The sequence below is a fragment of the Rhamphochromis sp. 'chilingali' genome (assembly GCF_963969265.1).
Source record: "Rhamphochromis sp. 'chilingali' genome assembly, chromosome: 2".
NCBI lineage: Eukaryota > Metazoa > Chordata > Actinopteri > Cichliformes > Cichlidae > Rhamphochromis > Rhamphochromis sp. 'chilingali'.
This window is the reverse complement of record NC_137930.1, coordinates 62,869,006-62,941,094: the sequence shown is the minus strand read 5'-3', so window position 1 is coordinate 62,941,094 and position 72,089 is coordinate 62,869,006. Positions and strand designations below refer to the sequence as shown.

General features: G+C 41.2%; 2 long non-coding RNA genes across 3 annotated transcripts; one reads left to right on the top strand and one right to left on the bottom strand.

Moving 5' to 3' along the window:
* Positions 1–41,190: 41,190 nt before the first annotated feature.
* Positions 41,191–57,170, bottom strand: LOC308392995. Of its 2 annotated transcripts, XR_013970893.1 has the most exons (5): positions 56,979–57,170; positions 56,809–56,849; positions 56,558–56,730; positions 51,117–51,163; positions 41,191–43,300 (listed from the first exon to the last, which is right to left on the bottom strand). It is a non-coding gene; the product is annotated as an uncharacterized lncRNA (long non-coding RNA). The 2 variants fall into 2 exon arrangements; XR_013970894.1 differs by having other exon boundaries at positions 56,809–57,165.
* A 12,256-nt stretch (positions 57,171–69,426) lies between these two features.
* LOC308392852 lies at positions 69,427–70,438 on the top strand. The gene is made up of 2 exons (XR_013970874.1): positions 69,427–69,847; positions 70,002–70,438. It is a non-coding gene; the product is annotated as an uncharacterized lncRNA (long non-coding RNA).
* Positions 70,439–72,089: the final 1,651 nt, after the last annotated feature.

Sequence of the window (72,089 nt, the reverse complement as noted above, 5' to 3'; positions counted from 1 at the left end):
AGAGAAGACTCCAAACCTCCCTCCACCCGCTCATTGTAGTGTTGATGCATGTGTGTTCTAAGGTGCAATTAAAACCCAGGAGGGCATGGAGCTACCTGCCAGAGAGCAGCAGGTAAGCGCACGGTCCCTCCTGCTAGCCCTCAATGTCTACGTGTATTTAAAATTGAGAGGTGGGCAACGACGCCAGGGGTGAGGTGTACACCCTGATGGTACCTTGGATTCCGTGTATCGTGCCCCCCCCCAAGATCCTATATGTATGTGTAATGAGAGTGTGAGTAATGTGAATGTCTAAGTTATGGGATAAAATTGGGGCAGAGGCAGCCAGAAGGGGACAGAGAGGGGGGGTAGCCTTCTATGCACCCTGGTGACATACCCCTACTCCAAGGCCCTGCGGGAAGAGGGAGGCAGCTGGAGATGGGGAGGGAAGGAAGGGAGGGGCAGGTGACCCCTCCCTGGGGCCAGCTCCCCCGCTGACCCCAGTAGGCACTCCCATACTCCGCGACCCGCCAGGGAAAGGGGGCCCAGGCCCATCCAGACCGGGGCCCAGTGCAGCAGCGCACCCTGGCCCCACAGAGCCCGGGACAGTCCACCCAACCCCACCACAGAGAAAACTGCACCCACCCCACCATCCACTCATCTTCCAGACTACATGAGACAATAGACGCCCAGGCTGAGATCTTCCTCCACCTCTCCTGTATCTCCCCCTCCTGCAGAGGGAGCTCCTGAGGAGAGGAAAGCTCCTGCAAGGCGTGACAATCTCCCCCACCAGTTGAAGAGCCCCCCAGGTGGCTCGACGCACCGGCGGCACCCTGCGCCAGGGATGGGCCCCCATGCACCCACCCGCCCACAACCCCGGCAACACACCAACCAGGACCCAAGGCCCCGAGGCCCGGCCAGGGCCCCAGCCCAGAGACGGAGCGCCCCCAGAACCTCACGCCCATCCCGGACCCACCCATTTTTTAAACCTAACGAAGTAGTTAAAGAAGTTTAAAATTGTCCCAGACAAACTTAAAACTCCTTTCTTTTAGTTCAATTGTGATATCGCTTCATATTGTTGCTGTATAGTTTTGTTGAGTATATCAATTAATCTAGAAATTTCATGTACGTTTATGCAAAATTTTATGACAGACATTACAATACTTTTAATCTGTCAAAAATAGAATCCTAGGATCGTTTTCCATTACCTTATGTCCAACTTCATAACAGCAAGAACAAAATAAAATTAAACTTTTTAATATTCTTTTCCAGGTGGCCAGAGTTGCCCTTTTTTCTTTCTTCTTTTTTTCTTTCTTCCATCTAATTAACAAATCAAGATGTGTTTGGAATATGTGTTTGGCAGTTAGCGAGCAGGAGGAAGCGACATAGACAGAGAGAATGAGAAAACCAAGCCAGACAGACAGAGAGATAACGATCCCAATTTCCCCAGTCGCCGACATCATAGGTAACACATTGTGTCTCCTTCACAGATCGGCACCTAGCACGCCTTGATGCTGTGGCTGCCACTGGTAAAATGTTACGAGCTAGCCTTTGGCAGCCCAAATGTGGGTGTGTTTTAGAAGCTAACACATTTCCCTCAGCTCTTTTAATTCTATTTTTCCAGGGACTTCATTTTCTATAAGCAATAGAGTTGCAGTAATGAATTCATGCAGAGTCCAAACTATGCCCCCCTTGTGACCTCCTGTCTGTAAATGAAATAGTCAGCAGAGCATCAGGCAGGAGGTCATTCTGGTATACACTGCTCTGGAGGGAGAAATCAGGGAGATTCTCCTCTCCATCATCACTAAATGGAACTCTGCAACCTTTGTTTTGTTTTTTTCTTTCCTCTAACAAGTTTTAGAATCCAGCTCAATTTGTTCTTATTTTTCTAGGCAATGTAATTGTGAAGCAATCCACCAAGGATGTCAATATCCATTATCTTTTGTCTTTTATGCTGTATGAGGAAACCAAAGAAAACAAAGCACAGTACCATTGAGTTCAGAGACTGACTGTTGTCTAGTGTCTCCGATGTGCTACTTGACCAATCAAGCTGTTAAGCCAGCTCTGTTCTCTCCAGTGGAATTGAAAGCTGTGAGAGTGGTTGTTTGACATCACCTTGTCAAAGCAATCAGCTTGGATTTGCTTAAGGGGAATTTAAAGGGTTGTTTATCCCCTAGTAGCACTGACTTTCATGTCTCCTATAGCCCTAATAGATACCTTTGAAAGAGACCATTAAAAAAGTCTCTGTTCTCAGCAAATGTCTTGTGTCCAGTTTTTAGCTCAGTTCTTAAAGTTCAGATGTGCTCCCTCATCCCATACAGAAGACTGTTTTAGGGAGATAATATTATTTGAAGATGATATGGCAAACTTATTTCAATTAAATTCCCAAAGCAAAATGCAAATCACAGTGTCCGACTGAACTTTACTGGTAAGTTATTTAATTTACTGTTCTTAGTTGAAGGACTAAAACACGGACTTGAAACACCAAAGGGTGACGTCAAACACAGCAACACTACAAATATATTTCCAGTTTTATAATTAAATTAGGAGCAGCACGGTGGTTAGCACTGTTGCCTCACAGCAAGAAGCTCCTGAGTTCAGCTGGGGTCTTTCTGTGTGGAGTTTGCATTTTTTCCCCGTGTTTGGGTAGGTTCTCTCTGGGAACTCCGGCTTCCTCCCACAGTCCAAAGACTGGGATAGGCTCCAGCCCCCTGACGACCCTGAAAAGGGATAAGCAGAAGTGGATGGATGAATGGATGGATGGATGGATGGATGGATGTATAATTAAATTAGAAAATAACTGTAACTGCATGAAAAATTGACAGAGACTCATCAGATGCTTGTGATCATTTGTAGTACATAGTAAAAAAATGCATGATATGTGTGACAGAATAAAGAAATATATGATAAAATGATAATCCAGTGCTAGTTCTCTGTTCCACTTAAAGGCAAAATTAATAATCACTCTTTTGTCTTAAGAGCTTTTATAATAAAAGTACATTGTCTAAATTCTGCTCGCAAATGACAGTCAGAAAACCAAAGGTGAATCTGAAGCCAACTTATTGCAGTGGCCTGGAGTGAACTCATATTTTAGAACTTCGATGAATCATTCAGAAACCATGGCTGAATACAAGTTAAATGTGGTCCCTTGGCAACAGTTAAGACACTAGGCAGTATTTTCAGTTTTGTACAAGAACAAAGTTCAGGATTTGTTTTGTAATATTTTTCACTCCCCTGCTCTGTGTATATGTATTCTACTTGAAACAGTTTTCATGTAACAAATAAAAAACACCTCTGCACTCTGCAATGCAGTGGCTGTTCACTGGTTAATGCATTCAGTGGTTTTATGCAACAGTTTAACTACAGTAACACAGTCCTAATGATGGTATATAAGATGAGCAACAGTGTGGGTTGATAGATAAGAGGTGGTATACCAGAAACTAGTTTAATCTCTTTTAGAAAGAAAATCATATAGTTAGTTAAATTGTGTATTTACAATACATGAAAACTAATCAAATATTGTTTTTTTTTAATTGCGTGCAGTGATAAGCATAGTGCATATTCAATCTTCAGTGACATTTTGTTACAAACCATGCATATCAAACTGCAGTTGTTATTCAGCACTACTTGTTTCGTGGAACAAATTAATGAGGAGGAAGTTAGAAATTGATTATTTTGTAAAGACATTTACCTGCAAATTTAAAGATTTTATGATGACATCCTATACTAATTATTTATTTATTTTACAGAAATGTTAGCTTGCAAATTGAGGTGGGATCCAGACCAATAAAATGATTCATAAGCAGACTGACACGTACAATTCAAAGTGAACTTTTCGGCAGTGACATTTACTGCTGTCTTTCCCATGTGGCTTGGAGAAAACAGGAATGATAAGGGCACTTTTAATTATTTCTGCTGCTGTTTTAGCCCCATCCAGTGCTCTTCTGGTTCTTCAAATAAAATGATAACAATTCCCCCAATGGCGAGCCTGTGTTTCTAGTGAGGGGGTGCGACAATGTAATGATAGATTTGTTTTATTGGTTTCTTCATGCTCTCCACCCTCCTTATTCTGTCATCTCAGTGTGCTTAAGTTTCTTTGTCTGCCCTTCACCTTGGCAGAAACATTGTCGTAAACCTGTTTCTTCAAAAAGTGTCTAGTAAAGTGCCTGCAGCTCACTTTGTTATTGGTGTTTTCTAAAGGAAATTTGGCAGTACCATTAATATTTTCTGCTTGAGCAATTGAAGACAGCCTAGAGCGATGAACATCACTCAGGGAATTGAAACCTGGTCATTCAGCAAGCAGGTTGGATATAGAATACACACAAAGTGAATGTCAAAGATTTTCATTCACATAGTTCCTGCTCAAACACGGTGGTGTTTTTAAGTAGCTTATCTGCTCAGCGATTTATTTAAAAAGTTTTACATATATTCTTTCTTCATAGCATAATCTTCACGTGCTTCATCCGAAGCACACTTTCTGTGTACTCACTACCTAATTTATAGCCAAAGTATTCACTCACTGTGTCTTTACTGTTTCGCTAGCTTAGCTTAGCTCGTAGCCGACTCGCTAGCAGCATGGCCTCTTCACCTGTCCCTCCTGCACTTTCCTGCTCATTGTGTCAGATGTTTAGTTACTCCTCGGCTGTCACGGACCCAGTTCCAGGGATTCGGGGTCCGTGAGCAGCCTGGACTACTATTGTAGTTATTATCATTATTATTGTGGTTATTGTTATTATGGGTGTCTGCTGTCCTGTTTTCCGTGTTGGTGTACTGTCAGGTGTTTATGGGTGTGTGCATGTGTGTGAGGGTGCGGTCGTGGCAGGCACTTCTAGGCCTGGTGGGTGTGGCCCTGCCAGCTGACCGGTCCCACCCAGGAATCCACACACACCTGGCGCCGATCAAGCCTCGTCAGAGGAGCTTCAAAACAGTGTGGCTGAGAGCTCCTCGACGCTGGATCGTTGAGTGACTTCCCGTCAGTCTTAGTTTATCGTGCAAGGTTAGTGCAAGTCTGCCGTTAGGTTTTGTACTCACGGCTGCCTTTTGTATGCGTGTTTCCTCAGGAGGAATTGTGGCGACCAGAAGGCAGCACACGGACAGTACACAGGGAACGGAGACAGAGCACGGAGCACGGGATAAAGGAGAAGACACGGAACGGGAGTTGGGATCGCACGGGGAATTTATTGTTGTTTGGGATTGTCACCACTGTAAATAAACGCACTGCCTTCAGCGCCAAGTCCTGCATTTCGGGTCCTCATTTCTCACATCCCCACGGTCTGCCAGCCAGACCGTGACAGAACGATCCAGCCACTATGGACCCAGCGGACTCACCGCGGAAGCGCAGCTCCCGTTTTGACAGGACCCGACTAGTGCTTGGAGGGCCTCCGTGCTGCCATTCCTCGCTGGCAGCCTACCCGTCGGCCCACTCGTCTGTTTCCTCCCCGCGGACGCCTCGGTCTCGCAGAAAACGCTCCGGCCGGTCCCGGGAGGATTACTACGAGCCTGCCAGCAATCTGCTTACACCTGCACAAGCTTTTTACAAAATGTTAGGAATTATCATCGTGCCACCTGACTCACCCAGCATTTCCACATCGCAGCAGGAGCAGCCACTTCAGAATCCGCCCTCGTCACATTCCGCCAGCGACGCTCCCTCTTCAACAGGGAGGCAGCGAACACGCAGCCAGCACTCACAGCTCCAGCAGGAGCCAGGGATTCGGCTCAAACAACCGCCTAGGGTGAGTGACAGAGTCTCCCTTCATTCACCTTTCGTGCCTAGGGATAAACAGACTGTTTCCCCCAAGGCTGTGAATGCCAGCTCCGTGAACCCTAGAGCTCGTGTTTCTCCTGTTTGGGAGGATGACAATGTTAGTTTTGAGAACGAGTTTTTTCCTCCTGGTTCAAGAGACTGTGCTCCTGATGTTCCTTCGGACCCAGGAGTTTGGACCGTTTCGTCTAGAACTGTTTATTCTGGGGCTATGTTTATACAGCCAGCTGCCCAGCCTGTAGCCGTACCACAACCTATCGCCCGGCTAGTAATTCAGCCGTCACCTGCTGAATCATTCCCCGTGAAGTCTACCTCACCGCCTGCCGTCTCATCCCGGTCACCATCCACATCACCCGCTCAACCATCTTCTTCACCTCCGGATCACCAACCGTCTTTAGCCGCTCCGCAGCCGGAGGAGCGGCTCGGAGCATCGCCAGCTGTGGAGCTCAGTGAGCCAGAGGAGCTCGGCGAGCTAATGCTGGAGGAGCTCGCTCTGCCCGAGCAGGAGCTCAGCGAGCGGGAGCCGGAGCTCAGCGAGCGGGAGCCGGAGCTCAGCGAGCGGGAGGAGCTCGCTCTGCCCGAGCAGGAGCTCAGCGAGCGGGAGCCGGAGCTCAGCAGGAAGGAGGTGACAGACGAAGTAAATCGCCTATGTGAACTGTGGCTGGAAGCGCACGCGGAGAGTTTACGTTGTGCTGTGGAGAAGCGGTTGCAGGAAACACTGACTTGTTTTCCCTGGGTGTTGGACAATCTTTTTCCGATTGTGGCGGATTTCCTGCTCAACACCCTTCACCTCCACTCTCCGATCCAGGCTGCCCCCTACTCGGCCAGCCTGAGGTTCTTCAGCCTGATACGCCGGCCCCGACGTCTACCCGGAAACGACGTTCGCGCCGCCGGCGTTCCTCACCGCAGCCGCCCTCCCGGACATCTCAAGAATCGGCTGTGGTGAGTAATACGGACACTTTTTCATTTCTCACCCCATCTGCTTTTTTGTTTTCAGTGGATGGTGACACCGCTGACGCTGCTGCAAGCCGGCCTACAGTACGACTAGCGTCGCCTCATTCAGCAGTCTCCACGCTGCTGGCGGCTTCACCATCTGCGGTTGTAGCGCCGTCATCATCTCATCCGCACGCAGTCGCCCCTCAGCCATCTTCGTCACCGGCTCTACCTTCACCTTCCCCGCCTGCGTGCGCCGCATCACCATCTTCGCCTCCGGATCATCCGTCTGTGGCTGAAGCGCAGCCGGAGGTGCCCGCACGGCCAGCTGTGGAGCCCTGCGAGCCGGAGCAGGAGCCCAGCGAGCGGGAGGGGCTCGCTCTGCCCGAGCCGGAGCTCAGCGGGCGGGAGGAGCTCGCTCTGCCCGAGCAGGAGCTCAGCGGGCGGGAGGAGCTCAGCGAGCCGGAGGAGCTCTCGCTACCAGCCGAGGAGGAGCTCAGCGAGCCGGAGGAGCTCTCGCCGCCAGCCAAGGAGGAGCTCAGCGAGCCGGAGGAGCTCTCGCTGCCAGCCGAGGAGGAGGAGCTCTCGCTGCCAGCCGAGGAGGAGGAGCTCTCGCTGCCAGCCGAGGAGGTCAGCAAACCTGAGGGACCTCCACGTCTACCGCGGCCTCCGCGCCATCCACGTCCAGTGCGTCCATGTCAGCGACCAGCGTGTCGTAGACCGTGTGCCACGCCTCGCTGCTGCTCACCGGAGCAGCGACGTTGCCATCGGACCCGTGGCAGGCCACCAGAACCATTCCGCCGCCACCGGACCCGTGGCAGGCCGCCGGTGGAGCAGCGCCGCCGCCACCGGACCCGTGGCAGGCCACCAGAACCGTTCCGCCGCCACCGGACCCGTGGCAGGCCGCCGGGGGAGCAGCGCCGCCGCCACCGGACCCGTGGCAGGCCACCAGAACCGTTCCGCCGCGGCTGCCGGACCCGTGGCCGCCCGCCGGAGCTGCTGCGTTTCCATCAAGGGGTTAGAGGTAGGCCACCTGAACTGTTTTGCCGCCACTGCCTAACCCGCAGCGGGTCCCGCTTGTTTTGCCGTCCTGCAGGTCGGCCGCCAGAACTGTGTTTGCTGCCACTGGACCGGGGGGATTGGACTGTTGAACTGTGTTTTTCTTTTGTTGCTTTGTGGTGGCTGTTTAGCGGAGTGGTTTTCATCCGAAGCACACTTTCTGTGTACTCACTACCTAATTTATAGCCAAAGTATTCACTCACTGTGTCTTTACTGTTTCGCTAGCTTAGCTTAGCTCGTAGCCGACTCGCTAGCAGCATGGCCTCTTCACCTGTCCCTCCTGCACTTTCCTGCTCATTGTGTCAGATGTTTAGTTACTCCTCGGCTGTCACGGACCCAGTTCCAGGGATTCGGGGTCCGTGAGCAGCCTGGACTACTATTGTAGTTATTATCATTATTATTGTGGTTATTGTTATTATGGGTGTCTGCTGTCCTGTTTTCCGTGTTGGTGTACTGTCAGGTGTTTATGGGTGTGTGCATGTGTGTGAGGGTGCGGTCGTGGCAGGCACTTCTAGGCCTGGTGGGTGTGGCCCTGCCAGCTGACCGGTCCCACCCAGGAATCCACACACACCTGGCGCCGATCAAGCCTCGTCAGAGGAGCTTCAAAACAGTGTGGCTGAGAGCTCCTCGACGCTGGATCGTTGAGTGACTTCCCGTCAGTCTTAGTTTATCGTGCAAGGTTAGTGCAAGTCTGCCGTTAGGTTTTGTACTCACGGCTGCCTTTTGTATGCGTGTTTCCTCAGGAGGACCAGGAGGCAGCACACGGACAGTACACAGGGAACGGAGACAGAGCACGGAACACGGGATAAAGGAGAAGACACGGAACGGGAGTTGGGATCGCACGGGGAATTTATTGTTGTTTGGGATTGTCACCACTGTAAATAAACGCACTGCCTTCAGCGCCAAGTCCTGCATTTCGGGTCCTCATTTCTCACATCCCCACGGTCTGCCAGCCAGACCGTGACATCGGCCTCTTTAGCAGTAGTAATACTTGTAACAAATGTAGCATATTTGCAGCTCTGGAGGCCAGGATTACTGAATTGGAGACTCGGCTTTGCACCCTTCATTCACCCGTAGCTAGCCAGGCCCCTGTAGCTGGTGCAGCCGAAGATAGCGTAGGCCCCACTAGCTGTCCCCTGGCAGACCCCAAGCAGCTGGGAAAAAGGGCGGCTGGGTGACGGTGAGGAGGAAGCATAGTCTTAAACAGAAGCCCCAGGTACACCACCAACCTGTTCATGTGTCTAACTATTTTTCCCCACTCGGTGACACACAAAGCATTATAAAAATAGCTTTGTCCCCATTGCTGTCACTGAATTAAATAAGAACTGTTTTTGATTCGAAATATTAAAATTACTATATATGTGCCACAGTGAGCTTTATATATTTACTAGGTATGTGTGTTTTTAAAGGGATGCCAAATGCTGTCATTTTTCTGTAAAGCAAATTTACCTTGCCTTTGGGTATAAATAAAGCTACCTTGACCTTGACCTTGACACCCGCCGGGGGTCAAACTCTGGTAATTGGTGATTCTGTTCTCAGACATGTGAAGCTAGAGACACTGGCAACCATAGTCAATTGTCTTCCAGGGGCCAGAGCAGGCAACACTGAGGGAAATTTAAAACTGCTGGCTAAGGATAAATGTAAATTCAGTAAAATCATAATTCACGTCGGCAGTAATGACACCCAGTTACGGCAATCGGAGGTCACTAAAGTCAATATTGAATGGGTGTGTAACTTTGCCAAAACAATGTCGGACTCTGTAGTTTTCTCTGGTCCCCTCCCCAATCAGACCAGGAGTGACATGTTTAGCCACATGTTCTCCTTACATTGCTGGCTGTCTGAGTGTTGTCCAAAAAACGATGTGGGCTTTATACATAATTGGCAAACCTTCTGGAAGAAACCTGGTCTTGTTAGGAGAGACGGCATCCATCCCACTTTGGATGGAGCAGCTCTCATTTCTAGAAATATGGAAAAATTTATTAAACCCCCCAAAATATGACTATCCAGAGTTGGGACCAGGAAGTTGCAGTCTTACACGCCTCTCTGCAGCTTCTCTCCTCCTGCTACCCCCCCAAAAACCCATCTCCATAGAGACTGTGTCAGCTTCCAAAAAGACAAAAAACAAACTAAAAACCAGCAACAAACAACTTAAACATAAAAAATCATAAAGAAAGAAGAATACAGTATCCACATCTGAACCAAAGAGTAAAACAGTGAAATGTGGATTATTAAATATTAGGTCTCTCTCCTCCAAGTCTCTGTTAGTACATGACTTAATAATTGATCAACAAATCGATTTACTTTGCCTTACAGAAACCTGGTTGCAGCAGGATGATTATGTTAGTTTAAATGAATCAACACCCCCGAGTCATTCTAACTACCAGAAATCTCGAAGCACAGGCAGAAGGGGCAGTGTGGCAGCAGTTTTTCACACCAGCCTATTAATCGACAAAAGACCCAGAAAGACTTTTAATTCACTTGAAAGCCTGATGCTTAGCCTTGTCCACCCCAGCTGTGAAACTCAGAAACCAGTCTTACTTGTTATCATCTATCGTCCACCTGGGCCTTACACAGAGTTTCTGTCTGATTTCTCAGACTTTTGATTTAGTGCTCAGTAGGGGTGGATTTTGATTATCGATTTATCAATTAAAATTTATTCTAGCTTGGATAACGGGATATTGATTCATTAAAATCTTGAATAGATTTTTTAATATAAATTTATTTTGCCCAAAATGCCAGAATCTCAGGTTAAACCTCACAAAATTTCAACAACCACCAAACAACTAAAACCTTAAATGTGAGCAGGTACACGGATTCTGCCCAAAGACGTAAACACAAAGCGTGGAACCATACCTGTTATTGATCTCTGTCTCTCTTCCACAGCATGTCTTTATCCTGTCTTCCTTCTCTCACCCCAACCGGTTTCAGCAGATGGTCCCGCCCCTCCCTGAGCCTGGTTCTGCCAGAGGTTTCTTCCTGTTAAAAGGGAGTTTTTTCTTCCCACTGTTGCCAAATGCTTGCTCATGGGGGGTCATATGATTGTTGGGTTTTTCTCTGTATCTATTATTGTACAATCTACTGTGCAATATGAAGCGCCTTGAGGCGACTGTTGTTGTGATTTGGCGCTATATAAATAAAATTGAATTGAATTGAATAGTCATTTGGGATGCTAGTGAGCACTGATCCCACAAGGATCCCTTAACTTTTCCCATTCTTACAGCTATACAGCAAGCACTTATGTTTGAAAAGCAGTCTTCTGAACTCCTTCAGTAATTATACACAGAGCACATGGTTCACTTATGACTCACTTTTATGTGTAGTGTCTATCCGATACAGTAAGTGATTAAAACAATATTTGGAAGGATTTGGGATTTTCTTTTCCTTTGTTTGTTTGTTTATTGACATTTTAAGTGTAATGGTGTACATCTTTCTTAAATAACATAAAGCTATAATAGATTTACTGTACTTGAATCTCACTTGTAACATCCCCAAGCATTACTGACTAGAATAGCTGAGATGCTGTAAAATACTGCTTAGCATGGCAAAAGCACCACTGAATTTCAGGGAATATGAAACAAGTATTTTTGTTTTTAGGTTAAGCTATGTGTATCCTGCAGCCCGCCTTTTGGCAGTAGGGTAGTAATCAAGTCTGTTAGACGGTGATTTGAGAATAGCTAAAAGGCATTGTTTTGTACAATGCTCAGAGACCGGAGAAAGTGCCTTTTACTCTGTACTGCCGGGAAGAAAACTACCTGATCTGAGCAATCTTTTAATGTCCAGTAAATATTTTTATTCCATATTTTTGTTATTACATCATACTCTGATGTATTCATTGTTTTTGTACAGCAACTAAATAATGTTATTAAAAGCACAACGGCATTGACAGTGGTATTTGGTAATCTGTTTCACACATCATAAAAGTAAATAATCTAATTGTAATACTACATAGATTTAATAAAGGCCAGACTCAGTTTGTAATATATTGCAGAGATCAAAATATCTCAGCAAAACAAATTAAAGGTCTGTTTACTAGGAAATAGAGAAAACAGTACTGAGGGATAACCCTTTCTCCCTCCCTCTGTTGCAGTTATTTGAGGGGGTTTCAAAATCACACAGGTCATTGTTTTTAGGTTAGCTTCAGTGAGGGACTGTCTCTGGGTGTGTGACCTGAACAGACTGTGCTCAGGGATGCAGGAAATGTTAGTCATGCTGGCAATCTGTATATAACCCCTGCAACCCTCCCCCGGTCATAGTAAGAAGTCACCTTTGCCTTCAGAGCCACATGGACCTGCAAACTGTTTATTCTCCATTTGCTTGGAAACAACAAAGAAATGAAAGATGGACTGAATTTATTTTGTTTTGGAGATATTGGAAAAATATTGAATCCACTTTAAAATGTAGCTGAAAATAAAAACTTTGTGAAAAGTATGATATAAATGTACATGTGTGAATTTCAAATATTTAGCAAACCACTGAATGTCTGTTTTCAGTAATCATTTTGTAGCATTTGTTATACATTGAAAAAGCAACATAAGCTTTGCTTGCAGGTCCTCAAACATCCCCATAACATTAAAATACTGCAAATTAATCCAAAATATCGACAACTATGGCAGTGTGGAGTTTTTTTTTATTGTTTTCACTTAACCAGAAAACATTTTTCCCCACAGCTGGTCTTCCAGGTAGCTCAGCCAGAAAAATATAAAATATATATAATCCACAAACATTGAAAATGACTCATCGTCTGCTCGGTCCACTTCTTAATCAACCTCAGCCCCAAGATCAATAGCTTGCGAAGGACAATCCAATCAACCACTCATAATAAAGGAGCAATTAAAACATAATCCATTTATCTATCACCTTTAATAAGCATATTTAATTTCCAATGTAATTCTGCAACATCCTGACTATCTATAATGAGAATGTCTCTTTCAAGGGCAGTGTGGCATAGGTGCTGAAAGCACAACCCAGAATACCCAAATAACAGATCCACCTTTCCTCCTCATTATGAACTCAGCAGCACAGTGCTGACCCGTGACAGAACTAACCTCATTGAGATGCTAAGCGTTCTCTCACCTTCTAGGGAGTGAGTCTGTCGACCACGTTAGGGCAATGAGGGAGTGCCCGTCAAACACTGCTATCTGAGCTTTGATGTACTACTAAGTGCGCACATCCTTAATGGCCCTTGGCTTTGGTGTGTTCAGAAAAAAATAAATCTTACTGCCGTCACTTGGCGAACTAGAAAAAGGCGTGATTTTCCAACCAATAGAATATGCCGAAAACATAACCCTTTACAAAGACTTTAAGTTTATTACACTTCGTGGCCATGCGCTTAGTTTTGCACACCTGTGGCAATAAGACTGCAAACATCTGGATTTAAAGATTAAGAAGAGTGGACCAACACTTTGTCTATATAATGTATTTCAGGGACTGCAACAATCTTGTAACACCAAACCGACTGCAAATTAGCTTCTTTTTAAAGATCTCAACAAACAGATGGTATATAACTGCAACTAATAAAAAGATGAGTAATGTGCTAATTGTTCTGGTTCTATGAAAGGTATTTTTGTGTATTATAGCACTGGTATATGAAGTTACATGGTGAGAGTTCTGACATTCATCAAACCTAAACGTGTTGACACAGGGAGAGAACAGGATGACTACAAAAATAGCAAAACGAATCAAACCCTAGGGGACTCGCTAATGGCAATAACACATCCGCTGCCTTTGAGGTGAGCCCTGAATCATCAAGGGAGCGAACCAAATGATGCATTTTACATTTTCCTGTGAGTAGAAAACCCTTTTTTTAGTGACAATATAAAAAGCATCATGAAATCGATATAGAGCCACTTATGGTGTAACTGAATCGGAGACAGTACCTCATTCTGACATAACAACATGAAAAACGAGTCAAACACAGATCGAGTCCTTGTTATTTGTATGTTATTAAGTCTTATTAAAGATTTTAGGCTGAACTATAGCAAGATGTTATTTCTAGTACAACATCTGAAACCAACCAATCAAATAACATGGATGCTGGGTGAATGAAGGGTGAGGCAGTCAGATCTTAAACGCTCCGGGGAGAATACAGGTGCTCCTAATCGCACCAGGAACCTGCAAGACAGTACAAAGGGATAAACAGGTCCTGGTCAAAGCCAATGTAGTAAATAGAGTGGGAGGATTGGGAGGAGGAGGGTTTAATTTAGACCTCCACACCTCTTGTTGGTGGCCTTAGAAACAGTTATTGTAGTTTCATATCAGAGGGTTAGATACTGACAACCGCACGCATTACAGAGGGAGTGTGGCAATCAGCAGCCATCTGCATGGACCACTTATCCAATTGCCTCACCATATACCCACTTTCCTAAGTTCTTACATAATTATTAGCATGACAAATAATAATAATGTTCAATAATGCGTTCCCCTGCTATTTAGTCATTAATGCATCAGTGACGGATATTAGAAGCTGTCTGGGGTGTGGGGCCTCCCTGCTGCTGCGGAGTCGGGGTGGTCTGCCTCTCCCCACCGCAGGGAAAAGGGTAACACCACCTGGGTCTGGGTGCAATTCCCCCCTCCAGGGGCAAGGGTACCTAGACCCGGTTTGTAGAGTACGCTTGGGGAGTGTGATTGTGTGTACAGCGTCTCTTTATGTCTGTCTCCACGTTGGTTGAGTGTGGAGTGAGTGCATATGAGAGCATGAGGGTGGGAATGGATGTTTGTGTCTGTGTGTGCCTGTATGTCTGTGTCTATATGTCAGGTTGGGTATCAGACGCCACCTCTCTGGGGACACCTCAGGCCCTCCAAGGTTTGGAGGCCTATCTCCACCCACCACCACTTCCCCTGCCGGTGGCGGACTCCCTCAGGTGTCGGTGTGTTGGTGGTTCTTTGTGTCTGGGGGTGGGCGTCCGGGTACACACCGGCTCACTCCTTGGCGGCCGCTTGTCGGGGCCTGGGGCCTGGGGCTCGCTCGGGCCCCCTTTGGAGGTGGGGTGCCCCCGGCCTCTCGGCCTGGGGCTCGGTCACTCAGGCGCAGCTGGGGGCCGGCGGAGCTCACGGGCGCGTCACTGCAACTCCCCCTGACTTCTGCTCCGCGGCTGCTGGGCGAGCCCTCATCTGGGACTCTCCTCAGCTCTTACTGGAATAGTGGCGCGGCTGCCCCTCTGTTGGTCTTCCATGGTCTCTTGTGTTCTGGGGGCCTCTGGATATCTGGAGTTTTGATCTCTTCCATACCCGCTTCACACCCTGGAGGACGGGGCTGTGGCTCCCCCACACTCCCTAGCAGATCATTACATGGAGAAACCTTTGGAATGCAAGCATGCTGATCCACACAGGTATGCACACATGGGTATTCACAGACGCGGACTAAAGCTTTCTTGGCTGCTACCTCAAAGCACACTGTGCGCTGTCTATCTTGCGTGCTGCACAATATCGTTTATTATTTAGTAAATATTGATATCTATGGCTAGCTAGTTTATTGTGATGGTGCTTTGTTTTCTCTATTATTATGTTGCTCTTTGTTGTTTGCTGTCTCCTCTGTTTGTTTGTTTTGTTTGTTTGTTTTTTTTTTTTTCTCCATACAGGTGACCCAGGAGTTCTTTTTTTTTTTCTCTCTCTCTTCCCCCCCCTTCTCACCGTCTCTTCTCCCCTTTGCTTTTCTTTCTTTCTCTCCCCCTCTTTCTCTCATTCATTCCCCCTGTCCTATTTATTAAAAAAAAAAAAAAAAAAAAAAAAAAAAAAAAATGACAAAGGATGAACTGAAGCTCTGCCATCACGTAATGTCGCATACTGCTGTTTCTGATGTCATTTAAAAAAAAAAAAAAAAAAAAAAAAGAAGCTGATTAATCACTGTCTGTGACCTGCTGTTCAAGCTCTGCAGGACATTAACAGTTCTTTGATGGTCTTCAGATTAAATATGAAAGCATAAGAAGCTTTGACTGAATCGTTTTTACCCGTCTCACTCATCAGAGACGTCACAGGTGTCGAGTCAAAGAAGAGAAAAAAGAAAAAAGAAAAGAAAGAGAAAAAAAAAAAAAAAAAAAAAAAAAAACAAAGACTTTAAGTTAACTGGAAAAGATCACCTTGAAGACATTCAAATGCAACGTGATGATTGATCGTTGAGCAAAATTGCCAGTAGCAGAGATAAATAACGTCTATAGCCTGCCAAGCGCTGTCATAATCACTTGGCTCTACAACTATCAGTTAACTATATGAATTTATACCTCTTAGATAAGCATTATAAAACAATTTCCATCCCATGAAATCAACAAATTTGGGAGGCACTTTATGACAATACAGCTATGTGAGTCACCTTGCACTCAAAGACTCAATTCAGAATATGTACAGAAAAGCCATAAAAATCAGAGCTGTGAAACAGCACAGTACAGTTAAATAAATTACATTCCTCAGTGTTCAGGTGTGTTGTAAAAGCACTGATTTCATTCTGTTTATTAACCTGTAAGTTTAAAAATGACGCAGTGTGGGATTGAATAATAAGTCATGTAAAATATTTAAGCTTGCATGCAGTTGGTATTTCAGTAGCTGATACTTTATTCTGTGGTGTATATAGAGTGAAATGCCTGTTTATTTAAGTGGTTTTCACAACATGATGTAATATCAGATAACACTCGTGTTTTAAGTGTTTTAGATAAACATCCTTAAGATAAGCTTGACAAGGTGTTGAGTACAACTTAAGGTGTTCATCCTAAGTTGTACTGAAACTGCAGACACTGCTTGAAGTGAACAGTCTCCGTCTCCAACCACTTTTCCTTCTCTCACACTCACAAATACATAAATACACACATACACACACACTGTTATGCAAAAGGGGTTTCCAAATCCGACATCTCACTGCACTCTGGCATCAAAGCCTTTGTACGAGAGCCGACACCTGGTCCCTCTCTCCTTGCCAAAGAGGCTAGCGAGTGGGCTCAGATGCCTGGAAGAGTTGGGAGAATTTATACCAACTGCATCCTGCACAACACACAATCATAGACAGGCTACTGGAAGTCCAGGATAGACAGCAGAGGATAGACTTTTCTGCCCTTAGTTGCCCCTACGAATTCTGCCCTATACCCCTACAGGCACAGACATGCACAAATGTAAAAGGCACAGACAGTACTCTGTTGATTGCAGTTGATTCATGCATGTTGAAATAAGTGCCAGACAGAACACACCACGCTGCTGTGATAGCATGGTGTATCTAATGGTGCTAAATGAACATTATAGAGGTCAAAGAGAGAGCATAATCAGTTTTGGATATGAGCTAGTTTTTTGCCACTTGAGGGGGTTTTGGCTGAAGACTTCAACCATTTTCTGCCTTGATGCACCAAGCAATACCCGACGCAAGTTTTAATACTGTCCTCAGGCTGTGCATTTAACTCAGCAAATGGTTCCTGTTGTACTCATTTTCTTGTTTCTATCCAGTAAAACTAAGCCATTTTCTAGCCACACTGTTTCTTAAGAAAAGAGGCAGTATAACATCTTGTAACATTAGGAAGCTTTTTGTACTTTCCATTCATCAAATATGTTGTTAGCCTGTCACAAAGCTTTCTTGCCTTCATTGATCAAAGGGATGCTAAACATTGCCCAAGATCTTCCAAGACTTCAGAGCTCCCACAGCCACTGGCACTGTAAGTTATATAAGCATTCCACTCCTGACACTAAGTAGTCTATAGCTCAGACTGTGATAATCTCAGCAGATCTAGATGTAAAATCGTAGATGCTGAATCAAATCATGCATCATCTGATCTGCATTCTCTATAGGATACTTTTTCAAGCTTTATTTTACCAACACTTCTATACAGTAGCCATACAGACCGCTGCCACTCAGCCCACTAGCTCTTTGTTCCACCGTGTAACACCTTATCACATAATATTAATATATAAGCCTTGAATTTCTCCATGGCCTCAAATGGCCAAGGTCCTCTTCTTGAACATTGTTATTGTAAAATCAAATGAACAACCAAAATCAGATATATAACAACTACAAAGGAGCATAAAATAACTCAACATGATTAAAAAGAGCCACAAAATGACTACAAAGAAACACAGACTGACAACAAAGAGAAGCAAATCACTACAAAGAGACTCAAAACAACTATAAGTGGATGGAAATGGATGAAAAATAATACAAAATGAACACAAATAGATCCCAAAACTACAGAAAACACAGACTTCAGTGAAAACAAACAAATAATAAAAGATGGAAAATGTCCATTAAAAGATAGGAACGATTAAAACGGAGGCTACAAAGAGACTGGAAATATCCACAGAAGCACACGATGACCAAAAACAAACACACTGTGACCGGAATCAAAAATATCCATGTTGTTGGCTGGCTTTTTTTGTCTTTCTCTCACTCAATTAACCCTTGCTTATTGCGACAACACTTTTCTTTACAATTTTCAAAATGGGCATGAAAAACAAGCACAAACACGGTGTGTAATTATATACTTCTATATTTATAGAAGTTCATCTCATATCTATAGCTTGCTGATGGGCAAGCTGCATGCCAAGATCAGCTCCCTCTGTAGCTGATGAATAGCTGTCCATCAGTCATCATCTGCCAACCTGCTCTCTCTTTACTGCAAATAACTCAGTATGCCATGTTTGAACTTTGAGGTGAAGATTACTGTGTCCAGCATGAGTCCATGCACTGTTTGTATTTTTCTTTTGTGTGTAGGTATATTAGATCAACACTAACCATGCTGTGAAATGTCGATCAAATGATATCAACACAATAATAGTTTTTGACATATTATAAACTCATGACAGGGAAACAATGCCTTTCTTGACAAAGGATGTTCTGAACCTGCTGTCTAATCTGGGCTCCACAGAACTTCAGGTGACATTTTCCCTTAAGGTGCCAAGGCTGCCATTGTAAAACCCACTAGAGTCTGTATCTGGCTGATGCCTGTGCAAGCTGGAATCAAATGGATTTTTGCTGTGGTTGTGGGCCACCTCTGGGGTTTGCTTGCCTACAGGCATTGCTTTGCCTCCTTGGCTTTAAGGCTGGGCATTGGGCCCTTCGTGAAGCAGAATAGTGGAGCACAATGTTAATCTCTTCTCTCTGCTGAGTCCCAGCTGTGGCCCTGCATCCCCACTGGGGCCTTTAATGTGGAGGGGAGCAGCATGGACCTCTGCTATCAGTGCAGCCATGGAAGCACAGCCACAGTTACAGACAAAATGATGTTGGCGCTTGCTTTAATGAAGGAATCAAAGTACCCTGTGTAATATAAACTTCTATTGTCTTGCTAAACACGGTGTGTAAAAAAACGATATCTGTTTCTTCTTTCGAAGTAGATTCGGTTATAGAAATATTAAAAGATTCATAAATATACACAACAAAAATACCTTGAGAATTAATCCAGTTCCTACCCAGTGGTTTGAAGGCGTTTTCAAGTGGCCTTCAGTCTTCAACTAAACTCTTCACTCAGTGTAAGACTAAGTTATTTATTATGTTAAAAAGCAACCAGTACTATGAAAAAGATTAGCCTTTAAGTATGAAAATTATTATTAAGCATGAGTAACCTTAGTAACCCAGAAATAACCTACTTGTTTATGAGTCTTTTATCTCCACTTCCCTTATAATTCCTGAACCATAAATCATGATAATGATGTTATTTTAGTGAAATATTAGATATGATTTGATATTTGTTTTAAAATAAACATCTATCTATGCTTGTTTTTACTCATTTTTAAATAAATCTGCTCTAATAAGTATGATGTTTCACATACACGTAAATGGTAAGTAATCCTTAAGTAATGCAGAACTGTGGAATTACTAATTAGAGCGATGTTTCACTGCTTCAGATAACACAAAAAAGAGCTTGGGCTGGAGTTATAGTTACTGAATGAGTAGTCAGGAATGACTCATAAAGAGATTTGGGAATCTGATAGAAATGCAGATAATTATATACTAATCTAAACTAACTGATAATTGATTTAGCATCTCCCAGCCAACTCGTTATTAGGTTAAATAATCATTATCATCTACTGTACCGTCCTGAATAAACACTAATTAGGAAGTACTGAATGATCAGGTCATTCCTGTTTTTTTCCTAATTTTTTATTATTATTTTTTTGTAACAACACGACACGTTTTTGTGTACCTATAATATTTACATGTGTTTAAACTGAGCACCTTACACAGAATGATAGAGAAACATTTGTTCACTCAACAAACCCAAAGGGGTTAACAAACAGCAAAGAAGAAAAAAGATGGAGCATAAATTTAAGATGACAGAGCTTGGCAGCCACCAGAAAAGCTGAAATTAAATAATAATTGGATGCTTCATTGATCATTGTGCTTGTACTATGTTTGTCCTCTCACCAGGAGGTCAGAGTTGAGAGACAGGTATAGGAAATTGGCTGAGATTCTGCATTTTTACTCTGAAATACTTCAGTAAGACGGATGCTTGCCAGCACTGGGGCTTGAACCAATGTCCTCTGCATGACTAATTGTCTCCCTATTCACAATGCCACCTTTCTGCTCCAAATAAAAGTAGTCCAAAAGCAGCCAATGAAGGCAAAAAAGGCTGAATAAAAATGGTTCATGTCCCACCTCGTAGTACTGATATTTGCTCTGTAAAACAACCTTTCATACATTAAATACATAGTACAAACCATCAGTGAATAAATAGATAGCAAATAAATAAAGTCCTGCACTTTTCTTCTATATGAAATATAATGCATACTATATTACGTTTATTATAAAAAGATGCTAACAGCATCCAGAGGATTTTATATATGGAGCCAGAGGAAACTTTTTCATTGTTATCTTTAGTAATCCATAAGTTTCCTGAGCTACAGAACAGCATAGTCTGAGGCTTGGTTGCTAATCGGGAATTCACAGAAATCTATTCAGAGAAAGGCAAATATCAAAAAGTCCTGCACTGCCTTCTCCATTTTCTCATTAGGCAGATAGATGGGAGATAGCTAGCACTGGAAGAGGTGGAGGCAAGAACAGATTAGTCTCCCTTCACAAACAACCACATATCCTTGACTTTTAATTAAAAATGCCATCGCAATTAGACACGGTAGTTTAAAGAACTGCCGAAATAAAAAGAGTTCAGGCATACCATAAAGGCAATCCGGTGCTGTTCCAGAAGAAGAAAGCTTTTCACTTTTCTTATTGTGAATGTGGGTTTTTTTATTATTATTTTTAAAATGGAAACTTAAATCGGCTTATGGGTTTTTTGCAAAAGCACTGCAGTAGGAGCAAAAGAGGAGGCAGAGAGGAGAAAATAGAACTCAAAGTCATCACAGTGGTTACAAAGGACGTTGAAGATTGAGGTCAGGGTAGGAGGAAGACTATTCTGTCGGCACAATAAATGAGTACAATTAATCAACAGTTAATGTGATTCACACCATTTATCCATCTAAACAATCTGGTTTCACCAAGTCACATTACTGAAGTAATGAATCTATGTAACTCTGACATTTGAAATACCTCAGAGAAGGACAACAGCCAGTAGCAGCCAGCATGGAAGCATCAACTACACATCACTAACTCCAGTGCTCTTTTTCTACCTCTGAGTCATGCAAGTCGTGATCCTGGAAATAGCTGTATGTCTTGTGAAAACAGAGACTAGGTCTGCTAATATGGTCTACTTGCAGGGCTGTTAAAAATTAAACAAAGAGCTGTCAGATTTGCTGATCTTCATATAATCTGTTCACATACTGAGTAAAAGTACTTTCAAAATTAAGAAAACAATAACAAAGTGCAGAAAACTGCATTGCTACTTATAGAGTTACTTCACTGCTAACTACTTAACATTGTCTAAGTACAAGTTCAGTTCCTACACAACATTTTCCGGTAGTACTACAAATTGTTGCTTTAAAAATGTTTCATTTTTCACTACTATCCACATTTTTACATTAAGCACTCCTTTATATTTTTCTCAGTTAACATATTTACCCTTACTTGAGCAAGTGAGAAAAAAATCCCACTCTTATCCAGGTTTTTTCTGCTTTTTGCAATAGAATAATAAATCGGTCTTTGTGATTTAGTATTCCCCTGGGTAATTGATTTTCTGGAGTGGTGACCATGTGGAGAAGAAAAACAATGAGCAAAGCTCTTAACAGATGCTGTAATTACCTGAGCAGACTCACACAAGAGCATGAGCGCACACAAATAGCTGTGACACCCTTTGTGATCTACCACTCACTGAAAGGGAAGGGCAGGTTTCACTTGACATCTTGACAAACAACGCAATGCCCAGTCTTACCATAATGCAGAGCCATAGGAGGCACAAGGAGTTGTTACTCCAGTCAAATGTTATTTCATACATCACAAACAAAAGGCATCTAATAGATTGTATATAATAATTTTTGCCATAAAAGCTTTTGGACATTTGGCTCACCATTTATAGACTGAAATATGTTTAACAAGTATTGGCTAGACTGCAACAGTCTCCTTCTTAGGATGACTTATAAAACAGATGGTGATCTGTTCCTGTAGTATTTCACAGTGATCGAGTCAAAAATTATTGCTAGGGACTCATCAATTCATCTCAGCTGTACTTATATGAAATCTTGATTAGCAAATGTTGCTATGCTAATTAGATACATTCAGTCAGACGTGTCAGTGAAAAAAGTAAATACTGGAAGCTACTGTCTGAATTAAGACAAGAAAAAATAGATGATGTAAAACCTCATGAACTCTCAGGATGTTACACTAATTAATACTTGCTAATTATTAGTTAATGATGACACCACGGTAGTCGGACTCATCTCGAAGGGAGACGAGGCAGAGTACAGAGAGGAAGTCCTGAAGCTGGCAGCATGGTGTTCAGAAAACAACCTGGCACTGAACACTAAGAAAACCAAAGAGCTCATTGTTGACTTCAGGAGACACAGCACCAACTTGGCCCCCCTCTACATCAACGGGGAGTGTGTGGAGAGGGTCCACAATTTCCGGTTCCTTGGTGTCCTCATCCCTGCTGACATCTCCTGGACAGGAAACATCTCAGCGGTCATCAAGAAGGCCCAACAGCTTGCACTTCCTGAGAGTCCTCAGGAAGTACAAGCTGAACTCCAACCTGCTGCTGACCTTCTACCGCTCGTCCATTGAGAGCCTGCTAACCTACTGCATGGTACGGCAGCTGCACCAAAGCAGATAGAGTGAGGCTTCAGAGTGTGGTCAAGACAGCACAAAAGATCATCGGCTGCCCTCTCCCCTCCCTAATGGACATTTATTCCTCCCGCTGCCTCAGCAGAGCAGCAAACATTATCAAGGACAGCTCCCACCCTGGCTTCAACAAGTTCAGCCTGCTTCCCTCAGGGAAGTGCAACAGGTGCATCAACACAAAAACCCACAGACTCAAAAACAGTTTCTTCCCCAAAGCGATAACCACCCTGAACTCACACATGCACAGATAACACAGCCCCCCACTTCCCACTTCCTCTATGGACCACCACTGTGCAATACCAATTCTATGTGCAATAACTCAACTGTATATACATAACACTATTTATACCAATTCCATGTGCAATAACTCAACTGTATATACATAACACTATTTATTACATATTACTTACGTCTTGTATATTGTACATTTTACATATATATGTTTTTCCCTTTGTTAATACTGTCCATATGTACATAGCGCTGCAGAACTGTACCCCCCCCCCCCCCCCCCAGCATGTTTACACTGAGTAGGAGATGCTCTGTATCTCATTGTACAACTGTATAGTGACAATAAAGGCATTCTATTCTATTCTATTCTATTAATGCAGTAACTGTCATGGTCTCCGTGCCTGCCCGGTCGGCCCCACAAGGCTACATTTGCTGTTTCTGTTCTCTCCCTCTCTGCCTGGGCGGAGCTCACTGTGGGCTCCCGCCCTTGGCCCTGACACACACCTGACAACAATCACCTGTCATCACCGGGAGCACTATTTGAGGCTGGAACACAGATCCTCTCGTCGCTGGATGATTGTACTACTGACGTTAGTGTTCTCACAGCTCCTGTGGACTTGTGCTTCATGATTCGTGATTTGTGATTAGTTGGTGACTTTCCTTCTCTTCTGCCTCAGATCTCCCCCCCCCCCCCCCCCCCCCCCCCCCCGGACCTGCGACCTCCCTGCCGTGTGAACGTGTGTGAGTGTGAGCAAAGAAGACGTGAGCGAGTGTGAGAGAGCTACCCTGTGATTCCCCGGAGTTTTGGATCCCTTCACTGTACATATATTGCACTGGCACTGTAAATAAACTACACCTTGGAGACACCTAACCGCTCTGCGTTTGAGTCCCTGTAACCAGATCGTGACAGTAACTAAGGTTCTTTTTGGATTTTTTGCTGTTTTGTTTTTTCCAACATACAATTAGGATAAACAGATACTCTAGTGGTTCTAAAAATTAAAGTTCTTTTACTATGCTCACCTTACGGAGCCTATTCCAGCTGCCATAGGGCGAGAGGCAGAGTACATCCTGTACAGCTTACCAGTCTGTCACAGGGTCCTAAATACAAATGACTAAAATTAGTTTTGACTGAACGGCTGGGCTCAGCGTTACTGAAGAACCCTTGCTCCTCTGTGTTAAATTAGCCCTTGAGATGGTTCAGAGATCAAGTTAGGATGCCTCCTGAGTGCCTCCTTTTGGAGGTTTTCTGGGCATGCCCAACTGGGAAGAGACACTAGGGTAGATCGAGAAAATCCTCTAGACATCATATATTTCATGTGTTTTGGAGATACCTCAGGATGCCCTAAGAGAAAATGGAAAGTGTTGCTGGGGAGAAGGACATCTGGAATGCCCTGTTTAGCCTACTGCCACTGCAACCTGAATTGAGATGAGCAGATGATGATGATGGATGGATGGATGGATAGAATTAATTCTGGTATCATTTATACTTGAGTTATCAGAAGGATCAGATCACCACTGCTGGTTGATACAGTATGCTGACTGAATTTAATGTTTTTCTGTAAGCTGTGGTTGATGGTACTGCCAGATTGTACAACAGTACACTAATCTTTTTCTTGTATTCTTTTTCTTTTGGCTGCTCCCTATAGGGGTTTTGAACTGTCTCCTTCAGTTTCACCCTACTGGTGGTGGTCAGAGGGCCCGGTGGCGCCTGTGTCCGGCAGCCTCGCCTCTGTCAGTGCGCCCCAGGGCAGCTGTGGCTACAATGTAGCTTGCCATCGCCAGTGTGTGAATGTGTGTGTGAATGGGTGAATGACTGAATGTAGTGTGAAGCGCTTTGGGGTCCTTAGGGACTAGAAAAGCGCTATACAAATGCAGGCCATTACCTAGCATTCCTAGCATCTCAAGCATCTCAAATCACCAATCACCTCAACACTTGTCTCTATTCCACCCTATCTACACTCTCTTTTTTCACTTCTCTTGTGCACTGTCCATTGCTTTGAATGGTTGACCTTGGTATTTAAACTTGTCTACCTTCAATATCCTTGCATGTATACCTCTCTACCTGTCTCCATTTCATTCACACACTTATTGTCTTGCTTTTACCAACTTTCATTCCTTTTCTCTCCCTTCGGTACCAGTACACTTCTTCTCCATTTATCAGGCATGCTTTCACTCTCAAAGATTCTGTTAAGCAGTCTTCAAGACATCTTTGTACCTCCACAGCTATGACTTCTGAACCAACTGCCTTTCTACTCTTCATGTTCTTCATAGCTGCTCACTTCCTCCTGCCCTTCCTGTCCTTCATCCAGCCTTCTCTCTCTCTCTCATTTTCTTTATTCATCATCTCCTCAAAATATTTCAATAGAAACACTGCTTAATATAAGCCAATAATCTAGAGTAGCATCACATTCTCCATACAAGCACAAGCAAAGTTCCAAAGTTGTGACACTGTGTGAAATCTACATAAAAACAGAGTGTGTTGATTTGCAAATCTCAAAAAACAACATTTATTTAGAGTTAAGTTCAGAGTTAGCTAAGAGTAAATAGAAAAATTGAGTATTAAAAACTCATAAACTGTACATTAGTAAAAATCTCCCTCATTTTGAATTTGATGGCAGCAACACATCTCAGACAAAGTTAGAATGGAGGGCAACAAAAGGCTCAAAAAGCAAGTGGTATTACAAAGAAACAGTAGGGGGAATATTCTGCACCATTTAGGTTAACTGGGAACAGTTCAGTAACATGACTGAGTGGAAAATAAGCATTTTAGAAAGGCAGTGTTTCTTTGGGTAAAGATAGACATAGGTTAACTGTTAAAAGTCCGCTTGTTCATTGTAACTGTTTATGCTACGTTACCCATGATGCACCTCGGTATCTGTACTTCCGGTTGGGAACGTGTTCAGCGCAGTTCTGCACAGATGAGAGGTGTGTCGGAGGATAACGTATTTACTTGCATTCCTGTGTGAGTTAATACTGTGTGTGTGCTTACCATGTGAGTATTGTAAGATGAGAGTGATGCTTGTTTGACTTTATCTGTGTAATTTGCTACGTAAGAAGCTAGTCCCGTTGCTATCGCTAAGATACGTTTTTTGACCTACTACAGGCAGCCTTGTGTTCAGCCCATATTTCATTCCATATATGACTTGCGTGCACCTTGATCTCCTCCCTAGTCTTGACACCGATTCCTTCCTTATGTCATTATGCAGATTTATTGCCCGCCGAGGAAAGCCATACGAGATGTGGTCTGATCGAGGGACCAATTTCAGAGGTGGGCACAGAGAACTCCAAACGGCGTTTAAAAACATGGAGCCGGACCTCAAGCAGCAACTGGCCAAGCAGACTATCAACTTCTGCTTCAATCCCCCACACTCTCCTCATTTCGGAGGAGCATGGGAAAGGGAAATCAGAGCAGTGAAGTCAGCTCTGCAAGTAGTCCTGAAGGACCAAGTTGTGGCGGAAGAAGTCCTACTCACTGCTCTCATAGAGGTTGAGGGTATTTTGAACTCAAAGCCGCTCGGCTATGCATCGGCTGACATAGCTGACCCAGATCCCATCACACCAAATCTTCTCTTGATGGGGCGGCATGATTCGGCACTACCCCAGGCAGTTTACGGCCCCTCAGGCACTCTTTCGAACAGAAGATGGAGGCACAGTCAGGTCATCAGCGACCACTTCTGGAAGCGGTTCATACAGAATTACCTCCCAGGACTGCAACTCCGACAGAAATGGAGGAAGTCCACTGACAACATGGCTGTGGGACGAGCTGTGATGATTGTGGACTGTAACTTGCCTAGAGGCCTTTGGCCTGTGGGTACCATTGTCAAAGTTTTCCCAGGGATTGATGGCGTTGTTCGAGCCGCCGAGGTCAAAGTTAAAGACAGTACCTATGTTCGCCCGGTAACTAAGCTGGTGGGACTTCCCAAAGTTCCTGAGGACTCACATGACACTGTTTCAAAATAGAAGGACTCTAGCGGGAGTGTATTTGCCTACAAATACAGGGGCGGCTGTTAAAAGTCCGCTTGTTCATTGTAACTGTTTATACTACGTTACCCATGATGCACCTCGGTATCTGTACTTCCGGTTGGGAACGTGTTCAGCGCAGTTCTGCACAGATGAGAGGTGTGTCGGAGGATAACGTATTTACTTGCATTCCTGTGTGAGTTAATACTGTGTGTGTGCTTACCATGTGAGTATTGTAAGATGAGAGTGATGCTTGTTTGACTTTATCTGTGTAATTTGCTACGTAAGAAGCTAGTCCCGTTGCTATCGCTAAGATACGTTTTTTGACCTACTACAGGCAGCCTTGTGTTCAGCCCATATTTCATTCCATATATGACTTACTGTCAAGCATTGTGGTTGTAGGCGGATGTAACTATTTACTATGTTTATTCTCTGAAGCGTTGTAATCTGCAGAGGTCTGGTTTGCCAATGTATATACGAGCCAGAAATTCATTTATGGTCTTAGGGTGCCATCTAGTGGCCATGAGGTTATGGCATATTGTATAACATTACGCTGGAAACCCACAGTACTGTAGAAGGGGTACACTGCTATCCATAGTGGTTAATACAAATGTTTGTTCTTTCTGTTTACAGATGACCACACACACACCCATATACACACTCACACCCCTTTCACCTGCATGTGAATACTGTAATGCCTCCCTACCAACGCTGTACATCCTGTTGATGTCATCTGCCACCTCCTTAGTAAAGTTATTTGAACTACATCACTGTGGAGTACCATTCCTTCTGACCGAGGACGACTCAGTTGAAGCGTGATCGGCAATCAGTGCAAACATACATTACAAGTGGTCCTTCGAGCCGGATTTCGCCTTGGCTGGTTAATGAGATGGCAAACCCTCAGGATAGAGGTGCATCGAATAGCCCCCGTCCAACGCGGGAGAAGAAACTTCCAGGACATCTGGTGGACTATGAGCACAACCTAACTGAGCCACCCGAGCCATCTAGAGCTCCAAGTAGTTCAAGCAGCTCCGACTATGAAGAGGATGAGAGATGGCAGAAGATGGAATCAGTTTGGAGCAGTGTCCTCCAACACATGACTCAACTGCAAGTGTCTATGGAGGAAACTCGTGGGACATTACTAAAGCGGGCGGAGCGTTTGGAGCAAGCTTCTAAACCTGGCAGTCCTCTTCCCCCAGAAACAGGAGCGTTAGAACAACCCCAACATATTTCCTCCATAACAGAAGTTGCACCACTACAACCTAGCAATGAGGTGTTACATGATACCACAGAGCCACTAACTGTGCTAGTAAGTCCCTCAGAGCAGGGCACCACAACACCTGCAAACATGCCGACGCCAATGGAAACATCTGCTCCATCACCTCCCCGTAAAGTGAGCCTTCACATTCATCGACGCCACTCAGGAGACCTGGACAATGCACTGCTGAACCCTTATCATATCAGCGATCGGAACATCAGCCCCTGATAAACAGGCCAGGCCAGGTGCAGCTATTACATTCTGCATCCCCAGCTGATCAGCCACTACAACATGCTCATCTTTCAGTGCACCAGCTATGACGGGCTGTGGACCCAATGAGTCTGCAGCAGATGTCACATCCCGCTGCTCCTGTCTTCCAAGTCAGACATCCAGCTAATCCTGTGTACTTGCAGCAACCTTCACGTCCACCAGCACCTGTGACCCAGCCATCACAGTGGACAGAAGCTCATCGCCCTGTGCCCACCATACTGCATCCTGAAGCTTTGCCTGATCCAGCTGGCAAGTACTATGTTCCTTATCCCTCAGGAAGTAACTATTCATCATCTTCCTCTGCTGAACACCATAATCCACAGGTTGCCACAACTTACCCAGCAGGAACGCCTCTACCAAACCTGATGGAGATGATGGTGGCATCTTCATACGGCATCCCAAAGCCTAAGCTGGTGATCTTCCGGTCGGGGAGAGAGAGTGACTTCGCCTTATTGAAGAAAGGGCTGGACAGCACCTTAGGGCCACATTCTCATCTGGGAGAAGATTACAAGTATCAGGTCCTACTAGATCATCTAGAGCATCCCAGCGCCTTACAGGTAGCCAAGAGCTACATTCACGACTGCACTCCCTACACTAGTGCAATGAGGGCGCTAGAGCAGAGGTATGGACAGCCAAGGCAGTTAGTCCAAAGTGAGCTTAGCACTATATTAAACTGTCCCCCTATTAGAGCCGGAGACTCTCAAGCTATTGAAGACCTCTCCCTGTCGGTGTCCAGCCTGGTCGGGCTTCTCAGTACCATGGATGAAGTAGCAGCCAGCGAGCTTCATTGTGGTTCACATGTGGGCAGACTGCTTACCAAGCTCCCTCTAAACTACAGGGACAACTTCATCGAGTACTGTATCACCCGGGGGATCATCCGCAGTGGCAGCAGCCGAACGTACAATATCTCCCTTGGGGCCCACTCTGCTGGGGGTATTACTCCGCTTCCGCCAACACCCTGTAGCTGTGAGTGGAGATATCAAAGCCATGTTTCACCAGATTCGGCTGCTCCCAGAGGATTGTCCTCTGCTACGGTTTCTGTGGAGGGATTGTGAAACTGACCGGCCCCCAGACGAATATGAGTGGAGAGTTTTGCCCTTCGGAACGACATGTAGCCCCTGTTGTGCTATTTTCGCCCTACAGAGACATGCAAGGGAGCACGAAGACACCCACAAGGACATCTGTGACTCTGTCCACACAGCCTTCTATGTGGATAACTGTTTACAGTCCCTGTCCAACCCAGAAGAGGCAAAGCAGCTCATCGACCGAATGAGAGATTTACTCATTCAAGGAGGATTCGAGATACGTCAGTGGGCGAGCAACGTGCCCGAAGTAGTTGCTCACCTGCTCGCTTCAGCTAGATCAGAGCGCTGCGAGCTTTGGCTGAACTTCAAAAGTCTCGACCCACAAGAGTCAACATTAGGACTCAGCTGGCACTGCCCGACAGATGTCCTGGGATATAAGCACCGCCCTATAACCTACTCCACGGTCACGCTGCGCAACGTGTACAAGGTACTAGCTACCCAGTATGACCCCCTAGGTTATATTTGTCCCTACACTACAAGGGCCAAGCTGATTGTACAGGCCCTGTGGAGCACAGAGAGAGGATGGGATGAGCCCATCGAAGGGAATCTACTTCAGTCCTGGCTTGAGTGGGAAGGCGAACTGTCACACCTTCAGCATGTCACCATTCCCCGCTGCTATGCCCCTTCTCACAACTCCAGCAATGTGACATACGAGGCTCACATATTCTGTGACGCATCAGAAAAGGCATATGGGGCTGTGGCTTATCTCCGAGTAATCGAGCAACAACTGCCCATCACCACATCATTCCTGATGGCTCGCTCCAGAGTGGCCCCACGCAAACAGGTGTCAATGCCCCGGCTGGAGCTTTGCGCAGCACTCACTGGAGCCCAATTGGCCAAATTACTCCAGACAGAGCTCACCATTCTCCTGCAATCGATCTACCTGTGGACAGACTCTACAACGGTGCAGCAGTGGATCCAGTCTAGTTCCTGTCGCTGTAAGGTATTCGTGGGGACTAGAATCTGTGAAATACAGGAGCTGACATCTCCTGAACAGTGGCGGTATGTGACCTCTGACCTCAATCCCGCTGATGACATCACCAGAGGGAAACATCTCGCTGACCTAACTGTCCGCAATCGTTGGTCACATGGTCCACCCTTTCTGTCACAAACTGCTGACACTTGGCCTAAGTTTCCAACAGAGTTCCCGGCATGCAGTGAGGCAGAGCTCAGGAAGACTGCATTCTGTGGGCACGCTTCTGCATCCCCGACCTTACCGGATCCAACACAGTATGCCACGCTAGATGAGCTGATTGCTGCTACATACCAGACCCAACACGGGGCGGCTGACGCTCCTATTACAGCAGTGGAGCAACTAGAAACCAAGACCATGCTGCTTCGCTCGGCTCAGACTGACAGCTTCCCAGAGGAGGCCCGAGCCCTCCAGATCGGGCACCCAGTCCGCTCAGACAGCTGTCTTAGCGTGCTGTCCCCTGAATATGACAGTCTTACCGGTCTCCTCAGAGTCGGAGGCCGCCTCCGTCGAGCTGCCGACTTAGATCCAGACAGTATTCATCCCATCGTATTAGGGAGCTGAACATCCCCTGACCAAGCTCATCATAAAAACTTATGATGACCAGCTCCTTCATCTAGGTGCAGAGAGGCTGTTTGTGGAAATACGGCGCACCTATTGGATTCTCAGAGGACGTCAAGCCATTAAGAAGCATCAGCACCAGTGTGTGGACTGTAGGAGATGGCGCGCCTCACCTTCTACACCCAAAATGGCTGACTTACCTTCATCACGGCTGAGACTCTATAAGCCGCCGTTCTGGTCAACGGGCGTAGACTGTTTTGGGCCATACACGATAAAGATAGGTCGTAGAAGAGAGAAACGCTGGGGAATTATCTACAAGTGTCTTACAACCAGATGCGTGCACCTTGATCTCCTCCCTAGTCTTGACACCGATTCCTTCCTTATGTCATTACGCAGATTTATTGCCCGCCGAGGAAAGCCATACGAGATGTGGTCTGATCGAGGGACCAATTTCAGAGGTGGGCACAGAGAACTCCAAACGGCGTTTAAAAACATGGAGCCGGACCTCAAGCAGCAACTGGCCAAGCAGACTATCAACTTCTGCTTCAATCCCCCACACTCTCCTCATTTCGGAGGAGCATGGGAAAGGGAAATCAGAGCAGTGAAGTCAGCTCTGCAAGTAGTCCTGAAGGACCAAGTTGTGGCGGAAGAAGTCCTACTCACTGCTCTCATAGAGGTTGAGGGTATTTTGAACTCAAAGCCGCTCGGCTATGCATCGGCTGACATAGCTGACCCAGATCCCATCACACCAAATCTTCTCTTGATGGGGCGGCATGATTCGGCACTACCCCAGGCAGTTTACGGCCCCTCAGGCACTCTTTCGAACAGAAGATGGAGGCACAGTCAGGTCATCAGCGACCACTTCTGGAAGCGGTTCATACAGAATTACCTCCCAGGACTGCAACTCCGACAGAAATGGAGGAAGTCCACTGACAACATGGCTGTGGGACGAGCTGTGATGATTGTGGACTGTAACTTGCCTAGAGGCCTTTGGCCTGTGGGTACCATTGTCAAAGTTTTCCCAGGGATTGATGGCGTTGTTCGAGCCGCCGAGGTCAAAGTTAAAGACAGTACCTATGTTCGCCCGGTAACTAAGCTGGTGGGACTTCCCAAAGTTCCTGAGGACTCACATGACACTGTTTCAAAATAGAAGGACTCTAGCGGGAGTGTATTTGCCTACAAATACAGGGGCGGCTGTTAAAAGTCCGCTTGTTCATTGTAACTGTTTATACTACGTTACCCATGATGCACCTCGGTATCTGTACTTCCGGTTGGGAACGTGTTCAGCGCAGTTCTGCACAGATGAGAGGTGTGTCGGAGGATAACGTATTTACTTGCATTCCTGTGTGAGTTAATACTGTGTGTGTGCTTACCATGTGAGTATTGTAAGATGAGAGTGATGCTTGTTTGACTTTATCTGTGTAATTTGCTACGTAAGAAGCTAGTCCCGTTGCTATCGCTAAGATACGTTTTTTGACCTACTACAGGCAGCCTTGTGTTCAGCCCATATTTCATTCCATATATGACTTACTGTCAAGCATTGTGGTTGTAGGCGGATGTAACTATTTACTATGTTTATTCTCTGAAGCGTTGTAATCTGCAGAGGTCTGGTTTGCCAATGTATATACGAGCCAGAAATTCATTTATGGTCTTAGGGTGCCATCTAGTGGCCATGAGGTTATGGCATATTGTATAACATTACGCTGGAAACCCACAGTACTGTAGAAGGGGTACACTGCTATCCATAGTGGTTAATACAAATGTTTGTTCTTTCTGTTTACAGATGACCACACACACACCCATATACACACTCACACCCCTTTCACCTGCATGTGAATACTGTAATGCCTCCCTACCAACGCTGTACATCCTGTTGATGTCATCTGCCACCTCCTTAGTAAAGTTATTTGAACTACATCACTGTGGAGTACCATTACTTCTGACCGAGGACGACTCAGTTGAAGCGTGATCGGCAATCAGTGCAAACATACATTACAAGTGGTCCTTCGAGCCGGATTTCGCCTTGGCTGGTTAATGAGATGGCAAACCCTCAGGATAGAGGTGCATCGAATAGCCCCCGTCCAACGCGGGAGAAGAAACTTCCAGGACATCTGGTGGACTATGAGCACAACCTAACTGAGCCACCCGAGCCATCTAGAGCTCCAAGTAGTTCAAGCAGCTCCGACTATGAAGAGGATGAGAGATGGCAGAAGATGGAATCAGTTTGGAGCAGTGTCCTCCAACACATGACTCAACTGCAAGTGTCTATGGAGGAAACTCGTGGGACATTACTAAAGCGGGCAGAGCGTTTGGAGCCTGTTAATGTCATCTGCCACCTCCTTAGTAAAGTTATTTGAACTACATCACTGTGGAGTACCATTCCTTCTGACCGAGGACGACTCAGTTGAAGCGTGATCGGCAATCAGTGCAAACATACATTACATTAACCATCATGCAAAAAATCTGTGTACAAACTATGGAACAACCCATGACCCGCAAACCTTTTGGGGCATGTCCCCCTGGGTGGGGCATGTCCCCACCCAGATGACGACTTTTTCAGGGAAGGCCTTGCATATTTCAGCAAGTAAACTGCATATTAGCTCTATTACAGCATAGCTTCATAGTAGATGAGTCCTGTTGCTGAAGTGACCTGTGTGCATTCCAACTGAAAACATTTAGCACATCATGAAATGAAAAATACTGCAAAGAAGACCCAGAACTGTTGAGCAAATACAGGGAGTGCAGAATTATTAGGCAAGTTGTATTTTTGAGGAATAATTTTATTATTGAACAACAACCATGTTCCCAATGAACCCAAAAAACTCATTAATATCAAAGCTTAGCTATTTTAGGGGGATATCTGTGTGTGCAGGTGACTATTACTGTGCATAATTATTAGGCAACTTAACAAAAAACAAATATATACCCATTTCAATTATTTATTTTTACCAGTGACACCAATATAACATCTCCACATTCACAAATATACATTTCTGACATTCAAAACCAAACAAAAACAAATCAGCGACCAATATAGCCACCTTTCTTTGCAAGGACACTCAAAAGCCTGCCATCCATGGATTCTGTCAGTGTTTTGATCTGTTCACCATCAACATTGCGTGCAGCAGCAACCACAGCCTCCCAGACACTGTTCAGAGAGGTGTACTGTTTTCCCTCCTTGTAAATCTCACATTTGATGATGGACCACAGGTTCTCAATGGGGTTCAGATCAGGTGAACAAGGAGGCCATGTCATTAGTTTTTCTTCTTTTATACCCTTTCTTGCCAGCCACGCTGTGGAGTACTTGGACGCGTGTGATGGAGCATTGTCCTGCATGAAAATCATGTTTTTCTTGAAGGATGCAGACTTCTTCCTGTACCACTGCTTGAAGAAGGTGTCTTCCAGAAACTGGCAGTAGGACTGGGAGTTGAGCTTGACTCCATCCTCAACCCGAAAAGGCCCCACAAGCTCATCTTTGATGATACCAGCCCAAACCAGTACTCCACCTCCACCTTGCTGGTGTCTGAGTCGGACTGGAGCTCTCTGCCCTTTACCAATCCAGCCACGGGCCCATCCATCTGGCCCATCAAGACTCCCTCTCATTTCATCAGTCCATAAAACCTTAGAAAAATCAGTCTTGAGATATTTCTTGGCCCAGTCTTGACGTTTCAGCTTGTGTGTCTTGTTCAGTGGTGGTCGTCTTTCAGCCTTTCTTACCTTGGCCATGTCTCTGAGTATTGCACACCTTGTGCTTTTGGGCAATCCAGTGATGTTGCAGCTCTGAAATATGGCCAAACTGGTGGCAAGTGGCATCTTGGCAGCTGCATGCTTGACTTTTCTCAGTTCATGGGCAGTTATTTTGCGCCTTGGTCTTTCCACACGCTTCTTGCGACCCTGTTGACTATTTTTGAATGAAACGCTTGATTGTTCGATGATCACGCTTCAGAAGCTTTGCAATTTTGAGACTGCTGCATCCCTCTGCAAGATATCTCACTATTTTTGACTTTTCTGAGCCTGTCAAGTCCTTCTTTTGACCCATTTTGCCAAAGGAAAGGAAGTTGCCTAATAATTATGCACACCTGATATAGGGTGTTGATGTCATTAGAACACACCCCTTCTCATTACAGAGATGCACATCACCTAATGTGCTTAATTGGTAGTAGGCTTTCGAGCCTATACAGCTTGGAGTATGACAACATGCATGAAGAGGATGATGTGGACAAAATACTCATTTGCCTAATAATTCTGCACTCCCTGTAGAATCCAGTGTCAGACAAGGATAAGACAACATTTCTATCCCAAAGGTGATGGTCACCTCAATTCTCAAATATGGAGATGGTACACATGGTTAACAAGGTCCTGTCCCAATATCTTTGACGTTGCTGCCACCAAATTCAAAATGAACTAATATTTTTCATAAAATAGTAAAACGTCTCACTTTAAACATTTAATATGTTTTCTGTGTTTACCTGTAAATGCAACTGTAATATGTGTTTGTGATATTCAACTCATTGCATTTGTTTGCATTTGTTATTAAGTTCCAACTTTTATTAAATTGCTTTTGTACAACCTCTGGTGGCTTAGTGTGCCTAATAACGTGACACCTAATTACATTACAAATGTGTTTAGTCCGCTGCTGTTACAGTTTAGCATGATTCGCTTTTGTGTATCTCGACTCCCATAGGACGCACGATGTGTGGTCTAGATTAAAGGAACTGGAGCAGCAATTACCATGTAAAACATAATTTGTGACAGGAAGAGAGACTTTGTAGATATTACCTTTTATTTACAAAAAATAACACTATGGCCTGGGTTTACTTTCAGCTAGTTATGTCACCTTTTATGTTATTGTAATACATACTAAAATATGTCCTGTCTAAACAATAGGAAACAGTTTTAATGACCTAAGGACAAAGAATAGATAGATTTCAAGATGCATTATCCTTTCTTTTCAAAGTGGTGAGGATATATATCCTCTCACTGTTCAGTGTGATCGACCCATAGGGATTCATCATTTTGTACAGCAATGAAGATGATTAAAGGCCCCATCATTTAAAGGGTCTTGAAGAAAAAAAGAGAGAACATTAGAGGTGGATGTTAATGCTAGACAGATGTGAGGTTAATGTGGTGACGTGCTGAGAGAATTTCTTCCTTCCCTTTAGCTGACTTCCCTTCTGTATTTTTAAGTTCAAAATGACCTTTTCTCATAGTCATGCACACATTAATATGGCTACTCGACAGTAGCAACACCTACCCCAACCACTGTATTGGTGACTTATAACAAATGCATGCCAATAATTGTAACTGAGTGCAGCAGTGGCGTCACAATAGTTTTGAATCAGAGTTGTTGTTTTAGTTCAGTCCAATTTGAATATATATTATACAAAGGGTGGATGCTACAGTTATTTTGTTTTTTGTTTTGTATTTAGAATATTTTGTAACAACTGAACTTTAAGATAACTGCATTAAGCACTAAAGAAAATGTGTGATTAAGAGACGTATGTGCTAGTTTTGTTTTAGTTGTAACAACTGTCTCATTCAGTTTATGTTCATGAAGACACTTTAATATCTATATTAAGGCACATTACAGCTTATTTTAATGATAAAATAATACATACAAATAAAATATGCCAGTGTGTTATCAGTTTAAAAAGAAAATGTGTCACAAAAATTCATTAGCCAAAATGGTAGCCATGGTTTAGAGAGAACAAATCAGGGCTAGCCCGATTGGAAAAACACTATGATGCTTGGCTCAAGAAGGCCACTTTAGCACAGAGCATGGCGCCAATATCCTTCATCCCAAAAGAGATGGAACAAGGATTTTTCCTAATCACCCACAAATGAGTGAGTTTGCCCACCCAGTCAGTCTCAGCCAGTGAGTCTGTCCCACTTTCTTTCTATCCTGTCTAAACTGCAATCACTACCTTCCCGGCTCAAATATCGGATAACTACAATACACTACAGTACACTGATCTCCAGGCAGTTTTATATATGTGATAACTCAGCAGCAAACAGTGACATTTCAAGAAGTGTGTGGGATTGTATTTTTGTGAAAGAATCCAGATTATAGTCATATATGCTGTTCACTAAAGTTAAGAAAGTTAAAGTTAAGAATGCATAATAATGTTTATTAATAGCTAAATTGTCATCATCTGAAAACGTTTGAAAACATGTAGAAAAAGGCATGCCTGTGTTTGCTTAGGTTGGCTCCCACTTCTTGCTGCTCATCATGCATCCCTGCTTATATTTTTCTTTAACTTTGACCCTAAAATTTAACATAGTATATCTAATGTTTTAAATAAAAATATAAAAATGCTGGTGTCACTTTCCTTTTATGTTGTGGCTGTTCAGACTTTATATATAGCTTTCCTCTTTGAAGAAGCAAAACTAATTTTAGGGTTGGTTCTATGGTAGAAGTAATGTCGAGTGAGATGACCTAAAGGAATTGTCTTATTCGCTAATATAATATTAATAACATAATAATATTAATAACAATGATAATAATCATCTTCTTCATCATCATAATGACAGGCTCATAAACATATTCTTCTGAAGCTTACATAAAACGCTTTTCCTTCCAGCTGAAAATCATATTAGATTTTTTTATTAAATAATCTGTACTTCTCCTTTAACAATATAAAAACTGTCAAAGCATCATCACTGCACTTCATGTGGATACTCTGCATGTCCGCTGTTGCTGCCAACACCCTGAAGCCACTAGATGCTGTTTACCAGAGTGTTTTTTGATTCATTGCACAGGACTGTGCCAGAAACCCCTACTCTCCTTCTACAACACTGTTATTGCAGACACCACTGTGAATATATAGTACACTGCACATTCTGTACTGAAGTGCAAACAAATATCAGCTAGACCAGCTAGTTCAGCTGTAAGAGATTGTCAGAAGTTGATGTGCTAGAGTTGCACGCCTTTTAATCACAGGCACATCATGGTGACAGAGCCTTGTGTAGTTTAATAAAACCCCAGGAACAAAGACAATCTCCTCTAAACTATCTTTCTCACGTTGCGTCTGCGAGCAGGGCTTGGGAGAACTGGTTATTACCATCTCATTGAAGAGGGACCCCTCAACAGCTTGTAAAGTTGCTTGGCATCATGTCCTTACTTCACTGTATGCTGACAGCTCAACCACCAAAACCACAGTCTTTTCTTTAGAGTCTGTATCAATTATTCACTCTTTCCTTAGAGTGTCGGCGCTGTCTCTCCGCTGACAACACCCCTGCTTTCTTTCTTGTTTTTTTTTTTCTTTCTTTGACATTCTCGATCTGCCTGAGATGGGCAGGTACGAGAATTGCAGTAAAGTTACAGAAAGACAGAAAAATGGAGAATGATACATTGGGTTCACAGACAAACGTCCCTAAATGCATTTTATCACAACAGAACGCCCAAGAGAGACATCTGACAAAAGGGAATAATTATAATTCAAATGTGAGGCTAATGTGAGGCTATCAAATAAAAACAAACTTCATTGTAAGTTTAAGTAAATGTAATTATTTTAATGGCATAGAAATGCAAATGTGTGGTCTGTTTCAAGCGTCCTCTAAGAAACGGATTTCCTACAAGCTTATAATTTTCTATAATGGATGCTGATGTGTCTGTCACCCCCCCCTCCCCCCACTTACGTACACACACACACACACACACACACACACACACACACACACACACACACACACACAAATTCACCTTTATTAATGACAAATGGGTCTTAAAGTGTTTATAAATACTTCTTTGCTGTGCGGCACAGATACATTTTCATGAAACAAAGCTCTAATACAAATGCATGCAAGGCTATTAGAGCTGTTATATCCCTTCCGAAACGCCTTAACGCCCACTCACATCCTGGGCCATCTGATCCCAGGAATTCGTATGATAAGGTGGGGCCAGGTTTCACAATGAACTCACCCGAAACTCTGGCTGATTGGGACCCGCACCCAGTTTCACACCTTGGCTCAGGCGATTAGAGGATCATCAGGGGGTCCTTTTGTCCCTCTGTGGGGGGATACTCCCACTAGGTTTATATCTGGGACTCTCCACCATTTGACGTTATAGAAAAAATGTTTACACTATATTTCAATTAATTATCCTTACAATATAATGTCAGCTTGAATGCATTTTACAATCTATCTATAACAAACTAGAATCAACAGTTGATATTAAAATTTTATATTTTATTTTATAAACAAACATTTCCCCCCATCTGCATCGTAAGAAAGCACTGTTATACCCTAATTTAATTCAGCAAGTCTGTTTAAAGACAGGTAGGATCAAAAGTTAACATATAAAAAGGTTTACATAGACGTAGCTGTGCTTTTAGCTTATTGTTAGCTTTATCGTTAGCATCAGCATCATAATGTTAAGGTTATAAAAAGCTGGAGGTAAGAAGACAATTTTTTTAGGTCACCAACCAAAGAATAATGCAAGTAAAGAATATGACTTCAAAAGCGAATCATCAAAGTCTCGACTGACTGACTGACTGGCAGCCAAACAATGAAATCCCAAGAGCCATGTTTCTAGCATGGCTAAAAAAAAAAAACCATCTGTGCTCCCTGGTGTAAAATGTATATCAAGGAAACATTTAGTTTTATTTTCCAAATGTATATGGACTTTTCTTTAATGGCATGAGGATATTCATAAAAACTGTTTCTTGTTGAATTCACACATTATTTGTACTGTCTAGGTGAGTGTGTATACTAGGATGATGGTCGTCACACGTTACATTTTACCTGTCCCACTCTTTTTTTTGTTTACCTTTATTGTCCTCGTGTATAGTATAAAATTATCGAATGCTACTGGGTATCATCGTTATCCTACACACTGTGACACCAGTGAAATGCTGCACATTCAGTAATTTATTTCTGTTTGTTGCCAGGTTGCTCTAATCCAGTTACAAAAATCCTTGATTGCCTTCCAGTGCCACAGTAGGGTGACATTTCCTCCTTCTCTTCAGATGACTGTAGTCCATCAGCAGCGAGTGAACGACAGGAGGCAGATAGATGATGAGTTTGGAAACGGGAGCACACACACTCAACATGCTCAGTCAGCATGGTACCACCTTAACCTCACATCCTGGCAACTCTCTGAGGCTTTTCTCCTTTTCATTTGATCTCCTTCTCCTCTTTCCTGAACTGCATTGCTTTTCTCATTTGACATTCATCACAAGCATCAACATAAATACTCAATACACATATTTCCTTTAAAGATAAAAAACTAAAAATGCAAAGAAGTTGATCTTTAAATATAGTTTCTTGGCTCTCTTCAGTACATAAATAATTGATCAAAGAAAGGCTCCAGGGGAGTTGTGTTTGCAGATATGTTGATTTCACACCAATTTCCTCACATATATAGCCCAATCTCTGTGTTTACCCTGCATAAAATTAACACATACTGGACAGTATCTTCAGAAACCAAGCTAAAATTCAGAAATTACAATCAGAGCCTGCAATAAATGACATTTTCAAACCATAAGGAGTAAAGTCGATGGGTGAAGAATGAGACAGAGAAGGCTCTTGTGTGTTGACAAGACAGACTCCGTGATCCATATCTTTCTGAAAGATCAACGAGCAGCAGTACAACATAACAGTGTGACTCTGCCATGAGATCAAAACAAATGTTAACTGTCAAAAGACTGAACTGAACAAGTGAAAAAAAAATCTATAAAAATTATAACACAACAATCAATGTAATATGCTGTAGTTTCAATGACTTTGTGAGCAGTACTAATCTGGAGCACAGTGTGCTGCTGGCAAAACAACACAAATCATTAGTTGTGTGTTCTACAGAGAGCAAAAAAGTTCAGAGCTTTGCAGCTTAGCAATGCTGCAACAACACCTCAAAGATTTCTCATCTCTATCCCATGAATAAATATGCCCAAAACCTTTGTCTAAATACATTTCTTAAAGGAATGCAAAGCAATGTTTTGGGGATGTTTTCCCAAAATAAACACAAGATTATTCAGTCTAAATAATGATGATGGCAATGTATTTATTTTAAATGTATTTAATCTCATCGGCAAAACAGTTGACAGCAGTTGGGGGAGGGGAAACAGATTTGGTTTGAATGCTGTAATATCATGTGATTGCATATAAATAGCACCACTTCAGTCAGAGAAATCCAGTCTGCACATTGTATGGATTTAGGTCTGATTTAGGGCATCAAACACTGTATGAAAAGGCAAGAAAAAATGCCTATTTACAAATGATTCAGCATGTTATCCATAAGCTAGCTCATGATCCCAGACCAGATAATAGATAATTCACTTACGTCAGACAAAGAAAAGAAAAATATATACTGAACATTACTACTTGGATGTTAGCATATGAAGTAGTTCATTCAGACCTTCACTCTTCAGTGTTGCCCCTCTCTTAGTACTATGGAAAGGATGTCTGGCTGCATTTTATTTCTGTCTGTGTGATTAATGGTTCTTAGTAATATTACAGCTTATATGGATAAGGGAATGTGCAACTCTACAGCAGCCAATCAATAAATCTGTGATCTTACAACCTCCCACCAACAGAATCAGATGACATATGAGCACCACTGAATCCCCACATAAAATAAATAAAAATTGATCAAAATATCCCTTAAATGTGTTTAACATTGTCTGGCGCATTAATCCTGCACACTGACACCTGCAGTTATTTTGTGTGAAGCCCCACATAATTTATTCTATGTTTAAAATTTGTAGAAATACCTGATGTATTTCTTCGAAGTCTAAACATTAATTTTGTATGTGTGAGACAGAAAATCATTTTTGTGATGTGATTTCATGGATGTGAAAAAGCAGTCTCTCCCCATTCTGTCCTATAAAGGATCTCATATTGCCTGTTTCCTTCCATCCTGTAAATTGCTGTCATCATGTGGCCACAGTGAGCTGCCATCTCGAGATGCTAGCTTAACTACAAGCTGTTGAATCTGTAATTTTTGTCGTTTTGTGGACGTCTCCTGTTGACAAAGGCTGTAACATGGGAACATGAGAGAGGAGCTCCATGTGTTGGTAGTTCTCGAATGTGCAATTTGGCTAAACCTGCACTCTATGGCAGGAGCCTGACAAGCGAGTCGAGCTGCTCTTGCATTAGCGTTTGGAGCTCTACTAAAAAACAGAGTGGAGCTTGTTAATTCTTTCAAATACGCTTTTATACCTCTTAAACAAACTTGTGTATTTGTACGTAACATTTATTGAGTTAACTGAAAAATGAGCTACACATTGAAGGAAGACGATGTTCGTCCAAGCGAAACCTGACAAAATAGAAGTTCTGTGTTATTGTTAGTTATAATTACCTTGACTGACGTTACTAAGAATTCTGAAGCTTGCTTTTAACACTTAAAATACCAGGTGCCACAAATTAATGCATGGCTTATTTTGGGGAGGGGCTTAAGGTTTATAAGCCTAAAAAACTAGCTCATTGGGTGAAGAGAATTTCTGCCTCCAAGTGTGCTTCCTGCACCACATATGTACACCTCTAACACCATGCATTTTACTGTGCTTAATGTTATCCACATCAAGATGTGGGCTTGTTTATTTTTGCAATGTGGGTACGATGTGGGGTATTGTCGTTAAATTTGACTTGAATACCCAACAGACAGAAGGCATTCAAAATGAGTTCAAACCTTCAAATTTGAAATGGATCATACATGTTAAGACTATGACAGCTTTTGTTATGGATGTCTTAAAAAATATAAGTTATTTATATATAAGTTTATTTTTCATGTGTTACAGTCTGGCAGTCGTTCCAACGAATGACTTGTAGATAGTAAAGTCACTACATTGTACCACCCTGACGCATCCCTGTCAGACACGTGTGCAGATGTCGACACAGTTGCAGTCGCATACTTTAGTATTTACAACTTTGTTTATTTTATTTTTAAGTGTCAGGTACTTTGAAATGTAACATTTCAAACAGCTCAACAAATACCAGCAAATACACAAACTGCTCTGTGCAGTTTGGCACACAATTGGAGAAAAGAGTTACTGTGTGATGACTTCAGTCTTACAGATGAAGAAAGATGTAGATGTTAGACGTTGCAGCGGTGCAGGGCAGACTGTGCTATCCATCGTCACTGTTCCAGTTGGTTAGGTACCGTGTGGCAGCACTGAAATTGTAAAGAAAAGACATAGAACTCAAAGAATTCTAAATTATAAGTTATATAAGCGAAAAGATGGTTTGAAAGTTTTAAACTTTTTAAATGCTATTTTTGGGCAAAGTCACTAAAATGAGATATTCTGTATGTACAGTTTTCGTGTTTAAATAATGAAATTAAAGTTCAGGTCATGCTTCAAAATTATAAAAAGATTGTTTTCAATGATTAGTAAATTGATTTGCTTCTAGAAGAACCCTGGTAGGAGTCAATTTGAATTTAAACTAATGATGTTATTTAGTATCATTTGCCAAATTCCACCCTTATACCAGCTTTATATTGGTTGGTGGTTTGAAAATCACCCACGATTGTGCATGTAAATTCTGGTTATGTTTTATAGAATTCACTTGGTTGCTTCACAAAGATTGTGGCAGCACAGGTCAGCTCACCACAGCCCATGCACAATGAAATGAAATCTACTGGAGCTCACAATACGAATTACTATTGGGCTTATTCATTGTGTTTCCCGCTGTACTGCTACACGAAAAATTAAAGTCCCTTCATCTGCCAAATCTGATTTTAATCCAATAAATTTGTTCTAAGATAAGTCTATGCTCTTACATATTTATATTTATAAAGATTATCAGAAGAAGTACATGTATTATGGAAGTATCGATTTTGAAATTATAGCTTTTAAATTAAATTTTTACCATTTTTCTTCAAGCGTTTATTCTAAAAATCTGTGACTTGAATAGTTCTTAAATAGTTTAGTCTTAAGTGTTTCCACATTAAACTGTGCACTCTGCTTTATATATGGCAGCCTCGAGAGGTTTAAATAACTTGGTGAGAAGAATTCAGTGTGAAATGTGATGCTGTGCAGAGGTGTTCCAGTCCCACAGGCTGTGTTGTAAAGCTCCACTGGACTTCAATGACTCTTTCCCGCCTCCCAACAAACCTCCTTTTCCTCAGTCTTTCTTTCTCTCCTTGTGTTGCTTCCTTTTTCACCCTACCCAGAGAAAACCTACATGATCTTTATAGCATATATTCTCCTTTGGCTATCCTTCCTGTGAGTAAACCTCTGAACCATGCTGTGCATTTCCTGTTCTTAATTATTGTGCAGTAATAAATGAAGTCTAAGCTGCAACTCTCCAGAGTAACTCATGCTGATCTCCACCAGAGAGGCTAGTGCCTTACCAGAGGCATTACAGCTCACCCACATCAGTCTCATATGCTGTGGTTTCACTTCACTAACAGCTTCATATATATATAAGAGCTTAATATAGACTGATTCAGTGATATTCCAGCCATACTGTCAAGGGATTTGGTAGAACAGGCTCTAGCAGACAAAACAAAGTGACAGAGAATGAGTGGGAGGGGAGAGACTAAGAAAGTTACACCAGATTTTCAAACACATGCTGATGTGCCAGGGATGATAAAACCATCTCTCTCAGACAGGCAACTGTGATAGACTTGATTCGGTCCACTCACGCACCCCCACACGCACTCAACCTCCACCTGTTATTCTCACGCTGGTCTCCTGCATTCTTCCCCTCTTCTTCAGTGGCTCAAACATGATGAACAGAAACAGGGGAGAGATGAGCAGCTGGTCTGGTCTCGGCGGGGCGAGGGAACACATTTGACAAAATCAAATCAGGTCGGTCAAAGGTGAAGCCTGCCACTCTCCCTGTGGAGCAGTGAATGCTATCGCTGCACAGATGACCAGAACGAAGTGTAGCTCCATATAAAAAGTTGCAATGCTATTCACTCCCTCCAAAATAAGAAGCTCACGTTCTTTTATGCATTTCCAGGCTTAGCAGTTTAGACCTGCCTTTATTGTTAGTATAGTATATCTATTAAGGATATAATTATATTGTTTCATGTCTGTTAACACAGCTGTCCAGAAGAGACGATTGTATGCCAATTCATTTCCACCTTCTGACATTTGTAACACAGCTTTCACGCTATTTCAGTAAGTATAACAGTTTAATATGCAACACCTTATGGAGCTAGAGCACCAGTTTTAGTCATTACTTAGTCTTCAGTTCTCTAAGAGATTTATTAGAGGGCTGGAGCTGACTTATTACAGTGGGTCTCAGGAAAAGAGCAAATGGAGTGATCTTTGTATCTGCATGCTACAACACCCATGAAAAAGGACTATTAATTAATGCTGTAGGGTGAAAATGTGAAAGTGATCTCAAGTGAGAGTCCTCTGTTCTCCAACCCGGGTGATAGTTGGGGTGGTATCCTTTTCCTTCTGCTTTATGCACAGTCATAGAATCAGGCTCACATTTCCCTTATCAGGACTCATCACCATACCTCATCCTTAATCATCAGAAGCAGGGAAAGGTCATTACCCAGGTAAATTACCTCTTTAGCATTTTATCATTCTTTTTATTATTCTTGTTTCGTTTCTTCTACTCTCCTGAAGGTGGAACGATGAGGCAGGCATCAATTCACACACACTATTTGGACAGTGCTTTTGCTTTAGATATACCAAACTTTCAGCTTTGAAGCGGTGCACTGGAGATTTACACATTAAAATCTTCGTCAAATTTAATTGCCTCTTTGAAAAGTTTTCAGTTATTTCCTGACACTACGTCATTTTATCTTCCACCCAGTTTTCTCTGATGCTAATAAAGTATCCTCAAAAAATGATCAAGTGAAAACTGTAAAATTGTAAGTTGCATTTGCGTTTACTGAAAATGATAAAGCACTCTGACAGTCCAGTGCACTTACACAGCACATGCTGTAAAGCATCTCCTGAAAGCTGGTCATAATTCATATCCCAAAAACTCTTGTGTGTACAAGAATAAAACTCACACTCTCTGTTGTCGTTTATCTGTACATAGATCAACGACAAGAGATACATATCTCATTATTTTAACCATGTGCTGGCTCCAAGAACTAATTTTTCTAAGAACCTAGAGTGAAGGAGAGTTGCAAAGAGCATAATTTCTTTTTAATATATTATAAAATGTTACATTTTAGGTAGGTTAAAAAGCTTTGTCACCTCTTCAGTGGTCACTGGGGGTTTTAAATTGATCGGTGTAAAATTGGGGAGCAATGAGACCTGATTTGAAGGTCTCAAATGACTCTCACAAACCAACAAAATAGAGCAAAAGTCATTACATTACTTGAAACCAAGCTTGTCAGTAAAGCTTTTTTCATACATCTAGAAATTTTCATTCTAAACATGGTGACAAACTTCCCACCAAGGTCAGCATTATAATCAGCTGCAGTAATAGAAAGGAGAGATGGGGCAGCTGCTGCCCTTCTAAACTTCTGTAGCTCAGTCCCATTGAAGTTCATCATGATTCAACTTTATATAAATAATAGTTTGCAACATGGGATTCTGTGGATTAACAAAAAAAATGTACACTAACATATCTGGCAACAGCTTAACTCAGTTCACATTTAGTTTTCTGAAACGAGAAACAAATGTTGATTTTTAATGTTTAATTCATATTAACTATGTTATATACGAAAAAAACATAATTACCATTGTGTTAGTACTTAAATTACTGTAACATTACTTTCTTACGTGCATTGCAATCCTTAAACTTATTCATGGATTTGTCTCTGCCGAGTTATGATGTTAAGCCTGTGAACATCTAAGTCTGATCAAGCAATGACCTCCAGGACGAAAAAATGAAGCCAAAAACTGCAGTTACTCGCTGTTGGAGCCAGCCACTTGAGGCTGGCTCCAACAGCGAGTCAGTCCCCATAGAGCTCCATGTTTAAATGAATGGCATTTTTAAAAAAAACAGGTTTACAGCCTGTTACAAAAAAGCCTTTGGGTCTCTGAATATATTATTTATTCCAATGACTTCAAAGTGGATAAATATTTTTAAAACCCATTTAGGAATTATACTAGTAACGATTACAGTTAGGGATGTGAGTGCTTTGACTGATACATGTTTTGATGTAGGGAGCTGTAGCCAATTGCTGTTGGCTAGGCTTCACCTCCTCTAATTCAACTTACTGAACTCCAGCTCTCCGTGGCATTTGTGTTGTTGATGTCTGCCGGTAAGAGCATTTTAATAGAGTTATCTGACAAAGACTCTAGCCTGCTGTGTCGTACAGCCCATCCAAGGTGTTTGCGCTACAGTTTTGGCAAGTGAAATTCTATAATTTTTTGGTATACTAATTAGCAGTAATTAGAACTCATTAGCAGATTTGTCTGTCTATGGATATTGTGAATACAGCTTGCCAACCAAGCTCTTTAGACATAGCTTATAACATAGCAAGTCACTATCTGGCCCAAATATGGTAACTTCTGGTTCCACAAAAACAACGCGGTGGCAGCTAAAAACCCATGTGCTGAGTCCAAATCTGTGGTCAAAGTTTATGGGTATGATAGGAAATAGTGTGAAAAAAAAATAACGAACAAATGATAAAACGTCCTTCATCCATCAATTAGTTATGGAAATAAAGTTATTTGCTCTTAAAGGAATATCCTACATATCACTGTCAAAATGTACTTCATACTTAGAGTATAAAACAGGTTATTGACTGTGTCTTTATGCTCAATCATTCCCATTGCTCTAGGTTCTTTTTTCTCATTCAAATCCATACTATAGACACTATAATGCAAACCTCAACAGTGCATTGAAGTCTTGTCTGGGTTATTTCAGTGCAACCATACCATTAATGAAAGTGCTGTTTTATCAACAGTTGGTGTTAGCTACTTTAAAGCTTCTACAACAGTGATAAGGTGTCTGTACAAAGGTTAATAGAAGTGGATAACAGTTGCCAAGCTTATCTAATTAGAACCTTCAATGACCAAGAATTAGTATTTCACAAAATAACCTCATTATCAGGTGGAGTTAAAATGATATTTTTAAAAAAGGCACTTACAGAAATGGTGAATGACAAAGGTGAGAGCCACTGTAAACCTATTTACTTCTGATAATAGAGTTTAGGCTTTTAACTGTGACATGCCACCCACATTCTTTTAATGTGTGGAATATTTTAAATTACATTGACTGAATCTAATCTTTTTGTTGATATTCTATGTGATACTTTTTTTCTTTAAAAAAATATTTGAACAAATAAGTTTTTTGGTGCTGAGTCTGAATTAGTGTCATTTTCTTTTCTTTTATTGGGAGTCAGTGAGAACATATTAAGACCTATATCATCTTAATTACAGTATATGAATTGGTGAGTGTGTCCAGACTTTTGATTTGTATGGTAATCATTTACCAGCTCAAGCATCTCTAACTATATGGCCCCCTTGCCAGCTTGACCAGCTTTTATAATGTGCTGCAGGTTAATCAGTGGTTTGATTCCCAAAGCATGCATTTACATCTCCATCTTTATTATATATCTTTATTATACATAATGCATCTTTCATATATATTCAGTGCAAATATTGGAATGCACAGCATTCACTTTCTTATCTTTCAGAATTGCCGCTCATTTACAGTTCTGAGCATTTGTCTTCAATTTCTGTCCCCATCCACCTCACAGGACTTGCAAGGCCAAACAGTAGTAACCCAACAGCCAGTGGTGTATGTGCACAATTTCCATCTCCCCCAACCCTGTGAAATGGTAGCTATGAATCTTCATTGCATCTGGTGGAGTGGAAAGCAGCCCTCTTCTAAATGACTATTGATGATAATGCCACACTGTAAGGAATGTGAACACAGTATGGAAATGGTACAGCAAGCTGGGTGAACTCGGGGGAGGAGGTGTGGGATAGGATGGAGTACGCTGAAGTGGTATGGATAGGCTTGGAGAGGATGAATCAGCATACAGTTTGAAAGCATTTTTCTTTTCAGTGGAATACAGGGTGTTAGTTATCAATGAAAAATAAATAGTTCCAAGCTTTAAACGTGACTGAATTGGTATCTTAACTTCTCTAGACAAGAACATCCCTGGAGCCCGAGTGATAAAGACATATGCATATGCACGTGTACATTTCGGATGCATTTATGAATTGGTCAGATATTCATGGCTAATTTTCTAAGAAGAATAAGGCAGAACAAAACTGCAATGCGCAATTTTCTTCTTTTACTGTGTATTACTCAAAGTTCTGACCTTCCTGTGAGCATGAAAACAGAGCTGTTGAGTGAAGAGAGCTGCATTTATTATCAAAGACACCAAATAAGTGGCATCCGTGGTCCTCTTCATGCTCCCTTTTTTCCATTTACTGCTGCAAGATATTACTTTTGCAGGCAGCTTCTGGGTCCTATCTGAACTTGTGATATTCACTCCCTCAAGTCCCATACAATTTGTCCTTGAGAAGTTATACAGCCAGCAAAGGATTTATTGGTTTACAAAAAAGTCGAACAGTGCTGCCTAACAATACATGTGTCACTCATCCACCCAGACACAATACCATGAGTTCAGTGGCTTAAAAAAGACAATAGTCTTCTCCTTTTGATTAAAATAATGTGAATTGACCTGAAGTAGAAATTAGGCTGTTTACACACACAGTATTTTCCTGTTAATTAGAAAAGGCTTTTGTAAAATCAGTCTTATTACTATTGTTTGTGTATAGTCTTGGTGTTTTCATTGTCTCAACAGTTCATCCTAGGTTTCATTTACTGTTCTGTTCTGTTTTGTTTTGGGTTTGTTTTTTTGGGGGGGGGGGGGGTTGTGAACCTCTTTCTAAATTCTGGCTTATTCAAAGTGTTTATACGCAAATTGTTACTGATTATGTTTCCAAAGTGTGATGACATTGATTGAGATAAAGTATAATGGGTTGTGATAGTTGGCAGGTGCATGAGTAATTAAATAATAAAGGACAGGGTGGTTGCTATAAATAGCTACAGCCACGTGTAATGGCTATGCAAAAGGATCGCTGCTCTGAGAACCTCACTAATCTGAAGAGGTGGAATTGTGCTTCATCTTTTACAGTTTTTCGTTGACAGATTAATGAAGCAGTCAGGAGTATTCATATGCAAACCTGGTGATAAGGCTATGTCGACATCAATTTGTGGCTAGCTGCAAGAGCAGAAATCAGGCTTGTGCACATGTAAACACATTTCATACATGACTGTGATTCACAAAGACATGTTCTGTGTCTACATATCCAATATTCAGTTCAATTCAGTTAATTTCAGAGTTATTTATATAGAACCAAATCACAGTAACAGTCCCCTCAAGACTCTTTATAATGTGAAGGAAATACCCTACAGTATTGAAGAACACCCTGACAATTAAGCAACCCCAATAAGCAAGCACTTTGCAGCAGTGGTAAGGAAAACTCCATTTTAACAGGAAGAAACCGTTGGCAGAACCAGGCTCAGGACATGACCGCCATCTGTTTCATCTACTGAGACTTTTTATGGACCTTTTAAAACAAACTTATAATAATGATTTACAATAATTCTGCATAGAACTAATGAATGCATGAACAATTCTTTGAGCATCACTTCTAGACAGGATGTTTCAAATGTAAACTATATTTTACAAATGAAAAAAAAGATCCTGAGTAAATATCCAGTCTGACACCATATTTTTAGGGCCAAATATATTAACCTCAGTTGTATTTGAATTAAGAGAAGAAAATTTTATATGCCTGTAGATTAAGTAATTGATGTGTGTTGTTGGGTTTCATGGATACATATAACTAAGTATCATCGGCTTGGCAATAAAAATGGATGGAGTCTTTTCTAATAATATTCCCTATGGGAAGCATGTATAATTTTAAAAGTATTGGTCCCAGAACAGATGAAAGCATAACTAACTTTCATTTGTGAAGAAGACTAAATTGGAATCAGATGGATCCATGATCCATTTATGAGTCATTCTTATCATACAGTATGATGACCAAGTTTGTAACCAATAAATGTATTTCTAAATAATAAAAAAACGTACTACTTACATTGTATCGTAACTTGCTCCCCAGTATTAGAGCAATCCAGGTAATTCCTGATTGTCAAATGAGAAAAACATACATATATTTTAGCAAATAATCTTCTTTTCAATATTTCTGAGACTTTAGCAAATTTGTTTTCACATGTACACTGCATGAGCCACGCCCCAACCCACCAGTAACAAGTTATTTTCAAAATCTTGCAATGGATTACTTTGGTAAGAGTCCTGGTATCTCTAAGTGGATAATATCAACTAAAAGAATGTGAAATCAACCTACAGATTTTCCTTTTTCCCCCCACAGACAAGATGATCAGCGTAGTTGTTGCCTGAGACTCGACAGCGATGAGACCAGTCTTTACCGGAAGCATATGTATCTCAATTTTCCCACCAAGGCCACAGTATCAACCCCTACAAAACGTTATGGACTCTGACAGAGACTACAAGACCCTAATCAGGGCCTTAATACTCAACCAAATGCACAAATCTTCTTGTGCATCATGAAACTAGAAGGTGCTTCTACTTTATTCTTCTCCCTGTTGATGTAGAATACCATGAGAAGGAAGGCATTTATGTCACAGAAGATTTTCTGGGGGCCTTGACAGAACGGATGGATCTCCATTACTGTAATGAGGCTACAGGAATGGCCGCCATGCTTCCCTCATTTACGCCATTCAGTCCACGTCTCCTCTAGGGAATAGTCTTTCCTCCGTGAAAGCCTACTCAGTCTTCTTTCTCTCTTTCTTTCTCGCTATTAACTTTCGTTCTCTTTTTACTATCCTAGAAACGTATAAAAGGTGTGTACATTTGAGTATCAGGGAGGAATATCTAACATGGAAATCTTAAGGTTAATGGGGAGTACTGGTACGTGTTTAGCTACTAGATAAAAAAGAGTAGGCAAAATTACTGGAGAAAAGCATTCAGGATGGAATTTACAGCTAAGATAGTACTTATAATCAACCACTTAAGAGATGACTATTAACTTGCAGGATCTTTCCACTTCATTGTTGAATCTGTCTCTCTCTTTGGTGCCTTTTCATTAGAGCACCAAAGATACAACAACATTATCAAGCTTTGGTGAGTTTTTAATTACTAATTTGAGCCTAGACTTTAACAATTAACAGAAGACAAGCTTGCTTCTGTGTGTAGTTTTATTTTTGTTCGACAAGGAGGCGATCCCTTAAAAGGTCAACATTACTGTGGTGATTACTGAATCCATCATTGTCTCCTCCTAGCAGTGACTGGGCACAGTTGACTATGAAGGCATTGTCTTACAAGTTTAAAATAAAGTTTTCAAAAGCTTTGATTTAAAAATGTCAGCATCAGATGATTATGCAAAACTAATATTAAATTAATTGACTTTTGATGTCGCTATCAACTTTCGACCTTTTTTTTTCTGCAAAACGGTGAGACACCCACTTTCATTGTTGTGGTTTCATGCTCACACTGCTCATACCAAATACCAGTAAGCCTTAAAATATTAATGCAAAAGTACAATCAAAGGCATCACTTCCTCAGTTCATTACGACTACAACAATTTTCTGGTTGTGTCAGTACTTTTGTTACAATCACTGTTAATAAGTCTGTTAAAGAAGTAGGCAACTTATTTAAATCCATCCTTCATAGTGACTTTTGTACTTTTGTACAAACACTAAATAATAGTTTTTTCAGCACTGATTTCTACTCATTTTGGCAAGAGCAGGCATCATCCTGCTACATCCTGCTGGGCATTTAATGTTACTCAGATAATGATCTTTAAACTTTTGGGACTATTTCCTTTAAAAATAATAATAATAATAAAAGAAATGATTCACAAATTTAAAAATAATATTTGACCAGTTATTCTACATTTATAATGTTTTGTGTCCTGGTGAAAACTAGAATATTTTTTTCCCAGAATTAACTACTTGGTAGCATTACATGGATGGCTTTCGGGAGGGTTTAGCAAGTATTACCTGTACTTTTTTGCTTTCTGCCTCAAACCAAAGTGTAGATGAAGTTTTCAAAGAACCCAAAATAAATTCAATCTCGTGCACCCAATTCTTGCTGTTTTAAAGTCATTAAATATTTATGCTGTACAGTCATTCTACTCTGAAAAAGAGCAGTTCAAAGACATCATTAAAAGTCCAAAATTACCATGAAATTCCATCCCAAATGAGCATTTGTAAACTTTTGTTTGGAAATAGCATGGAACCATTTAGTCTTTACTGCACGTCCCACAAGAACAAAGGGCTCATGATTTTTTAAGAAGAGTAGCAATAATCTGATTCAAGAGTGCCATGTCAAAAAACTAACAAAAACTAACTCTCACAAAATAATGATGCATTGCCAGTTATAAGCCGAAATCTCAAGGCCTTTAACGCACTGCTTAAAAGAGATAAAAAAACTGTTTAAATACATAACTTAGTCAACAGTCAGGAAAACTTTATCATTACAAAAAGTCCAAATAGAGATTAAAAAGAAAGTCTGTTAGGTTCAGGGTTAATAAAAATTCTGCATCTAAGGGTAATAGGGAAATGCAGTTTATTAGAATCACAAGTTATAGGCATATCAGTCGAGTCAAACAGAAGTATTTTTTAACACAACTTTAGTGTCAGCAGTGAGATGATGGAAATACTTGAAAAATTGAAACTTCCACCCAAAAACTACCTGTTATGTAACTAGATTAGGAATTAGATTAGGAAAAGTTTGTGTAAATCTACAGTATAACGCCATGAAAAAGGTGTTTTTTATCATACTACTTCCATAGCAATTAAGAGGTTAAGTCACAGTCATGTGCTGCTAATCAAATACCTTTGATTGAAGGATCATTAGTGTGACCACCTCCATAAAAGCTAGGTGTGCTGAGCTGGCCCATTCAGGTATGTGTTAACACAATGCCACATGAGTTACATCTCAGAATCTACAGATCATGTAAGTTTTCAAATTAAATATTAAAGTTTGTGACAAGACAATTAAAAGAAAGACTGAACTGAACTGAAGTTACATAGACATTTGGGACAATGTCCTTTGGACAGATAAGACCAAAGTGAAGATATAGCAATGAATAGGTCGGTAAAAACCACTTACCACTTTATCAGTAACAACACCTCATACCAGCTGTCAAGGCCAGTGGTTGACTTATTTTGTAGTGACAGAACCTGGGCACAATGCAGCCATGAACTCCTATAAATAGCAAAGGGTTCTAAAATGTGAGGTCACCTGACAAACAGCACACAGCAAAATCTCCAGTGTTAAATTAACACTGGAGAGTGTCTATATGGGTCCACACCTCTGAGTGTTAAATACAACACTGTTGAGTGTTAAATTAACACTTTTGACAGTGTTATATGTTTAAAAGTAACCTAGTCAGTTTTGAAGATTAACAATGGCTCACACTGAGCAGTGCTGATTTTCTAACACTGGAATATTTCTAACATTTTGAGTTATTTTCCAGTGTTAGAAAATCAGCACTGCTCAGTGTTAGCCATTGTTAATCTTCAAAACTGACTAGGTTACTTTTAATTTAACACTGGAGATTTTGCTGTGCAGAGATTGAGCCATACAACATGACAACGATCATAAACAAACCAGCAAATCTGGTGTATGTAATGCAGGGAACCTGCATTTCCAGAATATTGGAAAATATCCATGTGAAAAATATTGCCTGAACATGCTCCATTGATACAGAATTTCACAAAAGAATGTATAGATGCATAAAATTTCTCTCAGAGTGTCATCCAACCCCAGAAATCAGGGTTTAAATGCTATTGATCCAATTTCAGAGCATACAGAGGTAGAGAATTGCCTGGATATAGAGTTCCTAAAGTCCTACAAAAGCGTGCCTCTTGGGTACCTTTTCAGTCACATCTGAAATCCTTTCCAGCTTTTTCATTGTTTGCACACTCTATAACAGGTAGATGAATGCAGGCACTACACAAAGTGAAGTCAAACACAGAGAAGCTTTGGATCTATGTTTGCTCAGCCCTCCTAAAAATGAATAGCTTTAGCTATGTATGTCAGTGCATTAGTGTGAAAGTGCATTAACTATGTTGTAATTTTATAAAATGTGCATTTAATTGCAATCGCACTGCAAATTAAGGGGACATGGTGACTTTACTTTGTCTCCTGAGTAAGATCAAGTAATTAACTCATTGCCAAAAGAAGTCCTATTATTATTTTATTTGCTCTAATTGGAAAACAGGATGTTAAGTTACAGTGTCATAACAGGCCCTCAAATACAGCTTTTATAATGATTGCAATGTTGTGTATATACCAAACAAGTAAACATTAACAGGTAATTAATCACTTCTCAATCTAAAAAGTAATTCCATATTTTGACAAACATGCAATGAATTTGAAAAGCTGTTTGACCAGTTTATCATTTTTACTAGTTAAACACTTATCCTACTGACCTACAGAACACCTACACACTCCTGAGGTATAGTTTTGTCAAATTCAACACGTGTTTTATTTTTCAGGACTTTATAACATCATTTAGTGTTTTTGTTTTTATTCTGTGTTTTTTTATAAACATCAATGATAAAAATCAGTGAAGCAGTGGGCAGCCACCAATGCAGCACCCGGGGAACAGTGTGTAGGGACGGTACCTCGCTCAGGGGTACCTCAGGGTAGCCGTTCAGTGGAGTTGAACCCCCGACCTTCCGATCATGGGGCCACCACTCTACCTACTGAGCTATCCCTGCCCCTAAGGTGGAAGTGCGCAGTTTGATCAAATCAAATCAAATCACTTTTACTGTCACATCACATGTGCAGATACACTTGTACAGTACATGCGAGTGAAATTCTTGTGTGCGAGCTTCACAAGCAACAGAGGTGTGTAAAAATACAATAACATAAGAACAAGCAAAATATAAGAATGGCTAAATCTGAGAATTATATGAATAAATATATGTACAATATAAGAGTGTATGCGCATTACTGAATGTGTATACTAAATATGTATATCTACGTGTGTGTGTGTGTGTGTGTGTGTGTGTGTGTGTATATATATATATATACACATACATACATGTATATATGTATGTGTGTATATATATATACACACATACATAGGGATGGGTATTGATAAGATTTTAACGATTCCGATTCCATTTTCGATTCTGTTTAACGATTCGATTCTTTATCGATTCTCTTATCGATTCTTATTTTTAAAAAAGGAGAACACTAAGGTCGATTAGCTTAGAACTTTGTTTTTTATCTTCTCTTTGAACAAGATAGAAATTTAGGAGTAACCTGGCCTTACAAACCCAACAGTGAGATCTTAAGAGATCCAGCCTACGGCTCTTCAATGGGGTGTCACAGGGTCCCCAGGAAAAAAAATGTAAATGTAAAATAATAAAATAAAATATTCTTCTGTAGCAATAACAAAGTGTAACATAAATTATTCTGTAGCAATTACACAAGAATATCCAGTAATGTCCCTGCCTACAATTAAACACATTCACTTACCAAAGTGAAATCGGGGGCATCTGCTGTGGCAAATGGGTGCAAGCCTTTGACCACAAACTGAGTCACTGCTCGGTGACTTTCGTCTATCCTGGCCTGAAAGGAGACGCTACCGGTAGACTGCAGTGAGAACTGCCAGCATCTGAGCCAGACTCTGTCTGTCTCATCATGGTCACCTAAATGCACAGTAATGGCAGGTTTTGTAATAAGGCAGATCGCGCTAACATAATATGCACTGTTAGTTGATTATTTACCTGCCGCATTAACGGGAGAGGACGTGCAAACGTTACCGCTGCTGCTGGGTTGAGATTCACGAGTCCGGAGCGGAATTAAAAACACGACATTCATTTAAGGTTATCGCGTGTTTTGTGAGCAAATGCTTTTGCATATTCGTAGTGTTTCCTCCCTTAAATGAAATACCTACTTTGCAAGTATTGCAAGTTGCCCTGTTGTCATCCGTTCTCGTAAAGTATAACCAAGCTTTTGAGCATTTGAGCCGCTGGCGCCGTGTTTCCTGCCAGGTAAATGACGCTCCGCAACGTGGTGACGTCATTCGGGGCGACTGGAATCGATAAGGGAATCGTTTGCAAAAATGGCAAACGATTCCAAGGAATTGAAACAGTGGGAACCGGTTCTCAACAAGAACCGGGTTTCGATACCCATCCCTACACATACATATATACATGTATGTATGTATATATATGTGTGTGTGTCTGTGTGTGTACACATACATACATATTTTAAAAATTAAATAGAATAAACAATAAAATAAAATATACAGAGGTTGGCAGTTGGATATTGTGCAAAACAAGTGGCATTTATATACAGTATGGAGTGCATAATGTTGAAGTTCCAGTAGTGAAGCTGAGGTGTCTATGAAGTGTTCAGCAGTCTGATGGCCTGATGGAAAAAGCTGTCTCTCAGTCTGCTGGTACGGGACCAGATCCTTCAGAACTTCCTTCCTGATGGAAGTAGTCTGAACAGTTTATGGCTGGGGTGACTGGAGTCCTTGATGATTCTCCCCGCTTTCCTCAGGCACCGCTTCCTGTAGATGCTCTGGAGGGAGGGAAGCTCACCTCCAATTATCTGTTCAGAACACTGCACTACTCGCTGGAGAGCTTTGCGGTTGTAAGCAGTGCTGTTGCCATACCAGGTGGTGATGCATCCAGTGAGGATGCTCTCAATGGCACAGCGATAGAAGCTCCTGAGGATGCGGGGGCTCATGCCGAATCTTTTCAGTCTCCTGAGAAAGAAGAGGCGCTGCTGCACCTTCTGCACTGTTTTGTTTATGTGTCCCGACCATGTAAGATCCTCAGCCAGATGTACACCAAGGAACCGGAAGCTGCTCACTCTCTCAACAGCAGCGCCGTTGATGGTGATGGGGGTGTGTACTTCTCTGCACCTCCGGAAGTCCACTATCAACTCCTTTGTCTTTGCGACATTGAGGGTAAGATGGTTGTCTTGACACCAGTGGGTCAGGGCGCTGACCTCCTCCCTGAAGGCCGTCTCATCACCTTTGGTGATAAGACCCACCACTGTAGTGTCGTCCGCAAACTTCACAATGATGTTGGAGTTTCCTTGTTATTTGCCATGAGTCCCAGTTTATAGTATCATCTATAATGAAGTTGTGCCAGCACAGTCTGTTAGTCATTTTGAAAGAGGCACTGTTTTCATCTGCACTCTGCCAATTTGTGCCCATTTTTCATATGTTAAAAAAGTGTTAATGATATACAGTATTGTACAGCATATGGTATCACAGGTGAAAAGAAACAAAAACAGAGCAGAGGAAAACTCAACAGGAACCACGATTACCAGCCAACCAACCAACTTCAACTTTAAATTATCTTTACACAGTAATAAACAGTATTTAGTAACCATTTACAATTTTTATGGACATTAGTTGAAATTTTGCAACCATCCATATAATGTTAAAAGCAACATTCATTCAGTAAATGGCATTAAATTTTATTTTATTAATGTTTTAACTTTTGTTTAGTGTTATCAGAATTCAGGAAAGTGAATTCAAGAATTTGAACATCATTCCTTTTTTTTCTGGACAGTGGAGTAATAACGAGACCAAAAGTCCACTGAAAGGCTGTAAGCCTTTTATTTTATTGTATGTAATTTATAAAAAATAGTCCATAATAGTAGTCCAAAACATTTTCCTTGTGGCACTCCGCACTTTACAGCCTTGACATCTGAGTATTCCCCATATAAAAACTGTATTTCCAGATACCTAATAAAACTCTTCATTCACACTACTACAAACAATAATTTCTTCAACAATAAACGATTATGATCAACTTTATCCAGTGCCACTGGAAAATCTGGTAGTGCCACACTCACCACAATAAATAAATTAACAGTATGAGGATGGTTCCTTGCAGGATTATATTACTGTAATCAATATCTATTCCATGTTAAATGTACTAGTTAAAGGGTTATTTATAAAAAAAATTGCAACCAACACAGTACAGTAAAAGGTTTATGCCCACAACCTTTGAGTCAGACTAACAACGTGGATTTTGACTACTACTACTTGCATGCTCAGAGCACCTCACTGAATCATTTCTATGCTCAACACCTGTCTCCGCAGTAGGTCAGTGGCATGAAAGACATTCAGATTTGTAATCGCCAACTCAGCAGCTCTGAAGTGGCTTTGTTTCAAAGGTAACATATTAATATGACAGCTGACCCTTTCAGCAAGAGCGTCCTCCTCAGCAATTAAGAAAAGACACAAACTGCACACTAAACACTTTTAAGTCCATTTAAAATGATAAGAGGACTTTCTTTTTATGTGTGGGCTTTTTGGAATATTTGGTATATGTTTAATGACCTGATGTAACTAAGTAATTGTGCAGACTCTAGTTTCATTTTTTTCATTATAGAAAAACAGATCCAAATTTAGAGGATTGCAACTGACATCTTTACTGATCTTGTTTTCAACAAGAATCACCTTGGTGAGACATTCAGTGCCAAAAGGATTTCTAGTAGACAGTCTGTGAGTCCAGTGTGGCCATTTAAAGCAGCCCACTATACAAATCAAATTAAACTGTCCGGGTAGTTGAATTCAATAATTTATTTAGTATTTTCTTTTACTGTTGGACTGTTGGACTGTGCGTTGTAGAAGCATAGGCCCATATTTTTTTAATTAATCACTATATAAATGGGGAATGAGAAAATGAATTATAGTACAGTAATATGAGTATTTCATATTTAGTCAAATTGGCTACTGACAGAAAAGTAACTATAATTTTCTCAGTAGTGGAGCTTTCATTTTATGTTAATCTGTACATTAAAAGGGTTGAATATTTTATTATTATTTATTCATTTCATGAATTTATATAGACTTAAACTTTTCTCACTTGGCTTTCCATTTGGCTGTCAAAAAGATTCAAAAAACAAAAAAACAACTTCAGATAGGAAAAGTTTGTTTCATGGAGTACTCTGGGAACCCACATGTTTCTGTATCTAATTTAACTACCTCATAATCTAACTTCGTTTTAAGCAATTACCAGAGATGACTCAGCATCATGGAGTAGCCCTGAACTATTTATTTTTCACTTTTGCACGTTAGGAATTTATATATCTGTAGTGTTCTCCCTGCTCTGCCCGTTCCCGACCATTCACGATGGTGCTCATCTCTGAGTGGGAGTAAGCTTTCGTTTTTGTGCAGTGGGTTCTTTGCTTATTTATTACATTTTGAGATTGCAGTAAATAAACTATTTCATGCTTGCTTCAAAAGGCATTGCCTATAGTGACCAAGATAGCACCACTGACTTTGATTTCTTGCGCAGGTTATTGTGATTATTATGATTTTTGTGTTTTATTTTTGCTGTTTCAGTGATTTTCTGTAGCCTGTCTAGTCCAATTCAGTATTCTTACACAAATGTGGTCATGACAAGAAGCTAATTTTAGCAAAGATGCTTTGGTGATGTCTCTGATCATATCATTAAGTCAGACAAGCCTGAAACACAACCCAATTATTATGCATATTTAATTTCCCACATTAACAAATGCTAGATATTTTGTATTTTAAAGAGCTACAGGCCATAATGCAAAAAAGAAGATAAAGAAGAAGAAGAACAGAAGCCAAACGATAGGTTGCCAGCATAGCTTATTTCATCTTGCATTTTCACACTGTTTCATCTACCAATCAACTTAACACATGCCTTGAGATGAATGGAATCCATTATCTTTCCTTGGCTTTGAAGGTCAGCCAACTAACTTTTAAAGTTATTGTCCAAAAAAGGACACAGCAGTGGTGGGAAAACATTTCCACTTTCAAGAGTTACCTCACTGGATGTCTGAAATTTCTCATTTGGAGTTGACGGGGTGCTGCTGGGAGTGGAGCAGCATCACTCAGGGACAGCTCTCTGGCTGTGGCTCCTATCTCTCATTTTCTCTCTCTTCTCTGCAAATACGCCCCCATACCTGCTCACATAACCCAAAGAAAGCCAGGCTGTGCTGCAGTGTGGGCTCCCTACTCACAACAACACAGCATGCTGGCAGGTTCGCAACAGAGAGGTACTATAGCCGTGCTTCAGAACACTCTCATTGTGCCAGGTGATATATATTTGCTGCTGTGAAACTATGACTGCTTGGCCTCTTGTTGGTGGTTGTGGTATGGCCTTGATAAGTAAAGTACAGAGTGTGATTCTACAACGTTCTCAATATGCATTCAATAGGAAGCAAAGTAAACAAGATGAGAGTGGTGTAATAAGCTTGCAAGATATGGTTGCAGAGTCTTGATTGGTAAGGATTTGAGAAAATGGTTTGGTAAATTTTTCTACAACCCTAATGACATTTCCATGAGCCATGGCCCATGACAATGCCCTTTAGTCCTCAGACATTCATGAAGCAATTAATAGCTGACTTAGAGGGATTACACAACATGAACGCGCCTTTGTTTTGGTGACCTTGGAGAGGTTGACTAATCTCTCTAATTGAGTAGTTGTAAACACTATTGTTCCAAATCTGTTCCAATGTCAATTTGCTCATGTTTGTTGACGAGTTCTTGCAGAGAATCTCAAAGTGGTCTCACCGAGTGTAGGTATTACGATGATCTATTTATCTAGAAGCGATCCAGCACCACATGACACCCTTTCCATGTGATATAAGGCAACCATGGCTATAATTAATGTATGCAAACCAAAGAAAGAAAAATAACTTTGCTTGTAAGTCACATGTAATATTAAAATTGTGTTTTCAGTGTTCTCCTGTCTGTAGCACTCGGCGCAGCAGCAGGAAAAATGATACTAAATATTCATACTTTAATAGTATTTTGACATTTTACAATGCAGTGATGGATTTCCCTGTCTATACCCTCCTTGAAAATCCAGTTTCATACATATTTAATAAGGTCGTCTAAACAATTTTTACATTTTGTCATCTTCAATGATGCATGCCATCAAACTCATAGGGAAAGTGCTTCATCCCACCCCTATTGTTCTCACTACCATCACCACCACGCCCAGTTTGCTATACTGCCAACTTTCACGGGTCTGTATTTATTATCAAATCTTTTAACCTTGGCTCAAATGGATGACTGCAGTCCCCAAGCGCCTATAATGGAGCACGTTCATATGATATATTAGTTAAACTAAGACATGAATTTGAATGACATGATTCCACCTGTCAAAAAACATGATTAGAGAGTGTAGATGCGACTGAGTTAAGTGGGATACATTAATCACAGCATCCCCGAGGCTGTTTCAGTGCATGCTAAAGTAAATGTTCCTGTTCATCCGCAACTGTAGAATATTAATGCAGATGACACATGTTCCCGGAAAAAATCGGTATACAAATGAACAGCGATGGCTATACAATACCTGGCAACACTGTCAAATACATCTAAATCAGATCCACTTGCATATTTTAGTATATGTAGGCTATTTTTGTTGATGGTTTGCTCCTCCATCTCAGCACGTGAAAACTGAAAGCATGGAGTGCAAAGTGTACAATGACAGCAAGAAGAAATATAGAACCTCCTTTTTGTGAATCGCATGAATGTGTGTATCCTTGTGAATGATGGCCCGAGACATTGTCCTGGACCCAAATTAACCTGTGCAGTATCAATGAACAGCTTTTGACAGTCCATTTCATTCCAACAGAGACATTATAACCTTGCTGCTAGCAAATCAACTGAGAAAAAAAAATATGGAAAATGACACTTACAGTAAGATACAATGAGTGTCAGCATTGACACACTCACCCGTCTTTCTGTTTCTCTCTTTCGCACTCACAGACACACACATCTTTGACTCAAGCACCCAGATCTCATCCTGCAGAAAACTCACAATTAATTCCTTTAATAGGATTTTGCTTCCTCTTTTCTCCTAAATTTATCTCACTACGTCGGTCAGAGGAAAAGATAACCTTTGATAAATGAACACTTAAAGTAGTGCAAACACCAAATAGAGATTATATTAAATAGTCGCAAAGAGTATTGTTTGATGTCTTTCTCCATCTGTAGCCACAGGCTTTCAGAGCATTCATACAAGCAAAACCTCATTAATTTGGATAAGATGTTGAATTAACTATTTAAACGTTTTATTTATACATAATATATTATATATAAGAAGATTATAGTGTTATTGTGGCCTGCATAACATAACTTGAGTTTCTAGAGCAACTTTTTTGTTTATAGTAGCTTTCATGGTTGAAATACTTGGTGAAACTCTTCAATAACCTATTTTAATTTAATAAGTTTACAGCCAGTAGCATTTGACTTTAGTTCTAGTGAGTCAATGTCACCATTTAATATTGATTTATATATTTAACCGCTTTCACAGTCAAAACACGTCATACAAAATTGCATTGGGATTTTTCAAAGTAGTATATGGCATCATGATTCTTTCTTGAAATAATCTTTCTTCTCATCATAATCTTTCTTTTATGTCTACATTGCAGCAAGACCTACCTTATGTCTTGGAGGGCAATTGACTGGCATTACCAAAAATAGCACACCTGGACCGTATGAGTTATAAAAGCTAGCAGGTGTGATCACTTGGTGTCTCTTTTGAACAACCAACCAGTGCACATCCACTTAATTCTTGCATTGTTCATATTAATTACTTATGAACTACACTGATACGTTTTGTGAGTTGTTTATTTGTTTCTTTGTTGCAGTAAATTCCCCTTCATTTGCATAAACCTTTTAAGTGGAGTATTTCTTGTCACTTTGATAGAGCTAGTTTGTCAACAATTTGGCTGTTCAGGAGAAACCCTTGCGCAATATAGCACTGACATTTACAACAATGCTGACAACTAAAATTCATCCTTGGAATTTTTAGCAGTATGTTATGTTGCTTGTTTTATGTGTCTACAGAGGGATGATAGTGTTTTGAAGATTGTCATTTATTCAGTAGTCGTGTTTTTGTTTTCTCTTTTTCGGCCTTTTACAAACATCCTTTCCATCCTTGGATGTTCATAGGCTAAATGTCATGGATCAGTAGAAGAGGTGAGTCAAACTGCTGATGGGTGTTAGATGTCCTGTGAATGTCAAAAACAGCACAGACAGAGACAGACGGGGCTGAGTTATGTCACTTTAGAAAAACATGTATTAAGACTACAAAGTTTTAAAAAATATTACAGTGAATTTGTGTTTTGTAGACATGAACAAGCAAATGACTCCATTACTGCTGTGTTTCAGTGGCACATTGTGTTACCTCATGTAAGTTTATTATGGGTAATTGACTCTTTTCCAATTATGTTCCCGAAATTACTTACTGAAGATTACTTCGGATTCAGGAAGTAGTAAACCTAACTTTCTTCAGAAATTCAAGTGACATTGTAAACTAGCTGAGGACCCCCCAGAGTGCAACTCTGTATGCATGTATGTTTTGTTTGTATGTTATTTTTTATTATTATTATTTTTTCTGAAAAATAGACATCCCAAAGATCCTCAGCTGATATTTATTACGTACCTGCAAAACACCAGTGTTAAAGTCAACAGTGAAGAGCCTGGCTTTCATAGTATAGTATTATGTAATATATGTGTTTGTGCACATATTGCTGTATAGGAATATATATATATATATTGAAAAATAAATAGAGAAATTGTAGTGTTGGTGATCCCTTTTCTGTTGTTTGATTAAACCATGCTTCATTTTAAAAAGTGCACATGGTTAAAATGTGTCTTTGGGTGATGAAACTGTCCAGTTGAACAAAATTAAAGCTTGTGCAATAATGAAACCACTCAACTTCAAGGTTTGGCCATCGACACAGTAATTAACTGAGATAACGTACTAACTTTTAACCTCACTCTAACTTTTAACTTTCAAAACAAAAAAGGTCATTAATTGCTTTTCCTCCTACCCATGCGGCTGATTTAATTTCACATAAGAGCCTCCTTCTCCCAGTTGGAATCATTTCAATCAAAAGGTATCTCGCTTCCTCACCCCACTTCCTCTCTTCCTCATGTCTCTTTCGCTTTTTAACTTTAATATTTTCAGTAGTCCCCATCAAACATTAAAAATCCTGAAATTATGTAAAGATTTGACTTTCAGATGATCATCAGGTGCAGCTAGCCTTTTTAAATTACTTTTGCGTTGTGTTCTCTGCCAAAATAATTGACTAAACAAGTTTAGAGGATTAGATATTTCCGATAATAAAAGTCGAGCTTATACAGATGGCAGCAACCGCTGCCAGTGCCTTGATGATAAATACTGTAAATAGAGCAGGAATCAGAGGATAAAGACGACTGAATGTGTGTCTGCTATCCTATAATCAAGTTCAAATTCCATTAGCAGAGCCCTGTCCTCAGCAAAATTTCTTCCTCATTAAAAGGTTTAGATACTGCACCACTTTCCAGTATGCACTCCCATTTGAAAACATGCTCCTGCCTAATTCATTTACCCATGCTTCCTATACACACCAACAGTATAATTGCAGTGGTAATGAACGTGCAAAAGCAGCAAATTGGGATGGGAATAACATTAGCAACCCAGCAACACTCACTGCTCCTTCTACTCTAACCACAATCTCTCAGTACATGCATGCACAGACTTCCACACTGGAACAGACACACACACACACACACACATAAAAGCAGAACAAATACTGAACACAAACTGATGCATCTGTTCTATCAGTACAGCTCATTTTCCTGGTAGGCCTGATTTGAGTAGCTCTTTACTAGTTTACAGCTGGCACTCTTCAGACTCAAAGATGGGTCCACAGGGATGTTTCTGCCCTCTACAGTCAGTTATCCAAAGCTAATACTGAAGGTCATGTGGTTTAATAAATAAATATATAAATCAAAGTAAGCCCATTACATGTTTATCAACAACAGAAAGAAAATTGGGGGAACTTTCAAAAAGCAATTACCCATGATATTCCAGACTTGTATAATAGCATTCATTTTTCATGGAGGGGTTAGAGGGTGATATTAATGCCAACAAAAGGGAGCAGTTTTTGATCAGAGGCTGAAATGGATAAATAGGAATGAGTATGAAGGGATGGATAAACAGTCCAAGCCTTGAAATAAGTATGTTTCAAAGAGACGAGTAAATCGTACACACAGAGTTGGGAAATGAAGTGCATAAGTGCGCTGAAGCTATGGGAGTTTAAAATTTAAAAGATGCAGTTTTTCATCTGTACAAATTTTGTTTTGAAAGGTGAACACAGTCTGCATCAAAATATATCAAGAGGTAAAATCTCATATTTAACATGACAGAGTCTACAACCACACTAGTGGCCTGTGGGGTAGTTGAAGCTAAATGAAATGTCACCAGGTGATCAAAATATATTTACATTTATCCTGGAACAGACAAGACTTCAACTGGTAAGTTAGTAGAGACTGCAACTACACATCTTGCAGATGTCAAAATGAGAGAAACACTTGATCTTGTGATTACACAGGGTGAATAGAGAATCAACAATGTAATTAATTTTCTAGACATTACTGATATAACATGAGTGATAAAATACCGATACCATATGGCTCTAGTAGAATGTTTCACATCTTGGGAGATTTGCAGCAGCTCTCTTTAGATTTAGGTTGTCTCCGTTACTTCTCTCTCGTTCTGTAATCCTAGACTGAATCTTAGACAATGCTTGCTGTTGGCACAATTGCGCAGGTTGGTACATGCCAAAACTCGTGCCTTTACTGATGCCGCCAGTGTGCTTTGTTCAGACACCACCCAGTTTTTGTAACAAGGCACGCATGACTCAGTAAGTGATGCTGGTGCATATGCAAAATGGATGAGCTTGGGGAATGGGTATGTGAGCAGGTGTATCTCTACGGGACTCTACAATCCATCAATGCAGCAGCAAAGGATTTCCAGTAACACAGAATTAAAGAAAGGAAGCTGCAGCAACAATTTGAAAATATTCAGCATAAAATTTAAAAAAAAAAACAGTAGCTATAATACTTGAATGAGAGACCTGTGCATTACCATTCCTACTGCTGTTTCTCTTACCAAAAGCACCTGTCATTTAGAAGAATACAGTAGCTAAAGTGGGCTGAAAGTGCACATGCATGCCTGTAACTTGAGCAGATGATGACGACATTAGGGCTTTATGGGGGCCAAAACATCTCTTGCAAGGTTAGCTCCCTATGAGTAATAAAGTATGTACTCTAATGTGTGCTTTTCTATTGTTTTGTATATATATTACTTGATTGTATAGATTTCTTCTGTTTGCTCTTTATTCCTGCTGTCTACTATGTATACCTTACTCTGGCACAGTTGGTGTAGAGCTCTCACAATGTTGTTGGACATGTACAATGAAAATAAAGGTCTATTCTATTCTATTATTCTATGATTTGAACCAATCAAAAATCTTTCTTATCCTTTCTGTGAGAAGTACGGTGGCTGGGAAGTGCAAATCGCAACAAATTAAAAAACCGCAACAAATAAAAAACAAACCACAACAAAATACAAAAAGCCCACAACAAATTACAAAAAGCCCACAACAAAATACAAAAAGCCCACAACAAATTACAAAAAGCCCACAACAAAATACAAAAAGCCCACAACAAATTACAAAAAGCCCACAACAAATTACAAAAAGCCCACAACAAAATACAAAAAGCCCACAACAAAATACAAAAAGCCCACAACAAATTACAAAAAGCCCACAACAAATTACAAAAAGCCCACAACAAATTACAAAAAGCCCACAACAAAATACAAAAAGCCCACAACAAATTACAAAAAGCCCACACAGGGCTCTAGAGTGCGACCAATTTGGTCGCAAATGCGACCAAATTTTTCAGTGGTGCGACTAAAAATAAATATTTGGTCGCACAGGTGCGACCAACTGTTCCGGTAACAAAAAAAAAATCTCTGTAACTCTCCGTGTGGTCAACAACAGACACACATTATGCCCCTATCGTGGACTAAACCAATCAGAGATAGTCAGGGGCGGGACCTCTCTGATTGGCCGTGGTCCAGTTGAAAGTGCAGGTGGAAGAGAGAGGTGAGTAGCTTGAATAAAGCGATATCAATTCATTAACGGATTCCACACAAAGACCTAAACACGGAGCGGACCCAACACATCAGAATCAGCTTCGTCTTTCTCGGCTTTCTCACCCGACGGCCTGAACACGGACACGCTGTCGGAGCTTAGCGATTCTTCGGGTCCGCGCTGTGTTTACGTCTTTTTGCGCTGATTCTGAGCTGCAGGTTTTGCCTCTCTCCAACCAAAATTCACCGAGCCTGCAGCAAAAGAAGCAGCAAACTGCGCTTCACATTTGATCAATGTCGTCATGAATTCCCTCTGACTTTTGCTGTTTTGCTTCCACCACGATAAAAATCACACTTCCTGCACAGCTCTCTCTCTCTCTCTCTGTACTTCAGGAACAGTTTCCCGTCTCAAATCTGTTTTCTGCATTATTCATTCGCTTATTACCCACCAGTCTAGCGTTGTTTACAGCGCTTTTTCTTTTTTCACTTAAATGACCTCGGACAAGAAAGCCTAATTTCTGCTGTTCAATACTGAAGAAATTTAAATTTCTTAAAATTATGCAAAATTGCAGAATATTTTTAAGGTTATCTGCTATAAAAAGCCAGACCAGGAAAATCTCCTTCATGTTTTCCTGTGTTTTATTCTCAGTTACTTTCACACAAAGGCATCTGCTGTGATTTTCACAATTCTGATGAAGTCTCATGTGTATCAGTACTGATAAATGATCAGAATTATAATATTTCTGACTGTCTGAGGCTAAATTGAATCAAATCAGGACTTTGAGAACCGGAATTGAATGGATTATAGAAATCAGTGATGATACTCAGCCCTAGTGAGCAGCCTAGGCCTGAGAGAAGTGGATGTACTGTAGCTGTGGGTAATAAGAAAAGATGAAAAGAACTATTGATAACTTTTTTGTTAAGTTAAGGCCTGATCTGTCTGAAATTCATAGCCAGTGCTCTGACACGGTGCCATCAATATTTGAATGCTGAAAAAGCACAGTGTATCCAGAAAACACATTATATGCTGCAGTAAATGCACTGCCCAAGTGTCCCCTCTCCCCACGGCCTTTCAGCAGCAGACAGCAGCAAACAGGTTGTCAGAGGAGGCCAAGATGATGATTAAGTTTTTAACATTTTCTACAATATTGACAAAGCACTTTAAGCACAAGTTTGTTAGTTAATAATTTAGAAATTAATATTGTCTGTATGGACTTCCCCCCCCAAAGAAAGTGCACATGTAAAACTGCGGTGTTAAGCGATGCGGTTGAAAAATTTGAGTGCGCCTAACTTTTGTGCCGGTACGCCTAAATTTTTAAAGTTAGGCGTACCGGTGCGCCCATGTCAAAAAGTTAGTCTAGAGCCCTGCCACAACAAATTACAAAAAGCCCACAACAAATTACAAAAAGCCCACAACAAAATACAAAAAGCCCACAACAAATTACAGAAAGCCCACAACAAATTACAAAAAGCCCACAACAAATTAAAAATCCTTGACGGAAAGGGATTGTCTGAAATACCGGAAGTGACACAAGCGTGATGTCACGAGAGGGGGCGTGGTCAGGGTTTTTGGTTGAGGCGCCACATTTCTGGGCCGAACAAAGCGCTAGCGAAAGAGCGAAAGTACACGGATAACACCAGCTATGGTTCGTACTTGCTGTGCGGTCGGTTGTAAAGTTAGATCGCACGACCGGCAAGGGAATAAGGTTGAAAATGGTTTATCTTTTCATTCTTTCCCCACCTGGAAGCAACATGAGGCAGCTCATGTATCGGATGTTACCAAACGAAGGCGTCTAGCCTGGATAGCAGCTGTGAGACGAGCTGATATCCAGTTCTCTTCCATCTCCAAATATCTGTTGGTGCTCCAGACATTTTCATTCCGGTAAGTTCTAAATATGTTCATATCTTTATAGCCTATTAGTTTTATTTTCGATGCACTCTGAGGTCATAGAAAATTAGAAAAAAACATCCTACTGAGTGATTTTGCAGAACTACCTTCTATTTATAGAGTTACTAATTATTTGGCATTATTGCAGCAAACCAGCCCATGAAATGGATGAAACATCGTGACTGAGTTCCAGCGCTACACAAGGGACCTGCTTCAAACATACCACCATGCCAATCAGATTACTTCTTCCATGTGAGGGTGAAGAGGTGACCCTTCTGGATAAGATGGTGAAGGTTTGCTGCCGTTTTGGTGAACAGTGTGGTAGTAAAACCAGGGGAAAATGAAACTTGCTCCTGTTAAATATTCTTTAGTCTTGTGCTGTATAAATAGCGGTAATTTTTCAGAACATAAATTGAAGTAATTGATAGTAAATAAAGTAACGTTAGTAGTGGGTGATATCGTGTAAATGCTGTCATGATTTTGTGTAAACATTTTGTCCTTTATAAACTATGACATGGATTCTACATTGTAACTGATGTGATGTTCTGTAAGGTGGTTTTAATAAAAAAAAAAAAAAGAGCAAAACTTAGTTTGTTTCTTTATTCAACTTTTGAACAGTGGTACTCAGTCAGAACATATTCAGTAAATGCAAATTATTTACACGGCAGTGCACTTCAGGCATAAATCTAGACCCTTATATAAAACATTATGGGTCATTCCCACAACCCACAGCTTTACTGTGTTCCAGCAAAGATTCCAATAGCAGTGACAACTCCTCCACAGTAGCAGGTGGGATTTTTCTTTTTTGAGGACGGCTCCTTTTACCTGTCACTACAGATGGTCTGTTTATGTTTTGATTGAGAGCAGTTTTTGGTCAGCTGAAGAGGAGAAGTCCATCTTATGGCCAACCTCTGGCTGTATCTTGGTCATATTACCCAGAAAACCCCAGTATGCAGGTTCATCTGTAACAGTCCTTGTGCCACAGATCTGCACTGTTGCTTCTACATTAAACAGAAGAGCAGCGCCATGGATGCAGGTCTCCAGGACTCCGGCCATACAGGTGCAGTGGGCGGCTTCAACCTTCCCTGTGATGCTCACAATGACCCAATGCTGGTTCATTCAGTCTTTGAGAGTGCAGTACCTGAAACATACAAAGTTAATTTAAAGACAAGGACTCTAATGAGCCAAGGCCGACATAAATTTGTTTTATCTACTTTCAAATCCATTTTATCATAAATGTAACAAAGTATTTAGAAAGTTAGCACATACATGTAATTTTCCATTTTTTTATGTATCCATCTATAGAACGCTGCATGTTATATTCCAAATCTGCCTGTTCTCTTTCAGAAACCTGCCTTCAGAAAATGAACCTAAAGTATGTAATGCAAGGATGTCATCACTTTCAAGATGGAGAAAGCATAAAGTTTGACTTTAGGTGACAATTATGGACACGTAATATGATAAGGAGATTCTGCAGGTCATTAATCAATGTATTATAGTAAAAAATTTATTTTTTGTGACACAGGACACAAACATGGAAGCAAGATATATAATTAGGATTATTTATAATAAATATGAATAAATAATTGCAATTTCTTTAACCATTGAGAATAACTAAATCCTTCAGGACAATGTCACATCAATGCACTGAACTCACTATGGCTACGTTCACACTGCAGGTCTTAATGCTCAATTCCGATTTTTTTTTTTTTTTTTTATTTAAATCTGATTTTGTGTCTGCTTGTTCACACTACAAATAAAATGTGACAGCAAACGCAGTCCTTTGTGAACCCTCAAAGTGGCCCGCATGCGCAAAAGAAGACGTCACACACAACGCACTCTGTTTAGACCAAACAGCATTGTTTGACTGATGGCCCTTAATATAAAGACTTGTTTCAGACTTTACCTTGTCCAATTTTGCTTTAAGTTATTTTGTTATTTACATATGGCCTAATAATGATCCTTATTGTTGTTTTAGAGAGGAGCGGTGCTTCAAAGGATAGTTGCAGATTTATGTCAGAATCTGCAGATTATACAGTACAAATAAAATGTTCACGTTATCTTCCCAACAGTTTCACTAACATCTGCACGGGATGCACACGAAGCGCTCATGTGTTCTCAATGTCTTCTCCAGCGCTGATAATTGGCATATGTTTTGTGTCAGTGAAATAAAAGACGGATTTAATGCGTCATGACCATTCAAACAGCAGTTGCTTCCTAAAACATCAGATATGTA